This window comes from Haplochromis burtoni, unplaced genomic scaffold, assembly GCF_018398535.1.
Source record: "Haplochromis burtoni strain Fernald_Lab_line unplaced genomic scaffold, NCSU_Asbu1 Contig_6, whole genome shotgun sequence".
Taxonomy (NCBI): domain Eukaryota; kingdom Metazoa; phylum Chordata; class Actinopteri; order Cichliformes; family Cichlidae; genus Haplochromis; species Haplochromis burtoni.
In genome coordinates this window covers 4,323,330-4,395,418 of record NW_024582367.1, presented here as the reverse complement: position 1 = coordinate 4,395,418, position 72,089 = coordinate 4,323,330, and the positions used below count along the sequence as shown (strand labels likewise).

The window sequence follows — 72,089 nt, the reverse complement described above, 5'->3', positions numbered from 1 at the left end:
AGGATTTTATCGGCGACAAGGGGCTAATTTGCAGATGATTAAGAAAACACACAGTGTAAAGTCTCTCAGCGATGCGAGAGATTCAGAGGGGAGTCCATATGTGGGAGAGGCTGACAGTGAAAATGAATGGGGGAAGGAGAACTCGGGCAGACATGGAGACAGCAAAACTGCACCGAGAAGACCGGAGCGCCTCAGCGCAGCTGTTATTTACATTCATTAGAGTGATGGAGACACTGACAGACACTCTGCAAATCTTTGACATTTGTGTCTGATTTCTGTTAATGGGGATAAACAGATTAGGAAAAATATTTGTCTTCATCCAATCCTGGAATCATTAAAATGTCATTAGACAAGAATACAATATTGAAAATCAATAGTGAAGACATTGTTCATGTGGAATGGCAGTTGCAGTATAAGCACACAGACATTTTTATTTTCTAATGCCCCCGCTGAACTCCTGAACCCTCATTAGCCATTTCCACTCACTCCACAATATCGTTCTTCCCTTGATCATTTACATAAGCATCAGACTGTTATTATTCCCATTATGATTACGAGACCCTTGCCTCACATCTGATCCAAAGAGCACTTAGGGGTGATTAGGTGTAAAGCTTTGCAGAAATTAATGCCATATATGGAGTGATTCCCATTTGACTCAGGATTACACGTGGTTGCATATTAGTGCGGTTTTCTCCCCGCCCGTCCTCATCGCGTTCTGTGTCTGTCTCTCCGCCGTGTCTTGCACTTCCCTTCTTCTTTCTCAGTCATCGAGAAACAACAATGTGTTTCATCGTGTGTGCTGATTTAACCAACCACCGGGGAGTTTGTTTTAATACCCCTCTCTAGTATATGCGGGCTCTGAGATATGAGTGAGGACGAGGAGGAGGAAACAGGATGAGGGGCTGAAACAAAAGACATGGAGGAAATGGGGGAGAAATAAAAATTGCCACTGCAAGTTTTAAAAAGAGCAAATGTTTCTCTCTGAAGGCTGAATAAAGCTGCAGAAATCTGTCTGTGAGGGCTCGTAATCACCCTTTGTAGCTAGATGGAGAGTAAAATGGCCTAATCTACTGTACACTACTAATCCCCACTTAATTCAGCACAAACATAGCCAAATAAACCTATAAGGGACTCTTTACTGTAAAAGTAGGCCAGGCGTAAGTTCTCCAAACTCACAGTTACAAGGAAAAAACCCACCAGAGGAAGCCTGAGCTGACACTGAGGTTTGGTGATGAGCTGCAAAATAGTTTACATTAGAAACATCGTGTTTCATTTAGCCAGATAAGCTCAGTTCAGAGGTCTTTGCATGGGGCTCAGCCTCCCTTTGCTGTCAGTACAAAGCCAGGCTCAGTGGAGGAGGAGGAGGAGGAGGAGGAGAAGAGGGGAAGAGAGAGAGAGAGAGAGAAAAAAAGGGTAAGACAGCATCTAATTAGCTATGCAAATCCCGTGCACTGGCGGATTGAGTTTTGAAATGAAATTGGTCCTTTGGATCTTCCCGGCTTTTTTTTAATCTCTTCCAATGTGACCAGTTAAGCAGGGGAAGCTTGAAATGGTGAACAGAGCAGATGGAGAGGTTTCTTATTAGAATCGGTCCTCCCCAGCCTGACTATAAGACCCTAGTGAGCAGTTATCCATACACTTGCTACAGCCACACACACACACTCGCCCCCTCCTTTACACAACACAATGCCTAAACACTGGGCTGTCAGGGAATGGCGGTTTCATCAGTTTTCTGTCCATTACAGCTCAGTGTTCCCATGGGGCTCCTAACCAGAGGTCTGAAACTGTTGCTGCTTGCTTCTGCAGAAAAACACAAACACATTAAGGTGTGTTTGGCACAGATCTCATGGTCTGCTGAAACAATTTAAGCATCATATATATATAGGTAGTAGATATAGTGTTTAATATTTTATGCATATACTAATATGCTAAAAAGCTAACTTTAAAAAGCTAAGCTGCCCTCGCCGCCAAAAATTCGTAACCTCAAAACCTCGAGCTGATTTTCGAGCTAACCAACGTATAATCTCAGTTATAGTACAACACAAAGCATAATTCCGTTATGCAGGATGCATCTAACAACTTAATTTCACAGTCTGAGCTGTTCTCTTTTGCCAAGACATCATTAACCTCAAACAGCATGGCTGAAATCCTACCAGTGGCTGTGGTGGGTTTTTAGGGTCCACTGGGGCCAGGGGTTAAAGCATGTAACAAGCCAAAATGTGGCTGTACATTAATAAAAAAGTGGCCAACTCAATTTTCCCCCTTAAAGTCTAATCCTTAATACTTTAGGGTGCTGTCTGAGAAACAAGCCTCACATTGTAATAAAAGGGCTTAAATCCTGTTGGTTTTGAAAGAGCACGTTGTTGCCCTCTCATAAAAGCTTGAGTGTAATTGGACCAGTGCGTGTACTAACCTCAACAGATCAAAGGTTAGCAAAGCAGGTAGTCATTTAGCATGTCGGGGATTAGCTAGCTCAATACACTGGTTTGTCAGGGAAAGTGTCTGGATCAAAGTAATGTCCTAATATGTGACTTGTAATTAGGTTCTTGATAGGAGAGAAGAGGAGCAGAGAGGCATTTTGGCTTGACATTGATGAGTTAGAGCTGTGCATGACCCAAGGCAGCCCCAGTCGAAAGCCTTCAGGTTTGTTTAGGGAGAACTGACATCTCTAGAAGTTGCCATTTTGCAGCAGTTGGAGACGTTCCATCTGCCTCCACCAAAGCGCACTCATTTAGTAATAAGGATCTGAGCCTACTATAAAGACTGTTATAAGGAGAGGGCACAATGTAAACATGAGCTAATACACAGTGTACATAGCACATCCGTAATAGCACACAAATGTGCACTAAAACATAACCTTGGCTTTCACAGATGTCGATCCCCCTACACGCTTTTAATAAAATAGAGGCAAGACGCATCATAAAAGAGCCTCACTTTTTATCATATGTAAGCGCTAAAAAGAAAAAAAGGCATGCTTTTCCTTTGTGCAATCAGCTTTCACATCTTAAAAATAAGTCAATGTGTTTGTTATAGAATTATCACACCATCTGAGATTGACTGACTATAAACCCTGCATTCACTATGGAGTTCTGCATGCCAAAAGGTATGAAATCTCAGGAGAAAATAAAGGCTCAACGGCACAGAACAGGGTGAAGACATTGCTTCTTTTATTCAGTGGTAAACAGTGGTGGCAGTGATGTCACTATATTAGATTTCTACTGCACAACTATTACAAACTACAAAAACATTTATGATAATAGGACTGTTATGTTTACTAGAAACCTAAAAAACCCTCAAAAATAATTACTATCAGTCAGAACCATCCATTCACATTAACTTCATTAATTCAGTACATGCAGTCTTTACCTGCTTACAATGCAATACAATGGAATTGAAACAGCAAACAACCCAAGATCATCACACTACCACCACCGTGTTTCACTGTTGCTATGATGTTCTTATTATGAAATGCTTTGTTACTTTCACAGCAGACATAACAGGATGCAAACCTTCCAAAAATGTTTACTTTTGTTTCATTAGTCCACACATTTTCCCAAAAGTCTTGTTGATCTTTTTTTGGCAAACATGAGCCTTTGAGTTCTTTGGTCAGCAGTGGTTTGTACCTACTAAATTCTTTTTGAACTTTTGTGTTACATTATGTCTTTCCACATATGTTTGTCTGCATATTTGCAACAAAACTAATCCAGAGCAATTTAGTAACTTTTAGTTACTTGCATAAATGTACCATATTCTGGACTAACCATATAGTGTGCACTCATCAGACACTTACATTTTATTAGTTCTGGGATGGACTTCCTTTTGCCTTCAAAACTGCCTTAATTCTTAATCTGTGAACAGACGTGGAAAGATGGGTACACAGTCATAAAGGGATGGAACTGTTGATACAGGGCAGGAAGACTCCACGCTTTTTTATTTTATACACCAAATTCTGAACCTACCATCCAACTGTCATAACAGCAAATAAGACTCGGACCAGGTAATGTTTTTCCAGTCTTCTATTGTTCGATTTTTGTTAGTTCGTGCAAATTGTAGCCTCTGTTTTCCGTTCTCTGCTTCCTGTTGCTGTTGCCTTCCTATCAGCTTGAAGCAGTCTGGGCATTCTCCTCTGACCTCCGGCATCAACAAGGCATTTTTGTACAGAAAACTGCCGCACACTGGATATTTTCAGACCATTCTCTGTAAACCCAAGAGATGGTTGGGTTTTATAGTTTCCACTTCCACTTGTGGACTATAAAACCACTTTAACTGATCCTGTGTATGTCACTCAGTCTAATTGGCAAGTGAGAGTCTCCTGGTATTGTTCCCACAGCAGCAGGAAAGTGTGCCCCGTTAGCCATGAAGTGTGTAGAAAAGCTTAGACTGCAACATAGGAGCTGAAAGTCTAAAGTCTTAGAAAGCCATAATAGTACTCATACTGGACAATTTATGACATCCTTATATGCATAATTAATGATGATATCGTTCATGGTTATGTTAAATACCAACACTGGATATCACGACTTCCCTGGAGGCAGCTTTCCTCAAGATGTAACAAAACAATAGTTAATTGTAACCATGTACTGGGGCATACAGTTAAGATTGAATCATGATCTTGGATTCTATTTATATCAAACTTGATTAAATCTCACAATGTTTAGGTGCTTTTAGGAAAGGACATCAGATCACAAAACACACTATATGGACAAAAATACTGGGCCACATACACATCACGCATACCAGAGATTATCAGCCATGGAAACCCATCACGTGAAGTTCCTGGTGCACAGTTCTTCTGCTGATGTTGTGGTTTGGAACTCTGTAGTTATTGAGTGTTGGAGACTTTTATGCATCATGTGCCTCGACACTCTGCATCCCTGGTCTGTAACTTTACATAGTCTGCCACTTAGTGTTTCCTAAACGCTTCCATGTTGCAATAATGTGACTTACAGTTGCTCGTGGAATAGCTAGGCGGGAAGAAATTTAACAAAGTGACTTATTGTAGCGGTGGCATCTAATTACCGAACAAATGCTCGAATTCAGTGAGCTCTTAGAAACCTTCACAAATGTTTGCAAAGGCAGATTGCAGGGAACTGAACATATGTGAGGTGTGCCCCAAGACTTCTGTACATGAAGCGAATGTTGAAATGCAGCAGCGGGAAGCCAGTTGCTAAGATATTACACTGGATATGTGACTGTTTACACCAAAGTCATTAGGGTTCATGCTTTGGGTGCGATTGATATCAACAAAAAATTTCATGGTCGTTTTGAATTCATACAAACACCACCAATCAAATGACTGACAAGAAAATAATATGAGGCCCTGCAACCCCACAATAGTGTCGGTGAATATATTGTCACAGCTTGTTATAATCAAAGCATCGCCAAAGTGGTGCCATCACAGACTAGAAGTCTGGCATTGAATTTCAAATTAATATATGCTTCTCTGTATTGAACAACAGTGTAGTAAACAGCACAGGACAGATACTGTACACTTCCAGGTGAATCCATCATGAAGTAATTAGATGTTAGAATGAATCAACCAGCACTGTTAAAAGTTATTTTTACTGTCTGAGGTGATACACGACCATCCTAAAATAAAAGTCTTATCCTTCCTTTGCCTTGCTCGGTAAGTATATGGCTGTCCACATTTTCAAAGGCAAGATGGTAAATCAGCTGTGAAGACTGTGACAGCTGAGGATGTTGTGTGCGTCTCTTTATGTGTGTACATTTATGCACTGTACACATGTGCTCAAAGGTCCATATTTGCTTGTGTGTATTTGAACTTGGCGTGGCGTCTAAGACCTGCAGACGAGACGGGGATTCATCCTGTCTGACTGCAGCTTATCACCGGATTGGCTGTCACTTAATGAGATATCAGCAACCCAGCATTTAAAATGTGGAGGACAGAAAATACATGCATACACAAACTGACTGTGGACTAACCAGTGATGTGTTTAGACAAGTTCAAAGTGTCTCAGTTAACAATGTTTTAGTTGAGACTGTCTAACATTGTTCCGCTGCTGAGTCGCAGCTGTACCGAGTAAAGGAAAAAACAGATGGGCTATTCTATTCTGTTCTGCCTTACTTGCTTAAGACATGTTTTTATTTTCACTGTTTGCAGGATGAATTTGAGATCCATCATGCTGAGGTTCCTCTGAGCTCACTCTGACTTTTGTCATTACAAAGGGAAGAAGCAGGACAACAAATGGTTGTAGTTCAATGAGCCATGTAGTCCAATGATCTTTCTAATAGCAAAGAATGCCCAAGCCACAGTGACAGCGGGTGACAGTCCACATTCAGAGGCTCATCCCCATTAACCCTCACTCTGCCTGTATACTCCATTCCTCTGTAGGCTGGGTGTCAAGCCTATGCGAAATGTGATGTATTAGGTGCCAGCAGGTAAGCATAGGCTCTCCAAAATGTTATTAGGGCTCACTGCAGCAGGATTTGATGGGGGATCCAAGTAAAGAATAAAAGCTAAGCATGCTGGAGTTGGTGGATTACTGTGGAAGGACATTCTTTCCAAAGAATAAGCAACTAAAAGAAGGATGCTGACAACTGCTGCGAGATCCCAGTTGATGCAAAAGGCCCTAAAGAGTAAAGAGAGCTAAAGGCTTTGTTTGAAGAACGGAAAAATGCATGTGTGTGTTTGTAAAGCTGATGTTTTTCCAGCCCATGTGGAGCCGTCATAGTCCTGTCTGTGACCTCTGTCGTGAAGCAAGTGACTGCCTGCAAAATTGATGCAATGCCAGGAGACAGCAGATGTTTGACTGACAAGGGGGACTAGTAGCTGTAGAAGAGAATAACAGCGGTTAGATTTTGGTTTGAAATTGCTCAGGCTTTATGGAATAGATTCTCAAATATTCCAGTAATTTTCCACAAGGGTCAGACAGATATGAAATATTTCTGGTATATGTTAAGACTAATGTTAGTTTTGCACAAATACTCAAATTTGCTCAGTTTATGTAAATGCAAAATTATATTTGTTCAACCTTTGCTGTTATTAATGACCATAGCTGACAAATCAGACAGCCTTGTTACCCTTTAAATTCCACATGGCCACCCATCATCCTCATGAATCATAGCTAACAAACTCTAAGCTGTCCTAAATGCACTGGACATGTAAGACACCCATGAAAAGCCACATCCAAACACACACTGACATAAAGTCCCAGGTGTCTGTGCAGAATGACATCACATTGCCTGAACACAATGAGGACTTTCAGAGGTGCTGGTGGGTGAGAACCGTCAGCAAAACAAGCTCCGAACCATACATCAGAAATAAAGAAAGGAGAAAAAAAAGGTCCCTTCTAAATAGTATGGAAAGTGGAGATGAGAGCCAAAGCAGTTCACAAGCAGCTGAATCCAGTTAACGCCTGGAAAAAATTATAGAAACATTTGACGGGAGAGGAGGGGGCACCAGTGTCTGACAATTTGGAGAGGTGTGCGTGTGTGTGTGTGTGTGTGTGTGTGTGTGTGTGTGTGTGCTGACAGCTGAGGGGGGTATACATATTCAAAGAAACAACATTCTTTCTCACAACGTGACTCTGTGTAGACACGGACTTCTGGCCTTGTCTATTTTTTGATTCCGAGTCTCTGGAAACAACCGGGTGTTTGTGTGCGAGCCATAAGCTGTCAGCTTTACCTTATTAAAATGTCATTGACTCTTAAACTGCAAATTTATGCAGTGTTAACCAGCGCCTGATGGCAGAGCTCACATATAGTTTCGTTCTGGCGGGCAGGCTGAGTCAGACAGACTGTGTCAACCAGAGATAAGCTTTATTACACAATGTATGCACAGGGCCCGTTTGATTGATGCTTCTCCATTATTATTATGTTCTGGCAAGGTAATGTATTCCAGACTTCCATAAAAGACCAGCTTTAAATTAGTTGTGTCAAATTGTGGCAGCAGAGGTGTTGGCCCTATCTCTCCCATCTGTACTTCGAAATGAGGTTGTGCTGACATTGTGGTGGGGGGCAGAGGTGATGTTCGATGCAGTTCAGGAGCGGGAGATTCAGCTATCCTGGATTTCTTTCCCATTAAATGATAGCCCCCCGCCCCACCCATCTCTATGTAAAGTAGTCTTTCACTCCTTACAATTTTTGGGTATCAATTAAAAAAAAAAAAAAGAGCATGTACTTGTTAGCCTCCTCTGAGTGCTTGCTGATATGCTAAGGCTAATAGGAAAGATAGGTAAGGTACATTTCAAACACTAAAACATCCAGTTTTGCTTATTCTTTCCTGGGCATCACAAGCATCTGAATTATCCCACTAATTAGCAATGCGACTGGTTCCTTTCACCCATCTGGATTCCCCCATGCTCATTACAAATGATGGGTAGCTGACACAACCTTGGCCAGACTTTGATTTTATCTCTCCCTGTCATCTTACCAGCAGTAATAATGATCGGAAAGGCTGTGTTACAAGACTATATTTTATTCTCATTTCACCCCTTTGGCAACTCATCAAGGTTAGAATGGATCTAAGATACTGTGTATGTGTGGAATGTAACAGTTTTGCCAGATTGAGAAATGGAAGAAAACTGAGATTCCCCCAGTACCCAAATGCACAGATATACACAACGCATTGTTGTACCATTGTAGTCTGTGTGAGTGGACATTTGGGTTGTTGAGGTGAATGCCACTGGGAAACCTCCACATACCTAACTTTTAGCCCAGATGTGCTCGAGTTGTCAGAGTGATCACATCTGTCTTGATGTGTGGGTGTTTAAATGTGTCTAACTTTGTATAAATATGTCTCTGTGTTAGTTTCCCAACATATGTGGCTGTCTATATGTTTGTCTGAGAGTATACTATTTGTCCCCAGTCTCATTGCTGCTGATGGATCTCAGTTAATGTTTAGCAGCAAAGGGACTCATCTGTTAATAGCCTTAGCAGTTTCACCACTTTAAGTGTCTAGCCTTTAGAGGGGTGATTACAGTTCGGCTGAGCAATATTTAATGCTTTAATGCATTTACTTACTCAGCAGTGATTAACTTTAACTGACTTTGTTGTAAAGGTAGGCATTTAAAGACGCTATTCCGCTTTCTGAACCACTGGATGAAATGCTGAAGCATAAGCACTGCGTCTCCCCACTCTCTTCCCATTGCATTTATAACTAGCAAGGTGGTGCACATGAGTACCAAAGACAAAAAACAAACAAACAAAAAAACCCACAAAAAGAAAAATAGTTCAGTCTATGTAGACAATGTAAAAATGCTTCAAATGGTTGTGATGTGCATTACGCCATGTGCCAAATCTGCAGTTCTTCCCTTTTCTTGTTGATTCACTGTTTGTATCTCTGCCCTGCAAGCCCTAAACCTGCTGTAATATAAACTCTTATCTTAAAAACATCCCAAAATGTAAAAATGTGGACCCAAAAGCAGACTTAATACTCAAAGTAAAGCAAAGAGAAACAATCCAGCAGTACAAGACTGCAAACAAACTAACAGAACCCAGGAACTTGCTCGGGGACACAATAAAGAGAACAACATATGACCTCATGAAGACAGGACTACTTACACAGAAGGGGCAGATTGTGGATGTGGGGACAGCTGGAAGAACGACACACAGGTGCACAAAATCAAGACAATCAGAAGTGGCATGTAAAACTCAAAGCAGCTCACAAAGAACAGCTAACTTTCAAAATAAAACAGGAAACAACCCCAAATATAACTACTAAACCCAGTAACAAATAACTCACAACAAGATGAAGTGATAGGAAAGGAGAGGATGCTGGGATTTAAACTTGAGACGGAATTTAAGCAACACAGTAGTTTGTAACATAATCATGACCTCTATCAATTTGTGTTTCTTGACATGGATTTCCCTGTGTTTCCCAAGATTAATTTCATCCCCTTAAATAAGATTTTCCATCTGTCTCATATATACTGACTCATGTCCATGTATATAAAATTATGCTCCACATTGAAAACACAAAAAGGTCCATATTTGGAAGCTGGAGGGATCAGTGGTGGAGTGATTAATTTTGCCACTTACAGCATTGTTGAAGTGATGTCACTCTGATTTAAGTGATATGTATGTTTATGTCGGGGGGAAGAAAAGGGGATTTAAATTATTTTGAATGTGGCACGGTTGTTGGCGCCAGTTGGGCTACTTTTGAGCATTTCTGAAACTTCCGATCTTTTGGGATTTTCCCACACAACCATGTCCAAGGTTTCCAGTGAATGTTCCAAAAAAGAAAAAAAAAACCAGCAAACAGTTCCCTGTCTGAAATGCCTTGTTGATGACAGAGGTCAGACGAGAATGACCAGACTGCTACGAGCTGATAGAAAGGCAACAGTAACTCTAATAACTACTTGTTATAACCATAGATACAGAAGAGCATCTTTGAACACATCATACCTTAAAGCAGAGGGGCTACAGAAGCAGCAGAAGAGCACACCGGCTCCCACTCGTGCCAGTTAAGAAACAGAAACTGAGACTACAAATCACACAGACTCACCAAAGACTTTATTTCAAACCAGTTTTTAGGTTAGTCATCAATTATTTAGTTTTTACATACAACATAACTGGAGGTCTGATATTTTAGTGGCTATTGTAAGCAGCAACTCTAATAGGATGTGACACTCAATAAAAAAGCAATAATTTTTAATCCAAAAGTATCATTTTCAAGCGGTGACGCTAAATAGATAATAAAAAAATGATTATGCACAAAGCTAACAGGGTGTTTTTCATGCTGCAACTCTTATTAACGAGTCATTCAAGGCAGAAATTTAATTAGACTTTTGAGGTACCTGGGGGAAAAAAGACGTCATTTAATAGCGAAAGCCTGAGATCATCTTAGGGCCACCACCAGGCCAGCTACTGACACTAACAAAGTAGATTTCATTCCAAGATCTTCTTTGATGTATATATTGCCAGTGTTGGGTTAGAGGTTACCTCTTCACCTACGCATGAAGTATGAAAAAAAAAAAGCACAGCCCTATGAGCAGTGGGAAGTTTATTGTTCAACTGACAAAGAAAAATCACCTCTGAACAGATTTCCTCCTCATCAACCCTCCTAAGTAATTTAATTTAAAATGGGAGTTTGTGGTTATATGAAATATTTAGTCATACTTACCTCCTTTGACTTTATCTAATGTGACATATAATCTGATAGCTGCCTCGCAGATACTGTTTTAATCATTGCCAATAAACTTTTTAATAAATTTAAGATGTTCTGTATAAGTCTTCAACAGGCCCACCCAGGACATCTGGTGGCGACATCAGAAGTAAGCTGATCTCTTTAAACGTCACCCCAAAACATAGTCACGGACACGCTCTCACTGCCAGTCATCCCAGTTCTCATGACCTCGCTGACGAGGAGTACCAAACTCAGGTGTTTTCAGAGTGTGTGGTTTCCAGCCGGGCTGCTGCTCAGATGAAGAAAAAAAATGTCTTCTATATAACAGCTTTAAAACGTTTACTTTAATATATGAGCACATCTCACAGATGGCTTAGGAAAAGATGGAATATTTGTGGAGTAAAATGTTAAGAGATAAATATCTTTCCAGTTACTTCAGCCGTCCATTTGTCATTAGCAACTGAGCTCTCTCTAGAGGTAAGGCAATATCCACCATATCCAGTACTGCAGGCTTGTCTGTTGATGCATCTCCATTCATAAACTCTTTAGAGTGCTCATTAATGGGACGGCGGGTGGGCTACGATCTCCAAACCAGTCTTTTTCCATACATCAAGCTGCACACCTTCAGGTTTTCTGCCATGACAGCAGCCTGTCACCCTCTGCTTTGCTTTCACAAAGAATTAATTTAACTATGCACAATAATCACACAACCTGACGTCTTGTTTGTTTTGGATGTTGTTCTGACTCTCGGATGTCCATTGGGGGAAAGGCTGGGTTACACTCACATATCATGTGGGTTGAGGACCACACAAAACCGAGCTGATTCATAAACAGAAGTGTCAAGACTGATTGATATCACTTCCAAGGAAAAACAGGTGAGAGGGAACAAGAACAGGCACAAGATGATATTGCTAGTGATTTGTATCTACTGTGCAACTCTGAGAATTGCTTAAAATGGGTGTGATTGCTATGACATCATCAAAAACATGAATTAAGTCCCAGTTGTGGTTGCACAACATGCCTTAAAACCACAACATTGCATATTCACTCCTAGTGCTAATATAATTTCCATATGTTCCGTGATACTGTATTTTGTCAATTACTTGACATGAATCATGGTTGAGTGCCAACAAAAAGATAGATTCTGCTCTGCATATATTGCAAATACATCAGGTCAGAGATATTCTGTGGGACACGGAAAAAAAAATAGAAAAGTCATACCATTGTTGCACCCATGCAGAAAAACACCTGATTCAACAAATGGTTTCTTTAATTGATTTTGCTTGGGTTCCATCATGGCGTTAAGACAGAAAACAGCATGAAGATATTTTGGCCAGATTGTAGGCCCTAACCTCATATTCCACACAATTTCAAGCTCAGTTAGCAACATGGTTAATTCGTACTCACAGTTGGTAGAGCTATGCTTTGTGATTACACTGCCCTGTGGAGGCTAAAACAACCCACAGCTTAGCTGTCGTCTTTGAATGTATGAGCAGATACTAATCTGCAGGAAATGGCAGATCAGACTTTCACATATTGCTTTTTAATGAACACAGCATGTTGTCCAATGATGCTCTAATGGGCTCATGTGATGCATCATCAGTGCTGGTCATTTGGACACCAATATCAATCCCATATTACCCAGCACCATCTCCACATTTTGGCCTCATCCCAGCAGTGTCAGGACATCAACAGAGTAAGACTTTGTGAGTCTTTTCTATATCGATGTTGTCCACCAGAATGGTTGTAAATGGTAATGCTGAGGAATGAAAAAGAATAAAAGACACCTAAAGTGTCAGGGAACACTTTAAGAAATAAATATCACAAAGTGCTTCAGAACAGAAATACTCCAAAAAACAAAAGAAAGAGTTAGTAAAAAGTAAGCAAGTTTCAAAAGATGTCATTTTAGCTGCTTTTTAAAAGAGATCAAAGAGTCCAAAGATCTCGGGCTCATAGCGAGCGAGTTCTAGAGTCTCGGGGCCATTGTTGCAAAAGCTCTGTCTTCTTTAGTTCACAGCCTTCCATGATGCACAGCAAGCAGGCCCTGATCACATGACCTCAGGGACCTGCTGGGGTTGTATGGATGTAAAAGTTCACCGAATGTGCTGGTGCTTGTAAGTCAAAACCAAAATCTTAAGTTAAGTAGACTCTGAAGTTAATGGAGAGCCAGTGCAGCTAAATGTATGAAGTGATGTGCAAATACGATCCGAGATCATGCTAAATACACTCATCTCTGTCACTTAGAACAGCTTTGGTCATTCCAGGTTAATTCCTTTATTTGTGTTTAGATTCTTACTTGTCTGTTTGGTTTCAAGTGAAATCTACTCAGTTAATAAACTATAAGACTGCATACTTCTTTATTTATAGTAAACTGAATTTGATGTGATTTGTTGGAGTTATTTACTTAGTTGCAGGCCGACTGCCACATCTGCAGAACCTTCATCTGACCCCAGCATGCTTCAGTTTTTGATTGTTGCTCAGTATTCAGTGTTATAGATAAATACTGGAGATTACAAACCAAGTCTTCAGGGGCTTTAAGTACTGAGAAATCACCTCATGTTGAAACAGTGGAGAGTTTAATCCCTGCTACAAATTTCCCATGTGGAGCATTTCTAGGTTATATTTCATACTCAGTGCACTGACATGCCTTGACCATGATTTTATTTTCCAACTGAGCAAAGATTATTCTGGACAGTTGTTCTGGACAATTAACCTTGTTTTACCCACACCAGCCTGATTACCGAAAGTCAAGAGATCTGGACACGCAGCCACGCAACTGTCTGACCCTGTCAGTCCCCTCCCCTCCCCATCCTGCCTGCCTCTCTCATAATCAGTTGCATCCTGCTGCCTCTTGGAGGAAGGAATGTGACACAGAATGAAGCGCTCCATACACAAACTCCAGGATGAGTTATTTCAGTTAGAGTGCACGTCGTTAAGTTTGAATTTATCACCTCCCATTGCCCAAATGTTTGTTTGGCTTTGTTTTAAAATATAAATGACGATAGTTTTGTAGGATATTTAAAAACCTGAGTTTTACAATATTCCCTTTAAAATAATGCTAACATCTATAAATCAAAATGCATTTTTACTGTACGTGTGATGTCCTCCTTTTCTGCTGCTGCTGCTCCAAACATTATCAAACAAAGCTCTGACAATAATGCTTTGATGAGTGGAGAGTAATTACTCGTGTGCTTTATTCAAATTGGATGTATGTTGACATTTTGAGTCTGTTCAGAGAAATAACCCACTTCAGATGAGCATTAATCTGATTAAGAGCACAATTTATTTGGGTTTCCGTGCTCAATAGAAACCCTTCCTGCGCTGCTCACGGCCTGCCAATACACCAGAAGAGCCCAACCACTATGAATGGCCAACAGCTGTGTATATAGAGGGAGCACATTTCCCCTCGCGCTGAGGAAATAAAACACCCTGTTTCAGGTAAACACTGAGTCAGAGCTCACACAGCATACACATATGTGCAAGGACAGCATTTTAAATTTGCATGCATTATGTAATATTAAAAATGTGTTGCTTATGAGAATTGGTGAATGTCGCTATATTTGAATATATACAATAGGTTGTCATTATATTTACAGTCTGTATGTTTTATTTTTCTACTAATTTATCTAATTGAGCCCCTAAGTGGGTAATGCCACTTCAGTTTCTCTCAAAATGAGATGGTTTTAGGGGACAAACATTTGGTGCCAAGGCGCTTTGCTTGTGTGGAAACTTTTTAACACCGGCTGCAGTTCAAGCACGGAGCATGTCATAAATTATCTCCATACAATTTCCACTTGTAAAACATTTTTACTCACTGCATCGGCTTGTAGCCGTGTTTGCCTGGTGAAACATTATACTTTTGTGACAATATTTCAATATCTATCTCACTCTCTTATCCATTAAAAGAAAACTTCTAATTCCAGTCTAAAAAGAAATATTGCACTGTGAATTCAAAATTAATTAAAAAAAAAGAATTTTATCACCACAGGTTTCAGGTCAAAAAAAATGTAAAGCTGTAATACTGGCAGTAAAGATGTCTCCTCTAAACTGGCAGCCCCCAAACCTCAATTCATAAACCTGTCTTGAGATTATGTGTATGGTTGAGACACACAGTCTAACTACTTGGCCAGCTAAGCAATGGAAACAGTTCCTGCATGAGTATATTCTCACCGTTGATGGTGCATTTGAGAGAGCTAATGCACTAGCCTCGGTATGGTTAATACATTTCTATGAAACAACAATCAGAAACACATAGCCCCGCCATTCCTTATTTGGTTTGTCCCCTGGCGCATGCTAGCTTTCTCACAGCATTTCTTGGGAGTTTATCCATTATGCAAAGTAAAAATGCAAGAATATATTCAAAGCATAACAAACAGTTTGTGTTTGTGCTCCCTTTTTAAACTTGAAACCCTAAAATCTGCATCCAAGATTCCACAAAGGCTGCGTCAGTGTAACCATAGTGGTGCAATTTGGATAAATGGTGAAGATGAAAGCAGAATTACGTTTTTACATGCCTTCCAGACTGCTTGCACATTTTTCTAAAAGCACCAATGTCTGGGTGTGTAATTACACACCAAATGCTGTTTTTTGGGGGGGTTTTTTTGGCTTTTTGTTTTTTTTAATGGAAGTATGTGTCGGCACACAAACATTAGTCCCGACTCAAAGTAGGCACAAGATACGCCCATGAAAGAGCTCCTACTCAGGAGCTGCTGATGACAACAGCAGTATCAGAATAATCAACGACTTTGAATTAGTGATTCCTAGCTTAGTTGGTTTAATGAAACATGATATGCCTTATGAAATGTATTTCCCCTTGTCACAAGTTTAATATGTGTGATGTATTGAGCTAATATGAGCTCCCTTCCTCAAACTGTGTAGTAACTTAAAACACATAAAACCTTGGAAAAAGACATTTTTAAGAACTGTCTTGACTGTTTTTGTTCCTTTTATTCTTCTCCCTTGTCTACCTCCATTAAAGCTGATATAAGAGAACATCAAATAGTCATCTTTTAAGAGCCCATTAAAACCAAATAATCAAAATTATCGTGTCAATTCAATTCTATCGTATTCCATAAATAAATTATTATTCCAAAAAATAGTTAATTATCACTTAAGTAAATGTGTTCAAATTGTATCTATGGTACCTTTAAGGGACACATTCACATACATTAGTTACATGAGGTTTTCTGTTTTATGCCATTATTTTTGCCACATTTCAGCAGGAAGTATAGACTATACTCTATTGATTTCACAATGATCCAAAAAAAAAAAAAGAAAAGAAAAAAAATACAAATATTAAACCATTTGATTGTTTAAGGATTAACTGCCCAATATTAGATGAAAATATTTTTTTAAAAAATAACACTAAAATATATAATTTTTACACATTAATGAATCAGTGTGAAGCTGCTATTATATATATATATATATATATATATATATAAATAAAATTATTCCAAGGGGACATTCTGCTGTATTTTGAGAAAGCAAATTATTACTTTGCTAGTAGTACTTTTACACTTTGTGTTTCACTCAAACACTAAGTAATGTTTTGAATGCAAGATTTTAGTTATAACAATGTTTTCTAACATATGATTATTTTTTTACTACGATTATGGATCGTCTAACTGCTGCATAAAACTGCTGGACTAAAAGTGTGAGACTACAGATTTTATAAGCACTGCTTTGTGTGGACATGTATTTTGGATTATCTATTTTCCCATTAATCATGTGTGACCCCTCGAATTTATCTTGTGACCTCTGGTCTTGGAGCAATTTTGGGGAGGTGTGTAAATAAATAAATCTAAAAACTTTGAGCATTTTGATTGTCCTGAGACCATTCTCTATTTGAGCATCATTATTTTAACAGTGTCCGTCTATGATAAACAGAAATGTGAAGCCATTTGACCCCTGCTAGGGAATGCTGGGAGTCATAATGGTTGGTTTGAAGGGGTTGGACATCCCTCCAATGTCAGAGAGACAGAGAAAAGACACGGGGTGTGGTTGGTTAAATGCGAGACACCCCCTTTGTACTGTTTCAACAACATGGGGGGACATCTGGCACTGGCAATACTGCCCAGTGTTGAGGTCTCCATCGGCTTTCTCAAGCAGTGAGCTGTGCAGCATTGAAGCACTGCCTGCACATTCTCATGCTAATACCCAAAAGGCAGGAGCAGATGTGAAACATTTGGTTCTGTTCTTGTTCACTTGTAAAGAAATAATGTGTCCCGTTATCATTATTTCACTTTTTTTGTTCTTCTATGTGTTATATATGTGTTATAAAAAGGAGTTCATGGCGGAGGCCATCTTCTTTGGTGGCCCCACTTAGGTTGCATGTCTCCCTCTCACTGGCAGAAAAAAGTGAGTGTCTTGGGGATTTGAGGAGTGATTTTGTCATCTGGGTAGATGCTGCCATAGTAATTTTAGAGGGAATGGTGCACTTAACATTTGCAAAATTGCTCCTGCAAGCATGACAGACGAAGTAGTGTGTGTTTAGCTTAATGTGTGTTTCAAACCTTCAAGAGTTTATTATTATGCATTATAATGTTTTGAGAATTTGACTGTATTTTACTAGTTATAGTGTATATGATCATTCTTTTAAAACTCAGAAAATGACCTTAAGGAGGTTAGGCTTATTTAAGCCTAACCTCCTTAAGGTCATTTTCTGAAATTCGCATATCTGCCTTTATTTAGGATTTTCGCGAATCTCTTTGTAATTTTTTCTACCGTGTATTTTAGTGTGTAGCATTCCCCCTGTCGGATAATTTTAACTTTAATTTGCACATGCAGATGCCATCTAATTTCGCAGAGTGGCTGTGCAACAGTGTCCCCGCCCCCACCTGGAATATCATTGGCTCCTATCTGCTTCTCTCTTGATATTATTGGCCAGAGAGGTGCCTCTCAAGAAACTTGACGTGCGAGACAAGTTTACAACTCTATACACGTGCTGCTGGTATGTCAGGGAGAGATGTGGTAGCATCCTTTACAGAGCAAGGATAGCACAGACTTTATTACCTGTGTGTATGATTCGCTGTACGCTCACCTTTCAGGGGATACTGTGGCACAGTTATTGGGGCAAGTTCTTAACACCTGTTCACAGCAGGCATCCATCATTTGGCACTTTTGGAGGAGATTGAGGTGTTATCCACAGCTTACTGTGGATGTAGACACTTTAGTTCCTTCATGGCAAGAAGACTCAGTGATGTGCGCCTAGCATGGCTGTGGCTCCTGCACCGACCACCAAGGGACCGGTATGGCTTTTAGCCGCATCACTAAACTGGACCCCCCGTCCCGAGGCATCTTCAGGAAAGCGGTGGTCATGCTGTGCTCCCTCCTCGCCTCTTTTTTCCTCCTGCACCTCCTCACCGAAAGCTGCACCACCACCACCGGCAACTCACCGCCCAGAGGCTCCTCTAGTCGGACTGCTGGTCTTTTCGAGGACCTGAGTTCGCTGAGGACCAAGAGACTGGTATATGAATGGACTGGCGGATCGGAGTTGAACCGCTACGGGACCGCCGCGCGCACCTCACAGGTCCTCGCGGATGAGCGCGCGACGCAGGATTCGGAGCTGCCCGAAGAGGCTCTCGTGCTGCCACCTCCGGATTTAGTAGTTTCCAGGAGAGTGTCGCCCAGGTTCGCAGGTAAAGTCAGTCCGCTCGGGGAGGGGAGCAAGAAGCTACCTCAGGCTCTCATCATCGGGGTAAAAAAAGGAGGGACCCGGGCTCTGCTTGAGTTTCTTCGGGTTCATCCTGACATCAGAGCCGTGGGAGCCGAGCCGCACTTCTTCGACCGAAACTACCACAACGGGCTGGAGTGGTACAGGTGAATATTTAATAAAGTAATTTTTTTTATAAAGAGAGAGAGAAAACACACACTCACACACACAATTTAAACACTTCAGTTAATATTACGCCTGAACATTCCCCAACTTTATTATCAGTCTCATTGAAATCTGTGCAATGTTTTCGGTCATTAAATTGCCACGATGATAGATTGTGTTTTTCCAGCATTTTATTTCCCCCCACAACCACATCACTGATAAAGGCTGTTCCTCATAACCCAGAAATCTTTATTTAACATCTCAGCTTTTATAGAGGTAGCCTAATTGCAGCTGGAATAAGCACTGAGGACAGTCTGTTGATTTATGAAAGCTACATTAGGCCTGTTTTCATTAGATGTTATCGGGCTGCTCATTTTGTTTCACATTTTGGGGTTGACTGCCTTTTAAGTTGCTTTGGTTCGAGCCATAGTGGAGTCAGAGTTTAAGGCTTCATTAGGCTGGGAAATAAGACAAGGGTAAATCAAAGTATTTAAAAAAAATCAGAGTGTTGAGGAGTAATTTTCTCTTAGCGCTTAAAATCAATTTCTTTCACCTTTAATAATTTAGTAGTGAATACTTTAATGTATGTGGTAAGTTCAGCGAAGACCTTAAAGTTAATTATTTATCAAGGGGATTTAAAAAACAAAAAACTCAGACATGAGGCTTTATCCAAGATTGTCAGTCTCATGTGCTTTTATAAAAACCCAGAGAAAGTGAAAAACTCTTCATCAACAAAAGCTGAAACAAAAACAATTTACTGAAGAAAAATTACAGCAGTGAAGGTTTTTGACTGTGTTTTTGTGGCATCAGGACAAAGTTTGTCCGTGTGTGTAATAAAAAATAAATAACTTTGAATGTTAAAAAAAAACAAAGACAAAAAATAAACAAATAAAAACCCACAACTTCCTTGCCTTGCCGACGTTTTCTTTCTTTTTCTCGACACGCAGCATTACTTGAGTGTTAATTCTGATCACTTTAAATCTTGTCTGGCAAAAGTGGAAGTCTAAACACCGATCCCGCATAAACACACTACCCTCCTTCAATGTCTCAATTTCCCAGTGACGGAGTGCGATGCGTTTTTCTCACTCAAGTCAAATTTGTGATTGATTTCATCTGTCAGTGCGAGTGTGTGTGAGTGAGTGTTTTGTGTTCACATTTCCACAGGCCTGTGGGGAATAATGGCTCTTCCTCTCAGTGGTTCTCTGTGTAATGGGGCATTGCCGACATTGCGGCTCTGTTATTAAGAAGGATTAGGGCCATAATGAAAGGTTACCTGAGTGTCTCAGGAGGTATAATTCACCTTTTGATTGAGTTAGCACTACACGCAGCACCCTCTAAAAGCCTGGAGACAAAACTTTAACTCTCACCAACAACTCCCTCCAGACCCTTCTCCTTTTCACCCTCCCACCCTTCCTCCCCCAAACACTCTGGCTTTCTCCCATCTCCCACTCACACACCTCCCTCTTTGTGCCTCTCTGAGAGTGAACATTCTCTTTTTGCCATCACTCTTTCACACCCTTCTGTTTACCTATTCATCCATTGTGAGGTTTTATATCCATAAGGGTCCCATCTATCCCGAGGAGTTGCCAAGATTCTCTGGAATTTGGACCGTGCCTCCAAGGACAGACCTTAGTGCCGGTTCGCCTTAATGCTGCCCATTTAAAACAGAAAGACCCTTGAAATGAAAGAGGCATAAATAACTGTTACAACAGCATGGCCCACTCTACGGGAGTTCATCTTGTCAGCTCTCCTCTACAGTCTGAGAATCTTCCTGTTTTGTGGGTTTTTGGAAGCGTTTGATTGAGCTGAATCCATTTGAAGTTGCTGGCCCGAGGTCATCTGAAGGTGTTTTTGTGCACTTCAGAAGCACTTGTTGAAACAGGGGAATCGATTTGATTGCTAAAGTCTGCCATCCCCTCTTGAAAATCGGTGCAGCCTCTGTGCCTCGGAGCTACTGTCATTTTACTAATGGTTATAAGATTTCAACGCTGTGGGAATGTTTAAAACATGTCTGACATGCGATAGGCTGAAATCTTTGTGCCAGGACTACACTGCTTGGTGGACAAACCCCCCCCCACACACACACACCCCAAAAACTGTTGGTGTTTGTAGAAAACAGGACTAGATTTGTGTGACTAATCACTGTGTCCAATTTCTTGAATTATGTGATTCTTTTCATTAGCAACAGTGAATACTTAAAACACTGGGGCTTCCATTTTAGAAGACTTTGTTTATTGTCAAGGACGCCATGTGTCTTCAGTGTGAATCCCTCGTCTCTGTCTCCTAAGGGAATGCGTGGAACGTATTTTAACACCTCTAAGCTCTTAATGTCACATGGCAACATCTCTGGCATCCTTTTCCAGCTTTCCCAGAATTATACTTGTCTGGCTTGTTCTTGGAATTTCCTTCAACTGCCCTAAAAAGTTGGTTCCGCACCAAAAGATATGATGCAAAAATCTGTCTACCAGGAAAGATAAAAGTTTTAGTATTGACACCACAGCTGTACGAGCATGAAACATGGGGGGGGGGTTAAACTTGTAACTTCACCGCATTTCCAAAAAACTGAGTATTTTTGCAATATTATGACTCACCATCTGCACTTGTTTAGATTCTGGTTGGGTGTTTTTGGGTGTTCCCAGCTAGCATATCCAACTTGTTGACCTTACCTCAGTTAAAATGAAATGGAATAGATTTTAAGGCAAGGCAAGGCAAGGCAAGGCAAGTTTATTTGTATAGCACAATTCAACAACAAGGTGATTCAAAGTGCTTTACAGAGACATTAGAAACAAGAACAAATAAATAATAATAGATTTAAAGCAAAAACGTATTTTCTTTAGCTTTTTTAATAAATAAAATATCTGGTTTTTCATGCACCGCTCGTCCACAGGAGCATTTCAGATGTCTCAGCTGTGTCCTCGTGGTAGATTTGGGTCTTTTGTTGTACAAGAAACTAACACCCAGCCCAATTGCACAGCCAGTCAGTGTTACATTTCACTACACATTACTCTGAATAACCACACACAACCTATTAGGCTTTTGTTGTGGAAATGGACACTCAGAGTGAACAAGGAGGTCAAGCACAAGTACTCTGAAGTAAAGCAGAGGTCCGCGCTACAGAGTAGTCACTATTATGTTTTTGCCCTACTTAGGTTACTGAACACCCAAGCTTTCACCTGTCTAGACCCTGCCATTGCAGTTTTTTGTTTGATGTCCACAGACCGGTTGGATTAAGCTTCACCTGATCCCTTAATGGGTTAATTACCCTTCCTACAAACATGTGTGACCACAAGGGCATGGGTAAACACAAGGGTAATGTGCCGCCAGCTCTGCTGCACATATATTCATATTACAAAGGTATTCAGTGGAGAAATGCAGGATTTCGTCTTTAAAGCACTAACACGGACACACAGGGCCAAAAACTGGCAGCTTATGTATCAGCAAATTTTTAAAGTCTCCGTCTATGATTTTTCTCATACGTGTAATACTTAAAGCCACGAGAAAGCAAATGAAAACATTATGCTTGGATTTTTAAAAAAAAAGCAAAGCTAAAAAGAAACACATTAAATTAGGGGGTTTCCCCGTTCATAAAACTGGCCATATTTGAAAGGAAGTTCTGTAATGGCTATAAAACAAGTTTTAATCATAAAAGCAGTGACCCAGCGGGGACTTCTGTTAGAAACGAGCCGTGTTTTGTAGCCTGATATGTGTTTCTTTGCCGTACGGCGGTCACAGTAGAGACGGGAATGAACATGGAACAAGTAAAATATTCTCGTTCTGTTTTAAATACACTTAAAGGTCCAGATGTAAATGTGTGTCATGATAACATGCGTCCTTTCTACATTTTAATCCCCTGAATGCAATGGACTTTATTAGTTTTTTAAATTGATTACAATTTTCTGTATTATGTTACTCATCTTGAAACTCCATTTGTTAAAATAAAATTTAAAAAGTGAAGTCTGATGGTGAAAAGCTGGTAAATTCCCAGGAATTGAAATGAGGCCAACTTCCAACTTTGTTCTTTCCAGTGTGTTTACAATGAGTTACAGTGAGTTGTGTGGCAGAGTTTAAACTACAGTCCTGTTTGCTGCTGCCTGATATTCCCCCTTTCCTTCTGAGAGTGAAGCAGCTTGGGGGAACTAGTGGAAAGAATGACACGGCTCAAAAAGGGAGAGGTTAGCTGTTAATAATAAAAAAAAAACTGTGTCAGCATCTTTAGCCTGTCACAAATTCATACAATTTAGCAAGTATAAAAAATGGAAATTGGATAAAAAAAAAACCCATAAAACTTGCAAACATTTTGTTTTGTGCCTGGATCAGCTGGAAGATGAGGAAAAACATGTGTGAGAGCGTGTATACATTTATATTTATGTGCAACTTTAAATACTTTTAAGTGTATCCCGGTCAGGAATGACATGTTCGTCCGAGTCGTAAATAGATCTGCTCACTTGAAAATAATTCGGTTCATGCCACCCACTAGCTTTGCACCTCTGTGTATACCGATTCTACTTCACTTGCCTATCTGGAATTTTGCAATATGATCGGATTTGAAATGTCCTAGACCGTTTGTCTGGCCTTATTAGTCTCTGTGTGCGACATTTAAAAATATATCAATATGGTCTCTTTATAGATGCTTTGAAAGGAGCAATTTGTTGTATCTATTCTCCAAGGCACTGTGAAGATTTTAAAAACAGATTTCAACCATTTCCTCAAATGGAATTCCTGTTTGATTTATCTTGTTTTGACGCCACATTGGAAAATACTAAGCAGTTATAAGTTACCTTGTTAAAGGGCTGTGGAAATTACTGATTTTCTGATGTGGTTAGACATTTTTCGTCATAATTAGACATAATTAGACGTAAGAGTGGAACTTAGTTTGGTAGGGAACGTTTTTTTCCTGCCCAACATAGAAACATTATACATAAAACTGCTTTACAGTTGGTTTAGCTTGTGAGTTTAAATTTAAATATTTTATTTTATATTATTTTTATTATTTTATATTATATTTTAAGGACTGAATGATTGTAATTTCAGCATAAATCTTCACAAAAGCGTGTTTTAAGGGTTTGTTTTTCCTAGAGCAGAAGTACATTTGCAACATAAAGGCAGGTTTGCCAGAGGCAGGTGGAGTGGAGGGGACGCACAGAGGTGGAGGGGTCATGGCTGAGGTTGTAGAGGGCACACACTCCCACATAGTGGACGTAACATGATCACCAGAGACCTGAGTATGAGCTCTGAGCTGCCTTTGGATTGTGAAAGTGATTATCGTGTGGTATAATTGTAAAACTGGGACGGTCACCTCCTCCCGAAGGCATGCAGCGCACATTGACAGTCCCCCCCTCATCCCCCTCTCGCCAACTTCTTGACCTCCGCCACCCCCTCTAACATCTTTGCTTGGCCTTAGCAGCTGACCCTATGGGGCCCCGTGAAGGGGAGGTAGATAGAAGCAAGGGAAATATCCAAAGTAGTGCCTGTCAGCAGCTGCCCTGTGGCATCCTGGGAATCTGCCCTCCAATGGGTGGGTGAGGACAGGCAGCAGGTGCAGGGTGCTCAGCAGACACCACCTGGAGCTCCACTAGGCACTCGCACCTGATGTATTCACCTGACGCACCTAAAATAAGTTGCGTTTGCCGTCTTCTTGAAAGCTAGCAAAGATGAAGGAAGCTTGGAAGTTTCTTTGTTTTAAATATTTCAGGTGTCACAGACCTCTTAGAGCTTTAATGAGCATGTGCGGAAAGGGAGGGTGATTGATCGCAGTCAGGAAGGTCAGCCTCAGAATGTGCCACCCTCAGAGTTCATAAAGCCAACAGATGGTAATGTAACACTGGAGTCAGATTACATTGTTTCTAGGATTCTGTTGTTTATTCACATTTGGGTTTATGTGTACACAAGTCAGCAACCTGTTTGACCCTGTTGTATCTCAGGCCTGTTCAGCTTAGCAGCTGTTGGCCTTTTTACGAGGTATTCAACCGTACATTAGACAATTATTCTGGGATTCAGATTTCAAAAGGAATACTTGTGTCGTTTTTTTTTTTATCGTGCTTGACTGTACTAATATACGTTGCACTGTAAACCTGTGAAGCTCTGTAATCACTTCTATCGCTGTATTGTACAGTTGAGATGGTTGACCTTATCAAAGCATTTTGTTTTAACTCTGAAGGCCGCTGTTCTATTTTCAGCTAATATACCTGAAGCCCTTTGCCGGTTTAATGCTTTAACAGCAATGCCCATGAATGTCAGTGATGTTTATTTTCCTTCAACTCCATGGAAACCTGCCAGGTAATGTTTTCTAACATCGCAGCAGTTTTGCCTCCAGGCACTCTGCTGAGCAGTATGACTGAAAGGATGGGGAAAAAGTCATGTTTGCAATTTTCTTTCTGTACTACATTTGTTTTTTTCTTTTTCCTTCTTCATGGCACTTCAAGGTTGATGGAAGTTAAGAGTTATCCTTCCTTGAACAAAGAAAGACTGTAACCCTATCATTTGGCGCTGAAGAGTCAAGGGGTTTTAGACTAGACCGTCAGCTCTCTTCATAGAAACGAGGTAAACAAACCACAAAACAACCTCCAGAATTCATGCATATTAAGATTTTTAGAGGATTTGCCAGAGTGCTTTAGGATTTTAGAAACGTGCAGCCAAAACCGTGTTATTTGGGCACAGAAGGGCTTGGGAAATGATGCATGGATTGAGCATGTACGTGTTACAGCCCTCAGTAGTGCGGATTGGCAGGGTAAACCAACGCCTCTGTGATGGATCTCTCTTTCCCATCTCGCAGGCTACAGATTTATCACAGGACAGGGAGCCTTCTATATTGTCCGCTAGAGAGAACAAGACAGACAGACAGAAAGAGAGGGGGAACCACCGCTATGGAAAGCCTGGGAACCAATAAAAAGAAGGAAGCCCTCTCCTCCTGGGTCCTCCATTTTACGTTCCAACTGTAGCGTTTTTTCTGCCATTTTCTGGCAAAAATCTCAGACTGGTATTTGAAGTCCATGTAAATTAAAAGAAATCCCTACAAATTCTAAGTGTTTATAGTGCTTGCATTCAAGGACGTTGGATGTTCATCTTTCCACCCTTTTGCTTGTGTTCGCTTAGCAGGAAAGCCTTTTTGTCTTTTCAAGTGTCTTATTTTAAGCTTGCTGGCTCACTTGGAATCGTTTCCCTTTCTGCCTCTGTGCTTAAAGGCATGGACTTTGTCACACTTGCCATGTGTGCTATCTGCAGCTGCTTGTGTGGTGATAGGATGGCACCAAACAACCTTTTCCCCCTCTCCATCGGGGGCTTGGCCAGTGCCAGTCGCTTTGGCAGAGTTTGCCTTGCAGACATGCAGGGGCAATGCCAGACGGCACCTCCGGCACAACTTTTGACTGCCCAACCTCTGCCTCCATGCAGAACATTGAATTACACTGTCAGTATACTTAATGCGCACATGTGTGCTTGTCTGGGTGTTTGAGCCGTCTAAAATGAGGGATTGGCATTTTTTTGGCATAGCCAGTTAAGAGGCCAACACATCATTTACTTCAGATGTTATTTTCAGGCTTTCAGCACTTCTGTATCCAGTGTATTTGGTATATTCCTGCTAGATATTGAACAAAGAGGTGTATGGTAGTGATGAGTGAAATAAAACATGCAGAAGATTAGGGTTTGGCAGTACTATAGACCAGGACCAGAAATCCTGCACAATTTTTAAAATAGCTAATAATGGAGGTGCTGAATGGAGAGAGAATAACAGCCTGGCATATAATCTGACTTGAGAGCTACTTTATTCAGACAGAAGCACCGCAGATCCATTGCATGTGCGATTTTGAGAAATCTACCTGGTTTCTCAAGGAGGAATCCAGCTGTTCAAACAAACGCTTTACGTGAAGTCTGTTGTATTTCAATTTTAAAAGGTTGCATGTCACAAAAGAGCCATTCATTATATAATGCAGCGGGATTTGTCTTTACAAATCATCGAATAAAATGTATCACAAATGTTCTATGACCTCATACAGAGCCTAGGTTTCAACTCTCAAGTCAAACAAGAGTCATTATAATCACAGGTATACCGTTTTTAAATTTGCTCATTTAGAGAAAAGATGGCACACAGGCTTTTGCTAACTATCGGCCCGATGTCTGGCAGCTTGATTAAGGAGAGGAATGTGTTAGAAAATGAGTTTGCCAGCCAAGACCCGTTTATTGATAGATGGAGTGCAACAGCACAACCTGCGTCTTTTTACATAAAGATGGAAGAGGGTGATAAAGGGTCTGTGTAGCGCAGAGCCCGTGATTGATGTGCCCACAGGGGAGTGCAGAGAAGCCACACAGTAATTCAATTAATCTTAACCTGAACACTAGTAATTGCTACTGTAACTAGGTCTGACTGTACATTAGACAGGAGGAAGATTGCTGTCAAAGAAACATGTTTAGCTAATAGAAGTAGGAAGGAACATTCCCATTGCTTTAAAAAAGAAAAGAGCTTTTTAAAAAAAATGGAGTGGAGTTTAATAAACTCAGCCGTCTGCTCCTTGCTATCTAAAATATAACAGGACACCGGAGTATATTCTCGAGCATCTCACACTTCTGATAATCAGTTGTCTGCTTGACGTTTATTCAGCGGTGTAAAAACTATAATCTCAGCCAAACCGATTTACTCAGGAACAAATAAAATACTAAAAAAAGCCAAACAATAACATTTATAAGTTATCTAAGTGACTTATATATCATGTTTAACCTGAGTAGCGAAAGACGGCGGTGGGTTTGAAAACGATTTGCCGGGAGTCCGGTGTTCTCACCGGCTCTAGTGAGCCTTAAACCCTGGCTAACTATCGAGCTGGTGGGTAACAGACGTCTCCGAAAACGTCGGAGCGCTTTTGAAAATATGTGGTGTCTTGATAAACTGAGCAGATATTTGAGGTTTACACAGCTACATTCTCGCCTGAAAATATGTTAAACGTTTATTTTGTGACCCAAAAAGAATAATAAGAGTTAATATTAAAACTAACTAGCTGCCGCCATTGTTGGAAACTAAGCTGCGCTGCGCTATGAATTCTGGGACAAAGCTTCTTCTTCTTCGGGGTTTAACGGCAGCTGGCATCCTTGTACATGCAGTGCTGCCATCTCCTGTTTCAGTCCATTATTACACTCTTAAATCCTACTACTTATTCCTGCGTCTTTTGTGATCTAACAAAGCTTCAAACGATGCGTCGACTATTAAATTAGTCGTCGACGAATAGTCGACGTAATCGTGACTAGTCGACTAATTGTGGCAGCCCTAGTTGTGGACAATAAGAGATGAAACGTGGCAGGGAAAATGAGGATTCAAATTCTAGTAGAAGCTTTACATTACATCAGTTACCTATAAAGAAAATGTCCTTTTGAGAAGCTGTCAATTCAGTTTCAATTCAACTCAGTTTTATTTATACGGAAATGCAAATCACTGTTGTATTTCTGCTGTTGTGAGATAAAGTACAGCATTTGTCACCTCAAGCTGCTTTATATTGTAAGGTAAGTAACCTATAATAATAAACCCCAACAATTAAATGACCCCCTATGAGCAAGCAAGCACTTGGCGACAGTGGGAAAGAACAACTCCCTTTCAACAGGAAGAAACCTCCGGCAGAACCAGGCTCAGGGAGGGGCAGCCATCTGCCACCCTGTTGGGACTGATGGGAGGAAGACAGGGCAAAAGACACTGTAAAAGACATCCAGAGATTAATCATCACACATTTAAACTTCTGCTCCACATCGAAATTAGGCAGTTGAGGTGCTTCTGTAATATTGTGAAGTTCCTTGAGGACATCAGTGTTTCAAGTTCTGGCTATTTCAATTAAAAGCATTTTTTTTCTCCTAATGTCTTATATCCATTAAATACATGTATTGAGATTTAATGAAGTGACTTTTCCACAGAGCCAGGTTACCTGCGTCTTCCTGTTTTGGCTAACACACAACTTAACAGACGAGCGTGACAGCCGTATTGATTTTCTCTGCTGAAACACCGACAAACCACAGCAGAAGGCCCCATTTTCAAATCCTAGGCTTCATGTTGTGCCTTTCTGCTCGTCATCAGATAAACAAAAAGTGTAGTGTTTTATATTCTTTTGTGATCAAATCAGTGTATTGTTTTTCTTTTCTCTTGTGACTACCCCCTATTGAGCTCTACACCAAAGGTTTTTGGATTGTCAGAAATCTTTTGAGATGCACCCTGAGATATTGACCCTATTATTTCCTGTAGGAGCAGAGCAGTACTTTGAAGGTGTTGATCCATAAAGACAGAAAGACAAGACTTCTTTATGGGCTGGTTTTATGCATTCTCTGGAAACTGGATAGCTCGCGAACAGCAAGATAAATCAAGTTAACAGTAAAATCTATTTTTCTTACCCTCCTATGTCCCATTCCTTTGCCAGACCTATTTCTTTTGTTCAGTACGCCTCTGAAGAGCATTAGTCCTCGTCACTTAATTCGAAGCGAGGGGGTCACCGAGCTCCAGATACAATGCTAAGCATTTGTAAAAACTGACCGTGTTAAATCAATAGCTTATGTTTCATTTCTGCGTTATTGCAGTCATTTTTATTTACGCAGCTGGCTAGAGCTGGGTCAACCACGGTCAGTTTGGACTAAGGGTGTAACAACATTGTAGAGCCTGTGGGACTTGTCATGAGCCCAAGTCATTTTAACCGTCAAACATGTGGTTGGGCTGGGGCTCATTATATCATTATGTTGTCAGGGTGATTATTTATCCTGACATCTTCGTCTCACATAGATACATCCTACCATACAGTCGTATCATCAATAGGCGGAGCAAGCCACCAACATAGACAGATGTACAAGATATACCATGCAGTGTCTTCTCTAATAAGATGGTAGCTGTTCTTTATCCACTGCAGTTCGTACTGCTGCTCCTCAAACAGGCTACCATCAATTATTAATCCAGCCAATTAGCAAGTCTGCATTATTCACCAGGAACCTGTGATCACATCCATTAACTTCACTGTCTCCCCTATTGTGGCTCTCCCAAATGGCAGTCACACATTCCACAGTTCCTCCTACCCAGCTGACGTACTGTAGTGTATTTGTATTTATGCTGTATTACTTTCTTCACCTTTTCTTATTACACGTCACACTCTGCACATACTCAGTAATCCCAAAGTAGTGTAACTTTTGTTTTGTTGGGCCAATCAAATAAAGAAACACCCTTTTAATGCTTCCTTTTAAGGCGTTCTAAGCCTTGGTAAAGACTTATTTGTAGTGGTATTACTGTGCTAAATTCACAAATAAAAAAGGAAAGATATTGGAAATGTAGGATGAATAAACATTACAATTCATTAAAGTGTTATTACAATATACACGTAACTGATAAAAATTTATAGACAATCGATACGTCTGACTAAACTGTGTGCATCATTAGCACAGAATGTAAAGTTAACATGATGTTTTTTTGCACAGAATTTCAACTGTTCACACAAGAGGATCAGTTCAGAATATCTTTGCTTTCTCACATGTAGCATGCAGCAGGGGTTCACTTCAGAGGCATTCGCACTACAGGAAATACTCTGGGTATTTAGGCAAGGGAGCTGCCTGGGTAGAATGTGCATGAATGTAGCATGCACGATGCACACACTAGTAGCAAATGCCTGCGCTACTCTCACATCAGCACAGTCCAACATTACATGGACGTTTTACCAATGTCCCATACTGACTGCAAGTGAAAACAGTTCTACTGTGTGATGAAGTATAGTATAGTATATAGTAGTGCATCAAGTAAGTAAGTGAGCCTTACTTTAATTATGTATAAGTAAAACCTTTAAAAAAATGTAGGTCTCTTTTATTCTTATAGATAGATAATATAATCTTGAGTTTATAGATTATTCATTGATGATAATAATAATAATAATAATAATAATAATAATAATAATAATAATAATAATAAGGACTCCTAAGAGCTAGTAGTGTGACAATCACTATCTTTGCTGTTATGGAATTCTACCATAGATTTCCCATAATGCATAGTGCAATGTCCCTGTCATGTAAAAAGCAGAGTTGGTGACAGCTGGACCTTTAATGAGAATAAAGCAAAAGTATGCAAAGCTCACCAATTAATTTTTGCTGATTAAAACAAGACGAATAAAGTAAATCAGGGGCAAAAATTAATACCCGCTGTCACAAAAAGAAAACAAAAACACATAACTCCTATCCAACTCCATTTGTATTTTCGTCTGAAAAGGAAGTCATGCATTTTCATGTCCGTCCGCTATTTCCCTGAGCTCTATAAACAAAGAGGCAACACTGCTTGTCACTGGGATTTATGGACCCTCAAATCGCAGAACAAAATCACTTCCCGTTTTTCCTGTGTTTACCGGACACACAAGCAGGCGGCTGCACATTTGATAAAAAAGTGATTTATTTTCATTTTGCTTATCTGCTTAATTGATGTCCCCCAGGCCTCCCTGACAGTCATAATTTCATTATACAAACAATTTAGAGAAGTTTGATTAACACAAATGAGAGTTCAGGGGCACTGCCGGTTTCCATGTTACCCTACACATGCTTTTCTTCACACTGACTCCGTCTGGCTCGGCCCGCATACTTGAGTTATAAATAACAACTCCTTATCACAATAAACAGGAGGAACAAAATAAATCTGCACTCACGATGAAATGTCGCTGTGCCACTTTAAATCCTCTTGCTGGAGCCACACGTTTATATGGTGAGAATGTGTGTCGCCATGCTGTAATTTTACATATGTTTCGCACCCAGCTGAGATTTAGTTCACTCAAAGGAGCCCATATGTGGCTGCTTCAAAATCTTCAACAAGCTTCTCATTGAGACACAACTGCATTGATTTTCTTGTTCGGGATTCACCACAGCTATTGATTTAGGGCTCTTCTGAGACAACAGCGTGATTAGGCCTATATTGTGAAGGGTTCGCCCCACTATTGCCTCATTGATAGGCCTGTGCTTTTTTTTTTTTAAGACCCACCAAGTGTTACACAAGCGCTAATGGAGAGACCTAAACACACGTACACTGCGCATATATATGCACAGACTCAGCGGCTGTCGTGGGCAGGTCTGTTTCTGACATCCCATTTATTACATCATATTATTTTCCACTCAGCCCAGCAGCAGTGGATATTCTTTTTCACCACCCTGTTTTTGCTCGTATGGGGTTTTTTTTTCCCCTCCTCTTTCTTGTATCCAACTAGCTTTAAAACAGGGTCGGCTCTGGCAAGGCGTAAATCCAGCTAAAGGGTTTTCCCCCTCGCCCATAAAGCTTTTACTTCAGGCAGTCGAGTGATTCTAGCTCTCCCCAATGAACTTCTGAATGCACATTGTAGCAAAAGTGGGTTTTTGGAAGAGATTTTTTGAGTCTCTAGGTGAATGTGTAAAACATGCACTTGCAGACGGTTGCTTTAAATGTAATAGGTTCGCATTCAAGACACACATGAGCAGATAAACTTAAAATTTACACTTTAACAAATATGGTTAAATACTGCGAGCTACAATCTAAAACTGCTATATTTCTGCAGAGCATGAAGTCTCATGGAAATGCTAATTTCTTTTTTGTTTTAAATCGTTACTTTAAAGATGCTGTGATGGTTAAGTTGTTTTGAATGTGTGATGTGGTTTAAGCCTTTGTGTTCCTGAAAACTTGAATTTATGTTTAGCAAGGATTGTGCCACCATGTCTGTGACTTTTATACCAATTAATCTCATCTGCCAGTGTTATTCAGTTGTTAAACTACAACAATAGCAGCATTCCTGCCTCGGTACAATGCAGAGAATAATGGAATTGCTACTAAGCTGATTTAAAAGTTTAGTTTAAGAAAGACAAGAAAATGATTTTGTGGTACGTGGCAAGAAATATAGCCAAATGTGTTTGTGGTGATTATAGTAAGAACACTAAAATAACAGCATAATTGCAACTAAACAACTAACAGTATTAAAGCTTGTATTCCTTACATCACCCTAATGTAACTTTTTTTTTTATTGCAAAGAACTCCTGTTGTAATTTATAGCAGGTCCACTGTAAAATAGCAGTTTAATGCTAGCTGTCAATAATCTTATAGTGGATTTGATGCAGTGTTTAGATACAGTTACACAGGTTTTTTTAAAGGAAGCATTCACTGTCATTAAGTCTTTTATTGAAGTCCTGTTGTTTGCACCACATTTTATTTATGCCACAATTTATTCTATGGGTATACAACTGAACTACAGGCCTGTAATGTAAATGCAAATGTGATTGAAAGGGGTTCATAATAACTCCCATTTCAACTGTCATGAATATGAATTGCATTAATGTGCATTTAGTTTTGGTTTGCTTCTTTTTGTATGTGAATGTGGACTCTTGAACGATCGTACACGCCCAGCCCCTCCTCGTTATTGTCTTACACCCAATTTATTTATTTTCTTATTGCGCTGCGGACAGGCTATATTTATTCGTGGCGCAGCCTCTATCTGCATGTGAGGCGCATCAGTCATTCAAGGCTGGAAGAGTTTGACTCAATAACAGTGCAAATATCCAGCCATTATCTCTCTGCGGAGTACTCCCTCAATGTTAATGTGTTTTTAGGACGATTACATCAATGTGAAATATTGAAAAATAACCCGATTGATAACATGAATCATCAAGCCTGTGTCTCCGCCCCCTTAAACACCTCATTTAGCATCTCCATGGCAACATGCCGGTAATTGCCTACATGGGCATTGCAACATCCCTCATGGAGTTAACTGTTAATCTATAGCTGCTCAAGTGTATGAGCCTCAGGCTTCCAGGTCAGCTTCAAGACTCATGTATTTAAACAGGAGATATGCAGTGCTTAACAAATGTATTAGACCACTACCCAATGCAAGGTTTATGTCACAACTGCCCTAATTTAAAAGTATTGATAATTGGCAAATCATTTTATTTTTAATGCTAAAACAGAATTAAAAACAGAAAAAAAACAACAGTAAAGCACATTATTATTTTTTAAATGATGATGCCAAATTACAGTTACTTACAGATGTGTATTAAAAGAATTCAGTTGTTATGATTGATTCATTTCTGACTTCTCAGAGAAGTACAGTGTGTCACTTCAAGGTCAGTTCAATTTTATTTATACAGCACCAAATCACAACAATCATCTGAAGGCGCTTTATATTATATTAAAGAAAGTGTACTTTATTGATCCCTGTGGGGAAATTCCTCTCTGCATTTAACCCATTCACTCAGTGAAGCAATGGGCAGCCATTGGGCGCCCGGGGAGCAGTGTGTAAGGACGGTACCTTGCTCAGGGGTACCTCAGGGTAGCTGTTCAGGGGAATCGAACCCCCGATCTTCCGCTCATGGGGCCACCACTCTACCTATTGAGCTATCCCTGCAATAATGCATACAGAGGAAAAGAAACCCAACAATCATATGACCCCCTAGGAGCAAGTTTGGTGACAGTGGGAAGGAAAAACTCCCTTTTAATAGGCAGAAACTTTAAGGAGAACTCTGCTCACGGAGTGGCGGCCATCTTCCGCAACTGGTTGAGGTGAGAGAAGGAAGACAGGGCAAATGAAATGCTGTGGAAGAGAACCAGAGATTAACAACAAGTAGTGATTAAATGCAGAGAGGTCCATTAAGACATAGTGAGTGAGAAAGGTGACTGAAGAAGAAATACTCAATGCATCATGGGAATCTCCCAGCAGCCTATGCCTATTACAGCATAACTAAGGGAGGATTCAGGGTCACCTGATCCAGCCCTAACTATATGCTTTATCGAAAAGGAAAGTTTTAAGCCTAATCTTAAAAGTAGCGTGTCCGTTTCCCGAATCCAAACTGGAAGCTGGTTCCATAGAAAAGGGCCTGAAAACTGAAGGCTCTCCCTCCCAGTCTACTTTTAAAAACTCTAGGAACAACAAGTAAGCTTTCTGTGTGAGAGTGAAGTGCTCTAATGAAGTGATATGGTACCATAAGGTCATTAAGATAAATTGGGGCCTGATTATTCAAGACCTTGTATGTGAAGAGCAGGATTTTGAATTTAATTCAGACGTAGCTTTAAAAACATGAATTAATTTTTTGCCAACATTGCTTTTAGTCTTTAACAAGTTTTAAATGTTTTATAAAATATTTGTGTTTTTATGACAGGTGGTCTAATCTAATAAATTTGTCAAGCACTATATTCTGGGTTCACTCTTCATCCCTGCCACTATAATTGCACTTATTTACTTAAAGATTTGACCAAACCACTTAAACTGTATGGGGAGTCTCTTAGCAGTGCAATATCCCTGATGCTAGATAATATAATCTAGACTTCAAACATTTTTATTATTATTTAATAATAATAATAATAATAATAATAATAATAATAATAATAATAATAATAATAAATCATCATTATTAATTCAGTTAACCTAATATTCAAGTGACTACTAAAGTAATAGGTCATTTTAATGAACTAGTTCACAGACCAATTCGCCACATTAGCAGGATCATTCTCAGAAAGAAATACCAAGTGTGGCATTGCTTTGTAAAGTACCTTTGGTATCTTGTTGTCATGAATTTCAAAAAATATGTCTAGACAAAACGCAATGCGGAGTGTAACCTTGTGCAAATGCAGTCACTGAAGTGTGCCAACCCTAAATATTCGTCAATGAAATACCTGCTTCTTGGAGTGGCTGTAGCTTAGGAGGTAGAGCAGGTCAGCTGCTTATTGGAAGGTTGGCGGTTTGATCCCTGGCTCCCCCAGTTTGCATATCAAACATCCTTAGGCAAGATACTAACCCCGACTTGCTCTCCAGTGCATCCATCGGAGTATGAATGACAGTTAGAAAGCACTGAAAGCATAGATAACAGTGCTTGTGTGAATGGATGTGTATGGCTGAATGTGGAGTGTTGTATAGAGTGCTTTGAATATTCCAGGAGTGTAGAAAAGCACTATATAAGAATCTGTACATTTACCGTTATACCATTCCAAGAGTAACCAGTAGCAGGGACAGAAATATGTGTTCAGAAATTTTCAAAGCCCTAAAAATTTGCTTACTTTTCTCCAAATTTTCCCCCCTGTCTATATGTAAAAGCAAATTTGAATTATGCCCCCCCAACTCCCCATTTCTGATCGTCAGTGGTGTCAGGAGAGTTCAAAGTTTCACGACACAGTGTCTAGCAAAAGTAACTGTTTTGCATTTGTATTCCTTCGCATTGTTGCATAGACTTTGTTTGTAACTGCTCTGGGAAAACAATTTGCTTCACTGAGAGATCACATTATCCTGCACCAGCAGTTCATTGGTTCGTCTGCACACCTATATTAAATATGGAGGGGATCAAAACAAACTCTCTCATTAGGCCTCTTGGCAATAAAATATTCACCTTTTACTTTCTGGTATGAAAAATGCATAAGTAAAAGACTTTTTGAAATAGGGAAATAAAACAGGGGAAAAATTAAATATAGACCTCTTACTTAATTTTAAAAAAAGTACATCATTCAGGTTGCTTTGTGTCACTTTTGTCTCTTTACTCAAAATCACTTTCAACCGATTGGCCTTGTTAGCAGTGAGAAAAAAGAAACCTCTACTACAGTATAGGCATTGTTCTAACCCCGACAACGAGGTTCTGCCCTGTAATTACATTCTATTTCTAAAACCATCCGTCTTTGCTCACAGAGAGCTGACAGGCTAAAACATTAGCACGTTGTCGGCGTCTCCTCAGTTCTCTGTTACACTTCATATTATCTTGTACCCTCAACTCAGCTTCCCAGATGGAGTTACCTCTCAGCAGTCTGGGGGAAAAAAAAGAGGAGGTGTTTTCATGTTACACAGTCAGTTTAACTCAGCCACAATGGAGCCTCCCGGTTTCTCACTGGGGGTCTGTGGAATTCTGGGTCACAGCCCAGCCTCAGGCAACCACTGGCTCCACTTTAGCCATTCTGTGTCGTTTTAGCTCCTGTGACATTCCACAATGGGTCATTTTTCACCTTTTCTTTCAGCGACAACCTGTTCTCCATCCCGCCCCACCTCACTGGCACCGCTTACAATCACCATCAGCGTGTGCAACTGTTGCTGATAGCATACCAGCCTCGCACATCTCAGCATCACCTGTTCGTTATGCACGGCACTGCTGCCTCAACAGAAAGGAGTGGCGCAAAGTTCCATTTTCTCCAGGCTATTTATTTAATGGATAATGCAAGGGACGTAAAATGGAAATCACGCATTCGACCATGGCTTTAACACTGGCTCCTCCCTGCCTGCCTTCCTGAACTGCATTCATTCTCACACCAGATGAACATAAATCATTTTGGTAACTTGCTATTACCAAGCTCATTATTTATTCTGCTGGATGTTTAAGGGGAAGAATAAAAAAATATATAAAATATTTAAAGCTCCTAGATGTGAGGAAGGGAACATAACCTTCATCTGCCGCTGTCTGTGTCGTTCTGGCACTAAAATTAAGAGGAAAAAAACGAAAAGATTGTGTGAGCATGTACATGTCAAAAGAAGTGATAAGGGAGAGCATTCATATATGCTAATCCCTGCCCCTCTCTGCTTCTTCTGTGGTGGCAGTGCAACGCAGAGGGTGCAAGCTGTGCTGGTGTGCTCTCCTTGTGGTTTGGCACAGCGATGAGGAGAGCAATGTGATGTGCCAGGCGCTTTGTATTCTAAGCCTGGGAGTAGAGGGATGGAGGCAGGAAGAAGGGGGGGAGGAGGGAGAAAATGAAATAGGAAGAGGAGACAGGGAGGAAGAGAGCACAGAGACAGTGTAATCACTTTTACACCCCCCGATACTGCTGTCCACCTGACACTTGACTCTTACCCCAAGCCTTTTCTGCACTCCCCTCTACAATATCTCACACTGTCTGTGTGCCTTTCCCTTTTTACTCAGTCTAAACAGAAACTTGAGCTCGCACGTTTTGGAAGTATTGCTTTTGTCCAGATCTGTTTTGCTATCTTGTAACTTTTTTTGTTAATTTAGGTAAGCTTAGTTTCCATGTGCTTCCAGAGCTTTTTAAAGTGAACTCAAATATTTGGGTTTCATTATGTTCAAACTATCAAATTTCATATGGAAATTATGTTTTACTGCCTTTTGCCCTCTCCTGCGTATAGGTCCTGAGACAAAGCAGTGTAAGAAAACGAATGCGGTTCTGTACGATGGCATCTGAAACCAACACCGGCTCTCTGCTGTGAGGTAGTCCTAAATGTCTGAGAGAAAAATACAATGATGTTCTGAGTTCACAGCGAAACAATCTGCCAGCCTGTCTACTCCAGCTCTGTTGGCTGAGATTCTACCTGACTAATTTTGGCTTCTCTATATGCTTGCATTTGAACAGAACAATGACTCCTTTTCAGAAGTTGTTCTATTTTAGAAAATCCCAGGCGGTTTACAGTCAGAGTTCTCAGAAGTATGCCAACAAGACTCAGACTTGGGTTTTCAACCTGTCAAGTTCTTACTTTAATTGTGGATGTGGTACAGTATGATGTTGAGTTCAGTTATCCCACTGTATTATCGTCTGTGCATCGATGTGCTTACCTGTGCAGTGGGTATGAGATGAAAATGCTGTTAAAGATTAAAGCAGACTCTTAAGAGTTTTCAGGATGCATGAGACATCTTCACAAGCTTTTCATCTTGAGTGGTTAAAGTGAGCAAACTGTCTAATGCAGAACCAACCACACACATGCACACTTAACCACAGTCCTCGCCACACCCAGCTCTTCCTCATTTCTTCCCTTTCTCTTGCCCCTTGCAGTGCAGAACTACTTTACTTAGATATTAAAGGACTTTGGGCTGAGAGACACAGAGTAGGAAAGCTGGTAACTGATGAGAGATAAAAGCATTGTTACATTGGCAGATGTATCCTCAAATTTGAATGATAAACAGCCACACAGCCTACTTAAATGCTCTATAGGCAACCATGACACTAATCATTCATATGCAAGATCCCCGCTGGGTGTTAGTGGACTGTTCTGGTGAAACATAAGCCAAATCAAGACATACTACCATGTGTATTACAGTATAATGGGAAACAGATGTGGGGCAAAACTTAAAAGGATTAAAAGTAGCTCAGAAGTTTTAATTGTTCAACTGCCAGAGTTTGAAATAAGCTCCAGTTTATCAAGCCCCAACTGTCCCTAGACATTTATGCTAGAAAAAGTGTTAGGTAAGGGTTACAATACACACTGACAAAAGTTATGATAATTAATATGAGAATAGACATACAGTACACATACAAAAAAAAAAAATAGTATTAGCAATGAAAACACAGTATCAGTGCAGAAGAAGCATTTTCTAGTGTAGGCCAAATAAGCTTTTAAGTTCCTCAGTGTTTAGGGGGGCTATCCGGTAGGTGGACTGATATACACTGCTCATAAAAATAAAGGGAATACTTAAACAACACAATGTAACTTCAAGTCAAACTTTTGTGAAATCAAACTGTCCACCTAAGAAGCAACACTGATTGACAATCAATTTCACATGCTGTTGTGCAAATGGAATAGACAACAGGCATGCAAGACATCCCCAATAAAGGAGTGTTTCTGCAGGTGGTGACCACAGGACCTATGCTTTCTGACTGATGTTTTGGTCACTTTTGAGTGCTGGTGGCGATTTCACTCTAGTATGAGATGGAGTCTACAACCCACACAAGTGGCTCAGGTAGTGCAGCTCATCCAGGATGGCACATCAATGCAAGCTGTGGCAAGAAGGTTTGCTGTGTCTCTCAACGTTGTGTTCAGAGAATGGAGGCACTACCAGAAGACAGGCCAGTACATCAGGAGATGTGGAGGAGGCCGTAGGAGGGCAACAACCCCCCAGCATGACCGCTACCTCCGCCTTTGTCCAAGGAGGAACCGGAGGAGCACTGCCAGAGGGGTGGCATGAGGGCCCGAGGTCCACAGATGGGAGTTGTGCTTACGGCCCAACACCGTGCAGGACGTTTGCCATTTGCCAGAGAACACCAAGACTGGCAACTTCGCCACTGGCACCCTCTGCTCTTCACAGATGAAAGCAGGTTCACACTGAGCACATGTGACAGACATGACAGTCTGGAGACGCCGTGGAGAACGTTCTGCTGCCTGCAACGTCCTCCAGCATGACCTGTTTGGCAGTGAGTCAGTAATGGTGTGGGGTGGCATTTCTTTGGAGGGGCTGCACAGTCCTCCATGTGCTCGCCTGAGGTAGCCTGACTGCCATTCAGTACTCACTTTTGAGAGAAAGAAAATAAAAAGGAGAGGGTTGCTGTTGTGGCAACTCCCCCAAAATCTTGGTGGAACCTCAGGAGCCTCCTACTTTAACTCGTTTTTAACCCGTGTCGCGAGACTTCGGTGAATCTAGTGGTAATGCCAGACTTAAGGTTCATCTAGCTCGCCTCCGGCTGGAAGCACGGGAAGGGGAGCCAGTGCGTAAAGCAGAGTTTGATCTCAAACTCCAGATTTGCCAGTTGGAGATAGAAGCTGGAGAAGGAAGTCAAGCAGCTTCACATCACAATCAAAGATTTCGAAAGTTTGGTTACCAGTCAGCAGTCTGAGACGACAAAATGAAATAACAAGGCCATCAAGCTGAAATTGAGGACACCCTTATAAAAGGGAATTCACCTGTGGCTAGAGGCAGTTCTCTCCTCCTCCTCGCTAAAGATCATTTGCCACATGCGTTGAGCTGCCCCGGAGCATTTCATTTGTTTGTGTAAAGTTTGTGGTGGGAGTTAGAGGACTAGGTAAGTCTGGGGGACCCTGTACATTTCCTCACGTAGGATGTTTTCTGTTAAACACACTAGGTAAGTAGGTTGGTGCCACCCATGTAATGTTTGAGCTTATTTTGTGAGTTGAGGATTAGGGCTTTGTTTCTTTTGTTTCTCTCTTAAAGTAAAGCTCAGCTAGGTTCTGGGTTTGTCTTTTTGGTGTTTTTCTTCGGCACAACCAAACGCTCCCTTTCTCCCCCACATTGTTGTATGGCTTTGAGACTTTTTTTTGTTGAGAAATTAACCATTAAAACTCTTTTGCTACAACAGTTGTACTGACCTATTGAAGTTGTTGTGTTACCCCCTCCTGCCAACGAGAAGGCATAACACAAGATTGTCATATCTCTGTGAAGACTCAGAACTTGGTCAGCCTATTTTTTCCCCCTTTTATTTTAGAAATATCAGTATCTATATTAGTCTTATCCCATTTCGGCTCTACTACACAGGTCTATAAACAGCTGCCAAAACATATTTGGTGACTGATTTTAGAATTTTTTTTATTTTAATTGTATTTTTTTATGCACATCTAGCTAAAGGGCCAGTGACCTCATGCCATCGTAAAAAGTCGGTCTGTCAATCGAGAAGTAATACTCCTCAGAGTATTGGAAGAGTATTGGTGAAACTTGCAGGGATCACCTAATGGGTCTATACCCAAATTGTGGTCAACAATCACTAAATCCCAACTGTGTCATTGATGTTCTGCTTATCTTTATCTAGCATGGGGGTCCTCCCAGAAGGCTGACCAGTTACAGCATCAATTCAGATTTTAAGACAGTCTCAAGCCCTGCTGTCTGTTTTGGGATGCAGTTTGTTCACTGTAATCTGGAGTCTCAGTCCAACTAGTGCTTGCAACAAGTTTATATGCAAGCTCACCAAGACTGCAGAGCAGAACAAGGATGACTGTTGCCAGCTGCAGTCCAGATGGATGGCGGTGGGGTCTGTCTGTAGGACTCACTGGGGAAGCGCCTGAATATTTTACTCAGATTTTTTAATTTGTCACAAAATGTTCAGCATTGAAATGTTGGCACAAAACTTCCTTATATAGTATTCATTAATAATTCATCTAAGAAAGCATCAGTGTGTCTTCTCAGACGCATGAACACACCTTTACATCTGCCACAACTTGAATCTAGTTCTTTGGGAAACACTACACAATGATCAGAGTTTGATGACCAAGTGGTGTTCCTGTACGCGAAACATCTTAATGTCACGTTTCCTTACAATGGTAACTATAATGAAACTGTCATCTCTCGTTACAAGGCTGTTTTTGATGATAAAGAAAGGGTCATGCCCAAAAGGAATAAGGTATATAGAGAAGAGAATAAGAGAAAATGTCTTTATAGAGCCGTTTCTCGATTGAAGGCCGCAAATTAAAAACCTTTTACAAAGGTTTAGCATTGTTGTATCTATGCCTTCGCAAACAGAAAGGATTGTCTTTTTGCCAATCCAATGTATTTGTCGTTGTGTTCATAGAAGGGTCTGTAGTTATCAGAGTTTAGCCTTTATATGTTCAAATCACAAGCCTTTGTCTGTTTTCTGTGTCGTAATATCTGAACTAATTTTTTCCTGCAAGAGCAGCATGGAGGCATGCAGGCGGGATCTCTGCCAGCAAAGATGTGGCTTGTAACGGCTCTCTTTTTAGTGACAGTCTATGGCATATTCAGCATCCTCAAATGTTTATATTGAATGTTTCAGAAGCTTGAAAATCACCATGGCAATGGTTCCAAAGACAAAAGCCCTAGCCTTTTGTCATGGGTAATTATCACAGAGTAGGCCCCTTAAAGCCTTCCATTTGGCTCTGAACAAATTCACATTTAATTTTGCTCTCATGCATTTGACACAGGGCTTTTTTGTATTCAAACCAGGCTTAGATGTAGAATTTAAATATTGACTGAAATGAGTTCTGTTTGACGCAAGTAGTTCTTTCTGCTTTTTCTTTCTCCAGATTATTTCGATATTTGGAACCATGGAGAAGGGATAAGAAGGGCTATAGAAAGGCCACTTGAAATTTCCTAACGAAGCCACCTTCCCCATATAAGTGAACATTCGAAAACACAATACCTTGAAAATGAGCTTTGGTATTAAACCCAAGTTTAGGTGTCTTATCTCCCACTAGCTGCTGAGTCTCTAAAAGCTGACTTAGCAGAATGAAGAATAACTGGGAGCTTTTGCCAAAGCCGATCCCACTGAAGTGTCATTTCCACACGCTCTGTTTTAAACTCCATGTAACTTCAAATAAGTAGGTCAGAGAAATATGAAAAAAGTGCTGTGGGGGAATCGACTCAAAGCTACAAACAATGTGATGACATTATGTACAATATAGAGATACATCTTAGGTTATATTTAATGGTTAGGTTCTCCAGCAATTTGGTTTACTTGAACATCTTAATGTTATAAAATTATAAAGAGAAATTACACTATTTGTATATAAAGTGTAAACTAATTAAAGAGTGAGAAATCTTTACGTGCATTAACCTTTGTTTTTTTTTGTTTTTTTCATTTCATCACAATGTTCAACCTTTTTGCTTAACCTGGACTAGCAGCACAACAGAAATAAATTTTTTGACAAGTTAATTCAACCTTGTCTTTGATTCAGATTGTAATAGCTCAACAATTAGAATATGCATATAAAGATATACAAGCATTTGAAAGAGGAAAATCAAGTATATCTCATGATTCAAAAGCTTAAAGAAAACATTGGCAACAATAACTTGAAGAAATCATTTATGTTTCGAGTTTCCAGGAATTTTTATGCAGATCTCTTTTAAGGTCCGGCCGCAGCAGGTTTGAGGTCTGGGCCATTTCCACACGTTGATTCTTCTCTTTTTTTAGCCATTCTGTTGTAGAGTTATCAGTGTACTTGAGATCATTGTCCTGCCTTTTACCCTGTTTCAGCCCAGCTTTAGCGGCCTCTTAGATGGCCTCACGTTTAACTCTAAAGTACTTTGGTATACAGGAGTTCATGTAAGCGTGTGAGTGTGACTGCAAAACAAGAACAAATAATCATTCCTCGACCACTGTGATTGACATTTGGTATTATATTTGTGAAGTGTGCTTTGATATGCTGTGTTTGGTTTTTGCAAAACATAGTGCTGTGCATTATGTTTAGATATCGCTACATTGGTCTCATCTGTCCAAAAGACAGACAAAAGTCTTCTGGTTTGGTCAGATGCAAACCAAAGCTGTGCTACCTTGCTCTTTTGCTCCTTGCTCAAGAGGCTTTTCTCCTGTCAGCAGTTCTAAAAAAAGCCATACCTGTTAACTCTTTCTCTAATTGCATTGTCACGCTAACTGCGGCCTGTGGAGTCTGAGATGTAGCTCTTGGTCTTATTGCGATTTTTCTAAGCATTGCTTGAGTTGACTTTGCTAGGGTGTTCAGCCCTGTTAAGATTTTGGCATTGTTTTAACATACACACCTGAGTTCTCTGAATAAGTAAACTGCCCAAACCTCTGCTTTTATAGGTGCTCACACATGCTGAGGATCAGTTAATCAAGTGCATTTGATTACGAGCACCTGGCTGCAAATTATTCTCTTAATCTCTATAGACGCTGCAACAGTTTATGTAGTTTTTTACAGGTCTGCACATAGTCCTGTCAAACCTTTGTTTTTCACCTTACTGTATAGAAGAATAAAACACTAGCAGACAGATTATAAGTCAGCATGTGGATAAGCCATCCTACCTAAATGAGTTTATATGGCAATAAAGCAAAAGTGAGTGATCTTCTGTCCTTCATCACCCTGATGCTCATTCATTTCCTTACCTCACCTCCTCTCTGCTCATGTGCAATCTGGATGTTGAAGCCTCTGCTGATGTCTGAAATGTTTCAGACATCAGCAGAGGCTTGAATGCCTCCTGCAACCTCTTTGCCTCCCTCAGTAACTCTTCCAAACACAGTTAGAAAGGTTCAATAATTCACAAGCTAGTTGCCATAAGGATAAAGCTTATTTTTTCCCCCATATGCAATAAACTGGAGGACACTCAGCACCAGCGAAAAAAAGAGAGAAGGATTCTGTTAAAAATACTGCTGACAAATTTATAAGAACATATTGCAAAGCTGAGCCTATAAATTTTTTACTAAATCGTATGGTGGTTGTTGTATGGAAAGAAAAAAAAAAGGAGGAAAACCTCACGGCTCAGTAGTAGGGCGAGTGTCCAGCAGAGAGATTTATCTACACAAGATTATATGAAAAAAGAGAAGTTTTTACTACAGTGCATGATACAATATTATTCTTGTAGTCTATTTATAATCAGGTTCACTCAGTAACAACTTGCAGTGGTCTGATTTTTTTTCTTTACAGGCATTATTTATGAGGTCTCTAATATTTAAATGTGTATAACATTTTCCAAGTTCAGCCTGACATTATATGAATTGCAATGGAAATAGGCCAGCATATATTTTTTCAGATTTTATGTATGAGAGTAGAAAAAAAACGTGTTCAAGTGCTTTAACCAGTCTATTTATAGCCAGTGTGACTGGATCTTATGTTTTTTTGCTTTATTGTTTCCCTCACCATCTCCGTTAAGGAGCGGCTGAAAGTTTTATTCTTCAGTTTTTTCAGTGAGAAGTTATTAACAACAAATATTTTTATAGACCTCTTTGATATTAACCAATATTTTTATATTTCAATATTTCAACCTAATTTCCTGCTTTCTTCTCCCCAACAGAGCCACTACATGACTGTTCGTATCCCTTTCATCTACTAATTTTCAAGCAGACAGTACATTTCCTATTTTTTAAAAGTTGCCATTTTACTTAATTCATTTAAACTTTTCTTCTTTCCACCATGACGCTGTTATCTTGTGCGTCCCCAGTGTCCTGCAGAGTTTCTTTCCTTTCCGACTTACTCTTTATCAAAACCTTGTCATTTCCCAGCAGAGAATAGTTGACTATGTCCTCCCATTTGTTTTTCCAAGAATAGACTATGCTGTTATCTGGAAATTGTATGTCTCTCAGAATTACTTCCTGCGTCTTACGGTTCCCATGGATCACTTTGGTGTAGCTCTTTATTTATTAGACAGCTTTGGTGGATAATTTTGATGTAGTCTGTGCTTTTACAAATCATAATCCCAATTGTGTTTTTTCCCTCTTTTTTTTAGTTGAAATCAGTGTAACCAGCTTCATTATATGAACGTATTTTGGTCAAGAGATTTACTCAAGGATATTTGTGACTGCAGTAAAGAAAAAAAAACCACAAAAGAAGGTTAGAAATGATGAAAAATAACTTTTTATTTAAATTAGGAAACTGTCTTTATGTTGAGGGGATGCACACTATAGCATGAATCTCCTGTCTATGACAGGGGTGGGTAACTCCAGGCCTCATGAGTGGTGTGCTGCAGCTTTTAGACATCACCCTGGGTCAACACACCTGAGTCAAATGATTAGTTCATTACCAGGCCTCTGGAGAACTTCAAGACATGTCGAGGAGGCAATTTAGCCATTTAAATCAGCTGTGTTGGATCAAGGTCACATCTAAAACCTGCAGGACACCGGCCCTTGAGGCCTGGAGTTGGACACTCCTGGTCTATGAGAAACACAAAACCAGAAATACACACATACACAAAAGTTAACACCTGACCCCCTACTCACACTCGCCCTCTGTTGCCATGGTGAAACAAAGTGAGGTCTTAAAACTGTAAGTGCAGGGAGCCAGGCAAAAGTGACATTATATGGGATTATTCTAAATCCAATAGAGGGGGGAAAAAGGATCAGGTAGATCCTTCAGGACCTGGGATTTAAAAGGACAATAATTCTGACTGGGACTTGCTGGGAGGATAATACCTGTAATCTTTCCATGATAAGTAGTTGTATTTCTTACACCAAACCTTCTGGAGCTGAAAAATTAGGGCAAATGCAGAAATTCTAAAACTGTATTTCCTCAAACAGCCACTAGAGACTGGCTTCAGAACCAGGTTTACTACCAGTTATGATAGAGCTTCAGTTTAAAATTCTCAAATTTAGAATAGTAGTAAACATATTAATGCCTTGGCATGAACAAGTCTGCACCTTTTTTAAGTGAATGACATTCTAATATTGTTTCATGTGTATGCTAGCAGGTATCAACTGAGCTAGTTAATATCAAATTAAAGCTAGCTAAACTTGACTTAAACTTCATCCTCTTGAACAAAAGTGTTTGCTTATGGCTCCGTAAAACACTTGTTCTTTAACTCTGTACAGAACTGGTGCTATATGAAAAAAATAAATTAATTTAAGATATGATATCATGTGGGTACTCCCATCCTTTATATACAGTTCTTGATTAGCCTCCACTTAGTAAAGTCTGAAACATTTTACTTCACACTACTACCATTAAACATTTCATTAATACTAAGGGAGGTGATCCGGAGTTTAAAGAAAACATTATTTTGCCATTCATTGTTTTTCCTATGGGATCTTAGAGAAATTTGCACAACAACATCCTGCCTCACGAGTTTCCTCTCGGATGCCTTTATGTTGTCAGCCTTGCCAGCGATTACAGCCCGCAGGGCAGGTAAAGGGCTGTGTTGTTGCAGAAGGTTGACAGAGAAGAAAAGCTCTGGGCTCAAAGGAATGGGCCTTCCCCTCACCGCACAGCAGCCATTACTCTAAATCACCCCCCTTTTTCCTCCTCCTCCTTCTTTATCCCTGACCTCCGTTAGAATTCACTGACCTGGAAAATATCTGGTGAGTCCAAGCCACCAAGAGCGGCACTGGCCCTAGCGTCGCCTGCAAGCAGCAGAAATATTGAGCCAATTACAAGATTATTATCTGGTGGTAGTGGCAGGGGAACACAGTGGGAGTGTATTTATGCCTGCCAGTGCTCCCTGCTGAAAGAGGAAAAATGAATCAGAGGCTTTTGGGAGAGAAGTGGACAGTACTCATTCCCACTTGCCTTTATTTCTTTACAACTCCCGTTTATTAACAGACTTTGGCTCCCATCCAAACCCCTTTCTAAAAGGTCAAAGATAACACCAGGAAATGGCCCTTTTGGAGCTGATAGTTTGTTAGTATTTTCACCTGGCTAATTCATATGCCGTGCTGTCATATTGTGTGTGCACCTGATTTACAGTAAATATGACCTATGACACATTCAGACTTTTTTTCACCATTTATTTAAGAGACATGAGTCACAGCCTGGATATGAGGGCAGAGCTGAGTCGGTTTGCAAGTGTAATTTGTTCAGCAGGGAAGGGAAAGCATTGATGCATCAGGCCCTTTATTCCAAAGTGGTTGCTTTATAGACAAGCTTACAAAGGGCACATTTAGTGATCTACTGCCTGTTACTGTGTACATTGGATTTGGTTTTTTAATAGGGAATAGAGTTTCCTGAAAGAATCCTGGCCTCTCTTTCCAGCTAGTTAGTTCCATATGAGAGGAATGACGTACATTTACAACTTGTATGATGTTCTGTCATGTCTACAAACTGTTTGTTTGTCATCTTCTAAACATTGTAGTCAGCCTTTGTATTTTTTCTTGTTTTGTCTTCTGTACTCAAACGTATGCCAAAGCATTGAATTTGATTTAAAGGGAAGCCTGGGTTTGCATGCTCCGTTTCGTATTTCATTTTGGGTCTGCATCTTGTTTCACGAGTCGATCCCACTGCCTGCGTTTCATGCGTCAGTATGCTTAGGGAGTCGTTTTTTAGCAGCGTGATGAAGACATCAAAGCAGAATCTGGAACTGCAGTAAATCTCAAGCACTTGGACGGTTTGTCATCTGTTACATCACCTACCACTGCCAGTAAAGTTTCATTAGAAATCACTGCATGCTTCTTCTCTAGAATGGAAAGAAATGTCCTACTACAGTTCCCCTACTGTAAAAAAAAATTATTTCCCCAAGTAAAACTTTAATGTTGAGAATTAAAGTTCTTCTCTTTATATAACTTTACTGTGTATTAGTCACATTATTGGTTAGACCTTTGACAGCTTTGAGGATTTGCTTTGGAGGTCATCACAAGTACAAAATCTGTGACACCACTCCAAGATACACCAGATGAGCATGGATTTTCTTAACGATCTCTGCAAGCACAAAAACACGCCTGATCTACTCGAGTTGGATTGTGGGTAATATAGACAAAAAGAGAATTGGTTGGAATCAAAGTAACAGAAACTGGCTCTGCTGCATCATTTCATATAGATGCAAATCTGGCTGCAGCCTACTGCTTATCCAGAGTTGGGTCACAGTGGCAACAGTCCTTCTCCTCAGTAATGCCCACAAAGCCATGAGATGGATAAACATTTAACTGAGTTCTGGGTTTAGCCTGGGCGTCTGACCTACTAATTGTGCCCTCTAGACTCCCAGGAGAAGTTGCAAAAAGGTAACAAGCGATGGCTTGATTTCAAACTGCCTCTGCATATTTAGACTTGTTACCTTTACTTGACTCTTTAAAAGTAATTAATTTCAGCCACTTGTAACCACAGTTGCATTCAGTTGGTCGGTACTCAGAGCTCTGAGAGGCACATAAACAAGAACCCATGATAAGTAAAATCCTTTGCTTAGAGTAAATGGTGTAGCTGTGTAAGTTAGCCAAAGCTAAATTTGGGAAAACCTGGAATAAGTGTTCAAATTTCATTTTTCAAACAGAAACAAATATGCTGTTTAATCAGTATTGCATTTTTCAGGTAACTATAAAATTTATATCACTCCGACTACTACTTTATGACGTCTCTATTTTAACTTCCAAACATGGCTGTCTTCATGTAATCTACATTACACCATGCCACATCCCTCCCTGTCTCCGAAAATTCCCCCCACTGTTTCGAGTGGCCTCGCAGCACCACGCCACTGCTGTTAGCGCATCGACCACAGGACCAGCTCAACGCACACCATGAAATATGGATGCTTCCTTTAGTACAGACTCATTTCTTTTTCATAACGCAGTAATGTTCTCTTTTGCGTCGGGAACCTGTGAGGACTGCTTCGGAAGGTTGGTGGTTCCTAAATCAGCATGTTCCCAATGTAGGGAGGAAGACATTCTGAGTGTCTGCCTGCATGCCAGCGTCTGGAAGTCCCCTTTTATCAATAAATAGTCTCAATGTTCTCCATCAGTGACTTGTCAGCTCTGCAGCCTTTGTAATCCCTGATGGCATTGATTTTGTTTCAAAGTACTATTATACTGCCTCGCTCTGGACTCTCGGTGCGATGGGGCAGAGCTAATGCGAGAGGAAAGGAGCCTTGTCCGGGATCCTCTTTACACAGCTGTAGGAGAGGTCGCAGTTACTGAGAGGACTCCGGAGGTCAGCTGACGGTCAGTGTTGCAGGAAGATGTCGAGACATCGGTGCACCTGTGTTGACGCTGTTGCTCTTATCGACCACATCCTGCTTGTCCCCACTGTGCTGACCTCGTGAATCGTCCCTCAAAGAGGGGATTCACTCAGGATACTGGATGTGTTTTGACATTGGCCTGAAGGTATTGACTTGTAGCTCTTAGATCCATTTCACCTCACACACTGAGATCAGCCAGCAGCTGTTTTAAAACCTGAGACAACCATAAAGAAAACTGACAATGCCATTCTTGTTCTGTCATTTCGGTGATCCAACCTGCAGCAGCTTTACTCACAAAAACAGTACATTCAGCAGCTTTACCTAGTTTACTGTTTTCATTATGCTTATAGTATGTTTTCTTTTACAACTATTGCTGCATATTATAAAAAATCTATTCGAAAAGTTTGAGCGTGCACACATTTATTCCAATTTCCATGCACTTTCCTGTACCTGTGCAGATGGCAGATTAATCTAAATCTGAATCTTCAGGCCGTAACAGCGACAGATCCGACAGATCTTTAATGTCTGCACCTGTTATCTGTTTGTTGTCAACCCACCAGTTAGAGCATTAGATCAGAAAGAGCTTGTATTTGTCATTATAAAGAGTAATTGCAAACAGCCCCGAGCAAAACCAGCCATCACGTTCATCTCGGCTAGTGTCTTTTAGAAATGCACTCTGTTTGTTTAGCGCTCCGTCTCGGCAAACATGCCCTCTGTCTTATTTCATACTGTGCATGCTAAACGGAGCATGATTGTATACCAGTGTCTTAGCAAGGATGAAAAACGGTGCCTGTCACATCAGAAATTAAAACGTGCCTACTGTCAGGCAGAAGCTGCACTTTGATTGTATATGTTACTATGTATTTTACTACATGGTATTACACGCAACAGATTCAGTTGTCGAGCACTCTCCAGAAATTTATGAGGACCACCCTCTTTGATGGTCTTCTGTCACAGGTGGGAAACTTCATCTACCTTGGGAACAGGCCGGGCCACTTAGTCGGTGCCAGTCCTCGCTTTACGCAGCAGCCAAGCAGATGAATAATTGACACTTGCATTCTGTACTTTGGTGAATTTTAAAGCTGTATTCTGCAGAGACTCTAAATGGTAGAGGGAGGGCACGTTAATCATTCATGGGCTGCTTTTACCCACTTTTGCTTAAGGTCGCTGTCCTGAAGGCGGCTGGACAGAAGGAGAGTGGAGGTAGAGAGATGTGAAAGAAAATGGTGAAAAGATGCCATTTATAACTACGACCAAATATTATAATTTCAGGGATTGCTCTAGCTGAACTTTATCACCAGGATTTCATTTCGTTTAGGATCAGTATGTGGCTATGCATTGTGTTCAGATTGCTCAAGTGGAACCATTTATATGAGGAATTTTCCAAATTATGTTTGAAATAAATATAATGTTGAACCATATGTGAACCTTGTGAGGAGGGAAAAAAAGTCTCCCTATCCACTTGAATGGATTTTTTGGATACTTTTTTTTTCCATTTGTTGAAAAAGAATGGCAAGAAGGTGATCATACTGCGAGGGCATTGAGTATTAATATTTTATAACTGGCATTACCATAGTAGAGGTATAGAGATTGACATCCTCTCTTTTTTGCTCTGGACAAGAGTGAGGAATACCCCCTTTCAAATGCACCCAAGGGAGAGCCCCCTCTTTTATAACCACACCACATCTCTTTACATCCAGAGGCGTTCCGGAAAGCGGAGCTGCGGCAAACCTGCCAATCAACATTTGGTCACGCATGAGAGAAATCAAATAAATAAACTTCTGCAAGCAAACTGTTACTAGTGTTATTCTTGATTGATTGGATTCAATGTTTTTGATGACTTAGCTGGAGTTCATCCAGTTTTAATGTTTATTGTTGTAAGAGCGGTTGTGTAACTGCGACAGTTGCTTAGTAGGTTTCGGTGAAGAGTGCAGGTCAAATAAATATTTCACTTCCTTTTTTCTCTCTCACTATTTTCTCTTCTCAGAGAGCTGATGCCCAAGACCCTGGAGGGTCAAATCACAATGGAGAAAACTCCCAGCTACTTTGTGACCAGGGAAGCTCCTGCTCGAATCTCTGCCATGTCCCGGAACACCAAGCTGATCGTCGTAGTGAGGGATCCTGTCACTAGAGCTATCTCCGACTACACACAGACACTGTCTAAGAAGCCTGACATTCCCTCATTTGAGAGCCTCACCTTTAAAAACAGGACTACAGGGCTCATTGACACGTCATGGAGCGCCATCCAGATTGGCATCTACGCCAAGCACCTAGACAACTGGCTGCAGTACTTTCCCATGGAGCAGATCCTGTTTGTGAGCGGCGAGCGTTTGATCAGCGACCCAGCTGGAGAGCTGGGCCGTGTGCAAGACTTTCTCGGGCTCAAGAGGATCATCACAGACAAACATTTTTATTTCAACCAGACCAAGGGATTCCCGTGCCTGAAGAAAGCAGAAGGCAGCAGCAAGCCCCACTGCCTTGGAAAAACCAAAGGGCGAACCCATCCAAACATTGACCCTGAGGTGGTGCAGAGACTACGAGACTTCTACAGGCCCTTCAACATGAAGTTCTACCAGATGACAGGAAGATTTTTTGGTTGGGATGACTGAATGTTTAGTTTAGTTTTGGTTTTTTCTCGTGAAGCTGAGAACTATCAGACTGCAAAGGATCACAACTGACAGAAAATCAATATAAGATTCTGAGAATAAAGTTTTGTTGTTATGAGAATAAAGTTTTAATTACAATAACATAGTTATTGGGGACAAAAGGCTACTTTGGCAAAAAAAAAAAAAAAAAAGTCATGGATAATTCCAAACATATAATTATCATATTAAATTTAGTTTATTAAAAAAAAATTATATAGAAATATTTATATTTTAAAAAATATTTTATGACATAAAAACGATTAATTAATTTTTAATAATACTTAATTATTTGAGATATATTTAATTGATACTTTTATTTATAGTAGTCAACCCCCTGCCAAAAACAGGTCACTAGGGAAAAATGTGTGTTCTGCAACCGGTTGGTGAGTGGTTGCCAGAGGTTGCTGGATGTTACCAAGTAAAATCTGGCCACAGATTTGAGGGTGTACCAAAAACCTTCTTGATTGTTTCAGAGGCTAACAGATTGCAGCGTTGCCTGTGGAAGACGCCAGCTTATCTCTAAACACTCACCAAACATTTACTGAGAAGAAAACATTGTGCTTCAAAGCATCTTCATTACAAACTGCATGAGATGGCTGCAACTCGCTAGCGACCTAAGCAGTTGCAACACATGGCTGTGAACTGAGCCTGGTTAGAAGGAAACAATATACTGATTTAAAAGAAGTGATAGCTTTTATTAGTTAACTTGCATATGCATCATCTGGTATTTGTTTTTTACGAGTACCTTACTGAGGGTGATACAAAATGGAATAAGAAAAAAAACATAAATTTTTTTTCTGCTACTTTTGTTCAAAAACCATGGAGATTCCTTACACTTTCTCTAAATATTATTTCCCTAGTGGTTTTTAACCCCTTATAAATGACATAGCTTTATGCTAATTTTGTATTTTTCTCAAATTAGTGCAAATTAATATTCAAAATTTAAAAAACTATATACGTAAAATTATTATAATAATTATTATTATATTATCAATATTAGTATTGCCACTTTTAATGCCTAATTTTGTTTTTTTGCCGAGATATGACATTTTTTCCTAATAGGTTTGAAGAATATTTACACTTTTTCAAAGAACCAGTACTTTTATTCACTCGTTTGCTTACCGTTCTCTTAGATTCCCAAATCTGTTCTCAAAGTCTTGTATTTTTTTTTCCAAACAGTGTTTCCACCATTCCATCCTCAGCATTAATACACTAGTGGCAATACGGGGCTGTTAAAAAAGATCAAGATGCCCTATCTCACCTCAGTGGCAGTTTTGATATGCAATATTTCTCTGCTACATTTTCCATCCTCAGAACTCGTTGTGATCCACGCTCATGGAGATGTTTTCTTCAAAAAAAAAAAAAAAAAAAGAGTGAGTTGTTGGAGGATTTGCATCATATCTGTCTGCATTATCTGGGGAAACTTTTTTTTCTTTCACGTTGCAAGTCCTCGGCTGTGAAATGGAAATTATTGTGTGCTGTGCTTCCTCAAGAGGATGGGTAAAATCCCATAGTGTCCAGGAGCTTCTGATAAAAACTAATGCCATATATTAAACATGACTGCTTTAAAATGTTCACATTTTTTCTAGCAAAAGTAATATGAAAAGATAAAACATAGTTATTTTTTGAAATGTATTTATTCGAGAGGTACACGAGAAGCAAGTATGCATTTTGAGCAACTCCTCGGTGAGTGTTTCCTCGTTTATTATTATGTTTTCCATGCTTTTAGAGTTTTGTTTGTTTTATACTGTGTGCGCTAAAAAATTGTTATCCTCATTTTAATTTCAGGTCGTTCATTTCATTATGTATTTACTATACATGGATGAATGTGGTGTTGGAACACTTTCAGTTCCAGAGTTGTGAGTTTGTTATTTCAAGGGTCGTTTACCCACCTTCAGTTAATGAAGCTGCAAGCAAAGATAGCACTCACTGTTATTCAAGAGACATAGACTCCGATGGAGGAAAAGGGCCTTCCCAAACTGTGACTCAGATTTCCTCAACCTGCCTCCTTGTGTATTGAATACACTTAATGTCACTGGCCTTCCTTGCCTTGAGGCAATGTGTGTGTGTGTGTGTGTGTGTGTGTGTGTGTGTGTGTGTGTGTGTGTGTGTGTGTGCGTGCGTGTGTGGACACTGTGCTAAACCCAGGGAGCATGAGAACAATGACTGAGTTGTGTTCCTTCTTTGTCCACTTGTATTGTGAGCTACTTTCTGAAAGCAGATGTGCCTCAAAAGATAACGCAATCAACAATGTTAACAATGTTATTTTCTGTGTGTGTGTGTGTGTGTGTGTTTGTACGTGGTTGTGCGAGAGAGCTTCAGAGAAGAACCTTATATAGACTTTGGGGAGATTATGTAACAAATCTAACTTTATTGTTGCGACTGTTTCTTTCTTAAAGTGTTGAGGGTTTTTTTCGCACCCGTTGAATAAAAGATGTTATATGTAAATATTTTGTGTATCTGAACCTCTCTCTCTTTTTTTTTGGGGGGGGTCATGGCTGTAACTTCATTGCAAAAATCCAGGCATAAGGTGTATATCCACACTCATAAGGATGAGCCACTAAAGCTCAGCCTTCTACGGGATGATAACACCCATTGGTTCCTGCTTTCCCATCTCCTCTGCTACACCTTCCCATATTGTCTCAGCTTATCTCTGCCCAGCCTCCATGGAAGAGTGTCAAAAGGAATTATTGGGGATTTTACAAGATGGTTAAAGTCTGACATCCTTTTTGGTGTGGGGAGCATTTTGAAAACTTAGGTACAAGCTTTTTTTTTTGGAATAAAGCCCAGGAAGTTGAAGTAGTACCTGTGGGGTCCTTGGGTTGGAAAATGCATTTAGTTTGCATATGACAAACAGAGCAAATAAACACCTGCACTACCTGGACACTTGTTTTTTCTTTTAGTTTGCACATCCATAACTGTAAAACAAATATTGTGTGCTATGCTTCTTAAAGTGGTTTGGTGAAATCACATAGTGTCCAGGGGCTTTTGAAAAAACGCTAATGCCATGTATTAAACATAACTGCTTTACTTTTTTTTTTTTTTGCATTTTTCTAGCAAAAGTAATATAAAAAGATATTTTTCACATGTATTTGTTTGAGAAGTACACGAACATTAAGTATGCATTTTGAGCAGCTCCTTGGTGAGTTCTTCCTCTTTTATATTCTAGTGTGTTGGCAGCATCTTGAAGACTCAAGAAAAGGCTTATTGTAGAATAAAGTCCAGGAAGTTGAAGTAATTTTGGGGGGCTCTTTGGATTGGAAACTGCATTTGTTTGCATTTGATGAATAAGGCTAAATGTGTTGCAATTTTGTTAATCCACAACAAACTTTGTTCGTCCGTTCTGCATGTCAGAAATATCGCAGGTAAGGTTCTCGGCCCTGGTGCTTGCACAGAAACACTAAGGTTGGCCAGAAAAGAGAAAGACATCATTACTTGGATCAAGTCTGCTTTCACCAGGATACATGAAGAAGAAAATGCTGAATGTGGCGATTGTGAGCCATGTTCAAAATCTGATAAATGCATTTAACACGCTATTGTAACCTAAGCTTGCACCTCCCGAAGCTTATCCATTGTGCATGCCAACTTTTTAGGCATCTGGGTTAATACACACATCACTGATGGCTGGTTAAACTTGTGACACACCCAACAAATAAAAGCAAAGGTTCTTCGATCTACTGTGCCTACTGTTTCAAAGAAGCGTGCTGTGCGAAACATTGCTTTAACCCTTGTTTCGATGTTCTGCAAAACAGGTGAGCTTTCATCTTATAGGAGTCTGAAATAAGTACAGTACCCTTATAACCTCTAAATTACAGGAGCACACAGTGCTTGTCGACTCTTGTTCTTTTGCATTTTGCTGGCATGCATTGTTTGACAGCTAGTACAGATTAAAGGATGTCAGACTTTCTCTAAGATCTCATGACTGTGGCACCAATGCACAAATAACAGAGTGACAATAAACAGAATGCTGAGTTTTAAAATGCTTCTGTAACAAGCCTTCTCCTGGTTTAAACCCAAGAACTTCCAAGCCAGTACCCAACCATTTGGACTGCTTTTAACTCGGGGAAAGTGCCAAGTGTGGTAAGGCAGAAAGAGATGTGTGGTATATGTTGGAGAATATACTGATTCTGAGCGTCATGTTTAATGTTTTAATTAATGCTTTTCCAGAGTTGACTTGTTAAAATGTATCTAATGAGTGACAGTTTAAGCAACATTGTAACTTAACTGTGTAAGTAATTATTCTTTCATATTGCGAAAGTGGAGAAGAGGAATCAGCATCTGTACTGCCAGTGGGAGAGTAATGTGTTGCAGCCCACTGCGGAGTTGTTTTCTTCGTTGTCATCTTTAATTTTAGTTTTTCATTTTAAAGTTAGACTTTCATAGTATATGTTTCATGTTTAGCCATTTTTTATTCCTTTTCTTAGACTTGAGGTTTTCTTCAGTTTTTACCCATTTCTGTAAAGAAAAGAGAAACAAAAAATCACTGCTGTTTCTACTGAAACAATGTCATATTTCAAAGTGGACCATCCAATAAAAATGTGCTTCATCTGTTCCAGATACATGTCCATCACGTTATGGAGTGTGATTATTTTGTGCAAATGAACCCCAAAAAGTGTTCTATCTGTACGTTGACTGCACGGCTTTAATAAAAGCCATAACAAACATCCATAAAGCATCCATTTATCCAGTCAGAGAGGCAGGGTGCACCTATCTGTCACATGGCTAACACCTCTTTTTGAAAAAAGACAGAGGTGACTGAAAAGCTTCTAAAGAATAAAGAATTGAATTCACTGAAGTGCTAACTTTTGGGAAACACATGTCAAGCCTATTTTCAGCCTGACAAATAATCCCTTTTGGCCTCTGACAGCAATAGGGACTGGTTTCTGCTGTTCTTTGTGATGGTTTTAAGGTAAAACTGAAGGCTTGAAATGGCCAACATGCTTCTGTCTAGCTACAGAGTAACAGTAGACTGAATGTATAAACAGTGTATCAGTCAGAGCCCGTGCCTGAAGGGACAGTCTCCCTTTTTCTTCCACACCTCTGTCTTTTCTTTCCTCTTCTACTGCACCTGCATGTTTTTCTTTGCTCTTGGCCTTTTCCTCCCGCAGTCTGCTGATTGATTTGGAGAAATTGCACTCTCAAGCATTTATGAACCGTGATGAGAGGAGGAAACCTGTTGAAAGTCTCTGAAAATCTCTGAAGGAGATTGTCAGTGTGCTGAAAATGATGTTGTGACTTCGACGACCTGCGCAGTGTCACGGGAGCAAGGGGGAAGCGGAGGCTGATGTCCATTTGTTGACTCGTTCAATTTGCTTGTTATTCCTTCCTGAGTGGGTCAGCAGGTCCTCCTTAGTGACGGTTCCTCACAGTAATAAACAGAGACAGTTTTCATCCATCAGCTCAATTCTCCAAAGCTTAGTATGAAAGACGCCGACATCTGCTGTGGGACAACATACAGACCACCCTTGCCAGAGTGTATTCAGCTCGATATCAATGGCACGATTCTGGAGGGAACTTTAAGTCTGTCTTTTGAAAAACAGCTGACCGCATGCGGTGAGATTTTTTTTTTGTTTTTTTGAGGGTGCGGCAGGCTGCTGCAGAAAGACAGGCATTTCTGGTAGCGTTGCAAATCTCTTTGATCGTCTTTTTCTTTCTTCTTATATTTCATCCTTTATGGTTATTATCCTCATTCCATCATAATAGCATTATGTGCCTCACAAACACACGCAGGAGCACCTGCGTGGAGTCACCTGCGCACAATTAGCTCGCAGCCCACTCGACTTAAAGTAAGCCACCTAAACCTTCTTTCATCCAGATCCCTCTGTCCACACACGCAAATCTGAGCCTGTTTTTGCACACAACAGACGGTACAGAAGCACAGCTAAAGATGGCTGGACTGAGTGTGCTTCTGTGCTTGCATGTTAAGTGCCCTAAGCATCATATAGGCCATGTAAAATGTTGAAGTAAAGGGATCAGAGAGATTACTTTGAAGAGGAAGGCAGCAGTGGGAGAATTTGCACACACCCAGGATCGTTTCTACAACTTCCCGTCAATCACATGCACATATATGCAGATGTGGCTTCACTCTGTGCCGTAAACATATGAAATCACTCACGCATACATACACACTGACCCATTGATTTCCACACTTGAGCACAGTCACCACCCACTTCTGCCCTGCGGTGAGACATGGAGGGGATCAGATCTGTTTTCTTTGGTTCCCAGAAGAGAAGCCCTTAATCCCTGGCCTAGTCTGGGCAAATATATCCACCAGGCACGCTCCACACACAGTCTTAATCAAAACAGCCGGGGGGCAATAGAGTTGTCTTTTCAGTTTCAAGTTTGCTTTATCTATCATAGACTGAAAAGGATATCCAAATTTCAAAAAAGGACTTTCTCACGTGGTCTATTACTCTCAGATTGAACCAATATACCTGTGTTTTATACTAACTTCCCAGGAGTGCAGGTGATCATGTGATTTATAGTTATGACGGATAATAACCATCAATATTTTCTCTGGAGATGAAAGTGCTTCACGACTTTCTTTTTCATATCCTCCAAGCTGTCATTACTTTATTTTATTTTGACCCTCACTGAAGTTTTTCATTGTGACAGAACAGAGAGACTGTGGCCTGCAAAAGACATACAGAAAGAAATGTTTAGCTATGCTGCAGCAAAATTACTGGCTTTATGTTTAAAGACATTCTCATGAAAATGACCAATTGTTTGTTCGTGATGAAAAGGCATTTTTACCAATGGTTTGCATGCTAGTAATAAAGCAAGGCACTGCTCTTTGAACTGTCACTTCTGTGCCCACAGTACAGCAGACAACTCACAAAATTAGCAATTAAGATTGTCTGGGAGCAGGACTCTTTCCAGACATGTGTGTTTTGACTTCGAAGTTTTCACGCATCCCTCCTTAAGAGAACCTCCTTCAAAAGGGTTGCTGCTTTTCAAAGGGTGATAATTGATCTTGACACGTGGTTAAAGATGTGCTCATGTTAAGCTCAAATTTTCCTTCCTTTGAAAGAAAAGCAGGGTGACAGAACTCTAAACAAGATGACCAGATTGTCTTAGGGGTAAAGCCAAAATGTTGTTCTGTGAGCCGTGCCACCGCACTGGAACCTTTTTCTTATAGAAGCATGAAGTGCATTTGCATGAATGCTACATTAAGGTCAGATTTCTGTAGTTTTGGGATAATCCTTTTGAGTGTTTTGCAAATGTAAATGTGGAAGCAGTTTCTAAAAGCCAAATAGACTCGGTGGGTTAATCAGGGAACAAAGGGGGCAGCATCTGAAAACCTCTGGGGTTATTTTTTGGGACTTGTGATGTAGCCAACAGATACCTTCATGTTGCAGGTGGTAAATATTGCATATGTGTGGAAGAAACAAAAAAGCTTGTCATCAGATGATAGTCAGCGATTCCAAGGTTTAGGATTTCCCCACTCTCACACCCACATGAACTCAATTTAGGCCTGTGTAAACTCTTATCAACGTCTCATGCTCTTTTTCATGCACACACACGCTTTAGTAAAAGCTCTGAGAACTTGAGGGGTTCATGATTTTTATGCATTTTATAGCTTAACTGGGTTGGTTCTTGGAAGCTGGGACACACTGCTTTCTTCTTATTATAAATACTGGAAGTTGGGTCTATGCAAAGTTTAAAAAATGCTCCTATAATCTGCTCCTTGAAGCTCACTTGCTATGATAAAGTGAGTATAACAGTGGCTATGTCCATCTTTTATACAACTTATGTTGTTCTCAACAGACACTTTCCCTCTTCATTTATATTTTCTTTTTGGACCTCTTTCGTGACTTCTTGACCCTTTTTGCACAAGTTATTCCTGTTTATGCTTGTGTTAAACTGTAAAAGCAATTGCACAAAAGTACAAATTGTTCTGTTTGTTCTTTTGAGATAGTAAAAAGGAGGTACATACCCAGAGACAGTGGGGGCAGAGTTGGATAAAGACCACTAGTTGTTTTAGAAGGAAATTAGCCTGTGTGGCCTGAAACAAATAGCTCGAAATAAATCATCACACACTTATTCCCATTCAGTGCACATCCTCTGTTTGCCTTATGAATAAATAAGAACTCGGCCCTGTTTACCTCCCACTCATTACAGACACTGGCCCATCACACTTGGAGGCCCTTACACAAACACACATACGGGCTGTATTATTGCTGAAAAACACGTCCTCTGAGGCTCTTTGAGCTCCTTATTGTTCTCGTTCAAAAAAAAGAAAGCTCCCAAAATTGTCCCCTTGTCTACTTCACACACACAACAAACTAACAATCAGTCAGCCAGTGCTTACCCTTGCAGTCTAAAGTTAGTCTTTTCTGCCTTTTTTTTTCAACACAGAAAAAATCGAAACACACCGAGAGTACACACCAAAGCAAAAGGAGCTTGTTAATAATTGAAGTTGTCAGAGTGCCACAGTGCTGAGTGAAGGGACAGCATGCAAACACCACAGAAGAAAAGTCAAGGTTCCACTAAGTAATTATTTATCACCCAAGGCTATAGCTGTGGAGACAAAGTGTTACTGGAGAGTGCCAACATGATGAACTATCCTACAGGAGACCCTTATGAGGTGTTACAGACAGATTCAATATTACCTTTCAGACTGTATATTTTGGTGGAGAAGGTCATACTTAGGGTTGATGTCAAGATAAAGAACAAGCAATGGGAAATTTGAACAGTTGGTCCTCCACCACCATGAAAGAGGCTCATTTGTCTCCATGAACAACTAAATTAAGTTTAGCCCATTGACTTTTTTTTTGTGTTAGATTAGTGATAGCATGCAATCTGCGGCATATAAAACTTTGTGTGTTTTTGCCGGACCACTCCCTGTTCTGTCACTGAACCCACTGATTTCTCCACCCGTTTATTCAACCTTTTATTTTAAGGTCTGTTTTGTTCTGACGAATGGGAGTGCCAAAGGGGTCAGTGCATGAAGTACGCACCAGCTCTGCTACGAGCAGAGGCCCTTGGACTCACAAATATGACAGGTATGGCAGTTTGTTACCCTTTTCTAAAGAACTGTGTTGCCATTGAGGTTTAGGTGTGCACAGGTGATGGATCTGTTTCTGGGGATGCCATAGTAATCAGCGAGGTTGCATAGAGGATCATTTACACATGCTGTCAAATATTTCACCAAACACTGACCGTTTTAAGGTGCATTTAAGTGTGATGTATTGCTACACATAATGCCGCCTGGCCCTTAAAAAACAGTCATAAACCGTGTTGACATTCCTTCACATGGTGCTTTTTTTCTTAGCACGCTTTGTGGTCACGCTGATACATGGTGTGTAACCTTTATTTAACTTGGGGAAACCTCAATGAGATGATAAATAATATTATTTAAAGACTCTCCTGGTCACAGAGTGAAGGTATTTTGCAAGTACCGGCCAAAGAAGAATTAGCATCTTATAAAATTTCAGAAGTTAAACCAACTTGTGTCCACATTTCAAAGTCATGGGGTTCAAACCTAATAGTGGTATTACCTTCTGCAAAAAAAAAGAAAAAAAAGAAGAAGAAGCTAAAAGTGAAGAGAGCACAACAGTGCCAAAGACAGAAGTTTCTCTAATGGCCACTTTAAAATCAATCCTCAATGGCTCCCATGAGAAAGTGCATAACTTTACAGCTGAAATAAATATGCGCACTGCGTGCTATGAAGCAGTTTTTGTCTCTATAGCTTTATTTCCCGCCCTTCATTTGAATAATGGGGTGGCAATCAGATGCCAAGTCACTGCAATCTATAGGCAGCTGCTGGTTTATAAATGTTTGTAATTTCAGCCTGATAAAAAAATCTTAGTTGCCAAATACATTATGACAAATGATGATGCTATACTGTCAGCTGCTTCTCCAATGAATCTCTAATTCTCTGAAAAGGCTCTTTCTCCACTTTTTTGGACTGCTCCGCAGCTTCAGTCAATTCAGTGCAGAAGCACACAAGTGTAGAAACACCTCCAGTTTGCAGAAGGTCTAGAGAGAAAAAAAAGACACTAATGTGCACTGGTATGGTCCAAGATGGTGGAGTTAGTATCCAGGCAACTGTGGAACAGAACCCCAAAGAAGGAACTAGGTGAGTTGCAGACAGTTGTAGCAAGCTAGCAAGCCAGAAGGTAAGGACTAGGCCTGATCTTTCAAAATAAGCGAGGTTTATTTTTATTTTTCATTCAACCTTTATGTATACAGGAAGTACCACTGTGACCACCAGTTCAATTTTACCAATGAAACCACATTAAAGAGAGCTAAATGTATAAAATACATTTACTGTCATGAGCTACACACCTCTTTGGAAACAGAGAAGAAACAGACAATTGAAGATAAACCCTGGTGAAGCAACATTACCTTCAAAACCAACGTCAAGATGCTGTAATTGTATGTTTGTCCAGTTCATTTATTGCAAGTTACAGCCTGTTTTATGCAGCTACATAATGAGATTACAAAAGGTACATAGCAAATTAATATAATGTATGGTTCAAGGCACCAGCTACTTGCAGCACAATACTTGCACTCTGCTACTGCCCATTTAAAATGCAAACATTGCCAAGCAGGTGGGTAACATGGACCTCTATTGCCTTGTGACTTTTGGTGAAACTGAGCACTGGCAGGTGAAAAGAAACACCTGCCAATACCATGTGCAGCTAGAAAATGGCCCAGGCAACCACCCCTAGGCCAGCAGCAGAATGAAACAGGTTGCGGTGAATAGAAAACTGGCCAGATCACACTGAGAGAACTCGTACACAAAGACAGTTCAACCCTAAAACCACCTTGAACACAGCCTAATCTAAAGCCCCATAGCGCTGCCACACAACTGAGACTGCATTCAGTTTCTACAGCAATGTATGGTCTCCGACAGAGAGCCCTGTGTGCATGAGTAGACTGTAGTATGAGTCCGAAAAGGATACTGTTGGCATTTGCATCTGTATCTACACACGTGTGCAACACTGACTGAGTGTTTGTGTGCGTCAGGTAAGTTATCCAGGTGGATGGCAGCAGAGGGGCTCGGGTGTCCTGTTTCAGGCAGCAGCTGGTGAGCGAAGCCTGGCCGAGGTCACCCTCGGGGACCCTGCCCCCTCGTCACCTACTCCCTTCTCCACATTCACCCTGTCATAGTCATCTGATCTCATTTCTGCATGCATGGGAACAGCAGCTTTCCTGCACGACAATAGAGCTCCTTTAATTATCACGGACAGTGCCCTCGCTCAAGTGATGACAGCTAAAATGTACGGCCCAGTCATGAGACGAGCAGTTCAGGCATGTAGCTTCAGAGGCATGGTGATAACTGATCACGTTGTAGAACTGTGTACGCAATACAAAGGCCATGCAGGTCCTTAGTGTTACTTTTAGCCCTGATTACCACGCTGTCAAAGCCTCATACAGTGGGAATATTGCAAATGAATACAGATATATCTGGGTGTCAGTGGGGCTTTATCCATTTCTGGCAAATCCTTTGTGTCTTTGATCATTTTTGGATCATCTAACTAACTTCTTCAACCTCGTAGACTAGGGCATGTACCCTAAAAAGGGGGGATATGTGTAGGGAGCATACTGGAGTTCTTAATGTGAAACAGGGTTAATTTGTTCGGCCTCATTTCCTTTGCTGACAATTTGTCCACATTAAGATAACAACATAAAGACAGGATGACACAGAAGCATGGAAGAATGCAGAGTGTGTTATTATAATAATGACATAAGTCAAAGCTTTAAAAAGAGCTGGCTGCCACGAGTTCCTCAGCTCATGCAGTCAGGTCTATCCATACCAAAGGGAGAGGTTTAGGAGGATGCTGTATGTGGGACAAATTAAACAGGCTTTATACTCTGGGTTTTAAAGCATGGCCTCTTCAGCTCACCAAGGAAATTGAGTTTGTGACCGAAAAAATGCACTTTCCTTATAACCCCCTGACCAACCGTCACAGACACACAAACTTTCTCTTTGAAGGCTAAACGGGCAGAAACGAGGGAGGATTGGCTGTTCTGGGGAGTTATGGAGGCCCTGATCCTATTACCCGCCCCCCTGAAAAATGTGTGTGCAGGCCCCAGGAGCTTTTAACCTTTCGCTGCTCTGCGCTTTGATTCATGGGGGCGGCGGTGCTCTCTGTGAGTGTTTTTGTCAGTAGTGCACTGGCCACTGGAAAATGTGGAGCCAGTGGTTTTTGGCCACAAAGTAAGTCTGACTCTGTCTTGTCTATGAGTCGAGGGATTCCCGGTGTCCAGAGAAAAGAAGGAGAAGGGAATCAGGAAGGCCCACTTAATCCTGCTGACAAACAGACACGAAGAGCACTGATCGGCTTTCAGCTTATTTAAAGGGAAAAAAGGCTTTAATGAAGCAGATCTCATGCTGCAAAATATGTTTGATAGTCTCAGTTTGGAGTGTCATCACAGAGCTACGTTTTTACATTGGAGAAACTTGCAAGTCAATGGCTGGCATGTAGTCAAAGAGGAGACAAAGAGACTAACATTCTAACATTAAAGAGCAATGCTTTAATAAAATGAAAGAGAGACACACACAGATATATGAAGAAAACTGCCTCCTGACAAACATGTTTATTTGATAAGAATCCTGAATGATTCATTTCACTCAGGACTTGAGAGAGAGCGCAGGTTTGTTTCCAAACAAAGATGTCTCATCAGTCAGTCAGGAAATTGGGACACAGTCATTGGAAATGAAGTGTATTTGTCATAGGATTTGGTTGAGAGTGTAAACTGCACAAGAAAATAAAGGCAGATGAAGAAGCTAAAAAAGGATATGAAGGAATTAATATGGGCACTACATATCTATGAATAAATACAACTGATGATGCTGTTATGTTTGCAGAATATATGCAAGGGACTTGACTTCCTATTACATTTTGCTGTTTGGTAAATAGAATTTATTGATCCCATTTGCGATTCTTAGCTATAACTGAATTAATTCTGTTTAATACCAAGAGCCAAGAACTTAAAAAAAAAAAAAAGCTGACATAAGAAGGTATGGCATCTCCCAAAACTTGAAGGCACGCTTTTTTGTTGCCAGCCAACAAAGAAGAGCCTTTAAGCAGAGCCAATATTTCATGACAATCACACATTCGTTGTCCTCAGCGATATCTACGTGTGTGGCAGTTCTTAAGTCCCCGTGCACCTCAGCTAACGTGTTGGTTCAAATACCGCAGCGAAGCTCTGAAAACAGGCATTAAAGTAGCCTAAATCCCCCAAGTAGCTGTGTGCTTAGCGTGGTCTCTGAAAGGTATCCAGCCGTTTATGTGAAACCCAAGCACTTCTTGATCAAAGGTTTTCAGAAGACTGTGAGGTGAATGAGGAACCTTGTACTGTTGATTACGTTTTTTTTTTTCAGTCAGCACTAAAGATGGAGAGTATGTGTGAGTTTAGTGTCTCTAAAGACAGGAATCTTTCACCAGGGAGAACAGATTAACACATCAGATCCAGCCTTTCAATCAGCTGGGAGTTAATGGAGCGATAGAGAACGTCTGTGCACTGGCTGCCCTCGCACGAGCAGTCTCTTTTGCACAATCCCATAGACACGCTGCAGGCCAGTTTGACAAAATAAGACAAAGCTTGAATTTATTATTTTATTCACAAATAATAAAGCAGAGACAGATTATGTTTCATTAAAAAGAAAACAAGAAAATCAGTAGGACTGACTGAAGTTCATATAAAAGATGAAATGTTATGTGAACCATCCATCAACAATCCAGCCATCCATCTTCTTGTCCCATATAATCTTAGCAGACTGTTAAAATGCAAGGCTAATACTTCTCAGTTATGCTGACCGAAGAACTGAAGTCTGCAAAGCTCTTGACAGTAGTTGCAGCAGAGTGAGTTTGTGTTTGCACAAACTTGAACTTTGACCTCTTCCAGCGGGCTCATGACCCCTCTCACTGACCCATCAACAAACTAATTTGTCAACAGTGACCTTCCAAGTCTGAACCAGACACTATGACCTGCCTGTTCCAGCCAACAGAGATTGTTTTTCCTCACAATCAATAAGAGAACTTTACTTAAATGAGAAAAAGACTCTAAAGCACTAAACCATGACACTTTTTTATGCACATACCTCTTTTTTTGTACACATTGCATCAGCACACACTCGTTTTAAAAAGCTTTAAGCACTGATTTGTATACTTTTACTTTTGTATTTGTATTTTAATGTTTCCATGGCAGCAGGAATTTAGCTTTAAGGTACTGTAGTATAAAAGTCATACCCAAGGTGGCGATACTTTAAAACACTGCAGCAAAACACCGCCTGTTGGTTTGTTTACATCAAAGTATTTATCAGTTATCATTATAAACAGCATAAAAAATTACAGTGCCTTTATTTATTTCTAACAATATATCACAAATTTGGTACATTTGTTCTGTGAATCACTTGTAAGTGATATAATTAATTCATTTTTATTTATGCACCACCAGTTAAAAACATGTTTTATACAGGACTAGAGAAAAGGCCATGAATCCAATGATGGGCAACAGTGAGAAGGAAGAACTCTATTTTAACAGGAAGAGACGTCAACAAAACCAAGATCAGGGAGGAGCAAATATCTGTTATAAGCAGCTGGGAGGAGAAGGAAGCGCGAAGAGACTCCAAATGTTAAACGGGGCAAAACACAAACTTCAAATAATCAATAATCAATATTTCAAATGATATTGCTAAAAAAAGAAAAGAAAAAAAAACTGTCTGGATTTAATCAAACCACATTGATAAAATCCTTCCACTGGATGATATCAGTAGTGTGCTTCAGCTGGCAGCATGTTATTTAACCCCAACTGATGCTCATTTCTTAAACAACCATGCCAGAAAACATATCTGAAACAATATTACTCCATCTCACAAGGGTGAACTTGTTGGCCTGTATCAAGTAAAGAAAACATCTAAGGAAACTGCTGAAACTACTAAAATTAAGGGTCGAGACTTTCACGACTTTCCATTACATTATTAATAATGGTGAACCATTTTAGTAATGAAGGATTGCATTTGGAGGTCACTTAAGCATTTCACTCACCTCATCAGAAGTTTGACAGCGTTTTAGTAGATAAGGTGAATAGCTTGGACATGAATTCAGCTACAGTTTGGGGAAGGCCTCAAAGGGGACTGGAGGCAGCTCCTGGTCCTGGCAGATCCCCATGTACTAAACAGAAGTGAAGAAGTTAAAGAATTAAAAAGGGGAGAGAGGGTGGGGCACGTAAATGAGAACGAACAACTTGTAGAACTGGGGGAACATATATAGATGAGAACCGGAAGGAGCGTGTTTGGAGGCGTGGTCCCACTCCTGAAATTCAGATGCTTAATCTCCAGTTGGTGAAATCAAAAAACATAAATTCAATAGGGAAAATAAGAGCATTTTTACATGTTGTGCAGGCTTAAGAAACTCAGTTATTGAGGCTAACTGAAACAACAACAACAAAAAGCTTAGGTTTGCTAGTGATAGTAATAAAGATCGGACACTAGGGCAATGGAAAAAGGTCATGTGGTCTAATGAGTCCAGATTTACGCAGAGAGATTGATGCATTACAGTTAGAAGAGAGGCAGATGAATGCATCCACCATACCTTGTGCCTACCGCACACGCCTATGCAGGGCAATGTTATAATCTGGGGTGTCTTCAGTTGATCAGGTATAGGTTCAGAAAATTATGTGCCCAGAAGAATTAAGTCAACTGACTACCTTAACACTCTGAATAACCAGGTTTATCCATGGATGGATTCGATGTTTCCTTTCCTAATGGCGTATTCCAATGTAACGCCAGAATTCATCAGCTTATAGTTGTGAAGAAGTGGTTCAGAAAGCATGAGATCTTAAGGTGGTCCAACAAAATATTAGACTGTTCATGAATAATTGCCTCAGTTTATGCACCAACAAAGTTAGCTACTTTCAGTTGCTCTCTTGTCACAAGGGGTCGCAGAAAGCGTTAGTGCCACATGTTTGATTTGGCAGTTTTACACTGGATGCCATTCCTGGCACAAGCCCAACGGGGATCTGTGAACCGGGTAAGAGAGACTTCATAAATCACTGTTGAATATAATAAGAGTTACAAATTGTGTGTTGCCTTACAAAAGTGTTGAGGTGTATTAAAGTATATTAGTAGTAATGCTAAATAATGCTTTGATTACGCTGTTTATCTTGTGAAGCCTTTTGTTTAATATTTGGTAAGATCACACATGTGGAAAACAGGGGGATACTTGAAGCTTTGTGGAAAATAGAAGCAGAAATGGGTGCAAGAGATAAAAACTGCTTATGGCATCTAGGAGGAAGTCGAATCTATGTGGAGTTACAGCCACCCTGGACCTTGGACTTACTGGTGCAGCTACAAACCAGCTTGCATGAGGCCAGCTGTGGAAACACTCCTGTGACCTGAAATATCACCGATACCCTCTTTATGAATTTATGTTATGCAAGAGAATTAAATCTAAGAAAAATTGATAGTATATTAACAGAGTAATAAATGTTCCTTTTCATTGTTCATCCTCGCCACTCGTGCACAATTTCTCTTTCTGTTTTCATCCTCAGCTTCCATCCCCCTGCTGCCTTGCTGACAGAATATTGCCAATAAAATGACAAACCTATTAATCTAGCTGCTCTTACCGTTCCTTAATCTCAAACACCACAGGGGCTAATGGCATCATTAATGGGTAGTAAGCTCAATGACAAGTGTAAAATGTTGAAAACAGGACATGCAGGAAGGTGCGCAATGTCTCAAGTCCACTGCAGCTCACCCTGGTTGGTTGGAAACTGTGCTTTGCAGCAGTCACTTACTGCTGCTCTAAGCTAATGACCTGAAGCCTGTGATTTAGTCTGTTGTTCCTGGAGCTGGACATGATTGCACTAAGCAGCACAGTGGTGTTAGCTCTTATCAAGCATAAAATGTACCTACATGGGTGTATGCACACACACACACACACACACACACTCAGATATATGCAACTTGTGGTGTAGAAGGTTAGTTGTGCGGTGCCAGTGCCTCCTTGGCATGTGTCAGTGTTCAACAACAGATGGAGACCGCCTGCATTAACGCTGATGGTAGAGTGACTCTCTGAGGACTCGTTCCACTCATTCTCTTGTTTTAAGCGCTACAGAAAAAAAAAGAAGCAGTATTTCAAAATTGTCAAAGCTGCAGAGGGGACTGTGTGAAAATGTGATAAGACAAAACAACTGCACTAAGCACCAGGGCACAAAGGAGATTCTGGAAGGTATAAAGACAGACCTCTCTGTGTTTGAGTCCTGACAGATTTTGTTTGCGAGTGATGTCAGAAAATAAACTGGACAGAAATACTGAGGGCAGGATGCAATTTAGAAGTTTAACAAAACAGAGTCCTTTAACCAATCCCTACAATTTTGGAGATGTATAAAATTGTTGGGCGTTGAGGGAAGTCTGGCCTTTGATTTTGCACTTTACTGCAAATCAAACATAATTTTTTTAATTAATTTGAGACAATAAGTTATTGCTTTTTTTAAATAAAGTATTTTCACTTCACTTTTTGCATTAGCTCTGTGATCTTGCCATAAAGGAGACAACCAATGAAAAAAAACATAGCGCTGTGCCCCCACATGGCTTGTGGTAAACTGCAAACGGGACTTCTTATGGTTTTCTGTTAACAATGGCTTTCTTCTTGCCACTCTTCCGTAAAGGCCAACTTTGTGCAGTGCACGACTAATAGCTGTCCTATGGACAGATTCGTCCAGAGTCACCATGGGCCTCTTGGCTGCATTTCTGATCAGCGCTCTCCTTGTTCGGCCTGTGAGTTTAGGTGGACGGCCTTATCTTGGTAGGTTTACAGTTGTGCCATACTCCTTCCATTTCTGAATGAACGCTTGAACAGTGCTCCGTGGGATGTTCAAGGCTTGGGAAATCTTTTTGTAGCCTAAGCCTGCTTTAAATTTCTCAATAACTTTATCCCTGACCTGTCTGGTGTGTTCTTTGGACTTCATGGTGTTGTTGCTCCCAATATTCTCTTAGACAACATCTGAGGCCATCACAGAGCAGCTGTATTTGTACTGACATTAGATTACACACAGGTGCACTAATTTAGTCATTAGCACTCATCAGGCAATGTCTATGGGCAACTGACTGCACGGAAGAGACATACCCTAAAAGACTGGCAGCTGTAATTGCAGCAAAAGGTGGTTCTACAAAGTATTGACTCAGGGGGCTGAATAATTACGCACACCCCACTTTGCAGTTATTTATTTGTAAAAAATGTTTGGAATCATGTATGATTTTCATTCCACTTCTCACGTGTACACCACTTTGTATTGGTCTTTCACGTGGAATTCCAATAAAATTGATTCATGTTTGTGGCTGTAATGTGACAAAATGTGGAAAAGTTCAAGGGGGCAGAATACTTTTGCAAGCCACTGTACATGAAATATGAGTGAAAGCCAAAATGCACATGCAAACTTCACACAGAAAGTCCACTGCTGGAATTTGAAAGGGGAAACACACTGTTAACCACTGCAAAATCATGCCACCTGGGCTATGTGCATCCCAGGCACACAGCTAAAACTGCGAGAAGAACGATAGCAGCAAGAGTGAAAGGAGAGATTTAGGAGATGGTAGTGACGGTGGGGCTGAAGATGTTAAAATTTTCATTGAGTGTGACCAGAATTGACATCATTAGAAATGAATTTATCAGAGGGACACCTTGGGTTGAGTGATTTAGAGGCAGGGTTAGAAAGGCAAGGCTGAGAGGGTTTGGACATGTGCAGAAAAGGGATAGCAAAATATACTGGACAAAGGATGTTGCTGCTGTTATGCAGGAGAAAAAAGAGGAAGACCAAAGAGAAGATTCATGAATGTAGTGAAGTAGAACATGCAGAGGATTGGTGTGACAGAGGAGAATGTTAGGGACTGGATGAGATAAGCTAGTCAGATAATCTGCTGTGGCAACTCCCTAAAGGGACCAGCTGAAAGAAGAAGAAGAAAAAGAAGAAGCAGGTATTTGTCACTTGAGAGAGAAAAAATCCAGTGTTCTGTTGACAATTTCCTACATCTCAGCCTCCTTATTGCCTCTTATCAGCCTGTCATTTTGGGCAATGCTTAAAAAGCTGATGCTACTGTTTATACTAGCAGAATACTCAGCAGGTTTTCACTGGTATATTACTGCATGTCAGGCCTGCATTTGACTAAAGCTGAGCATGAACTTTAAAGGAAGGACTTGTTACAGAACAGGACACTACCTGCATATCAGCTAATGGCCAGAGAACAGCTAAACTACTCAAAAGTTGTCAAAGTGAACATATGGATGTAGAGGTCAAGGGGAAGCATGAACATTAATAGGCATTAAAAGGTGCAGTTTTGAATGTGTACGGGGAAGGAGGAGAGTCCGAGCAGGCTGAGAGGCAGGGCCCTGGCACCAGCACACAATCCATTTGTTCATGGCACAGGCCTTAATGGTTGAGCAGCTCTGAGCCAAAAACCATAAGGGAGCGCTTTAATCAAAACTCGCATACATTACCTCGCAGAATCTCGGCAAACATTTGCAGAGGGGCAGGAGGTGAGCAAATTCCAGTTTGGCCTCTTAAACTAGTGGATGAAGGGGTGTAACTCTAAAAACAACTTGGGTCCCCATGCGCAGGCCACATGTCGAGGGGGGGAAATGAGGAACGTGTGCGGTATCAGAATGGTGTCGGGCAATGG

General features: G+C 40.4%; 1 protein-coding gene across 1 annotated transcript; it reads left to right on the top strand.

The window, feature by feature from the left end:
* Positions 1-18,013: 18,013 nt before the first annotated feature.
* On the top strand, positions 18,014-54,887 carry LOC102301968 (heparan sulfate glucosamine 3-O-sulfotransferase 3A1). The gene is made up of 2 exons (XM_005913557.2): positions 18,014-18,907; positions 51,799-54,887. Exons 1-2 carry the CDS (start codon positions 18,339-18,341, stop codon positions 52,418-52,420), a joined length of 1,191 nt encoding a protein of 396 aa, XP_005913619.1. The 5' UTR covers positions 18,014-18,338; the 3' UTR covers positions 52,421-54,887.
* The last annotated feature ends 17,202 nt before the right edge of the window (positions 54,888-72,089 follow it).

Excerpts from the sequence above, each read along its gene's own strand:
- LOC102301968 (XM_005913557.2), top strand. The coding sequence starts at position 18,339 with ATGGCTTTTAGCCGCATCACTAAACTGGACCCCCCGTCCCGAGGCATC. Across the intron at positions 18,908-51,798 it reads AACGGGCTGGAGTGGTACAG|AGAGCTGATGCCCAAGACCC; the intron begins GTGAATATTTAA and ends TTCTCTTCTCAG.